At 36.9% G+C, this 72,089-nt stretch overlaps 1 protein-coding gene and 1 pseudogene across 2 annotated transcripts; both read left to right on the top strand.

Annotated features, from left to right (window-relative positions):
* The first annotated feature begins 14,935 nt into the window (after positions 1–14,935).
* On the top strand, positions 14,936–16,468 carry LOC145958030 (uncharacterized). Its single transcript, XM_083074482.1, has one exon. The coding sequence runs from the start codon at positions 14,936–14,938 to the stop codon at positions 16,466–16,468; it is 1,533 nt and encodes a 510-aa protein (XP_082930608.1).
* Positions 16,469–24,869: 8,401 nt separating this feature from the next.
* LOC145958324 (putative serine/threonine-protein kinase PIX13) lies at positions 24,870–28,635 on the top strand (annotated as a pseudogene). Its single transcript, XR_014434061.1, has 7 exons — positions 24,870–25,132; positions 25,250–25,492; positions 25,904–25,911; positions 26,253–26,387; positions 26,479–26,621; positions 27,336–27,459; positions 27,954–28,635. The product of XR_014434061.1 is annotated as a putative serine/threonine-protein kinase PIX13 (transcript).
* Positions 28,636–72,089: the final 43,454 nt, after the last annotated feature.

Here is a 72,089-nt window from a genome sequence, read left to right on the forward strand (position 1 = left end):
GAAATTCAAACTTTGGCCAACTCACACACTCACACGGATGCTACCCTCATCTAAGTGTCATTTAGGAGTGATTTGGAGTGAATTTGAGGCTCACATGGCCGGATCCTTCCCATGCCATCCATGTGACTCAAATTCAATTCAAATTACTTCTAAATGATGCTTAAATGAAACCTATTTCTCCTATTAATGTAATCCTCCTAAAAACCTAATCTAATGACCAAAATACAATGGTCTAGTGAATACAATCAATAGGAAAAATTACAAGAATGAAAATGAGCCCAATATTGGGTATCAAAAGCCCAAAGGCCCATGAAGCCCAAAACTAGGCCCAACTAGCCTAAACCTAAACTATGGTCAAAATACAAGACCAACAACAAAGTAAATTCCTATACTCATAAAAGACAATAAAAACATGGTGTTCAATCAATCAAAGCCCAAGTGAGAAGCACCCTAGGCCCACCAAGCCCATCGGGCCCACTAAGCTTTGAAGCAGTCAAATCTTCAAGTAACCTCCTGGCCATAGCTCTAGTGGTTGGGCCTTTAGCCCATGCTCTTCCATCATTCCCTCCCTCTTGAGAAGGATTCGTCCTCGAATCTGAAGACTCTTCCTCATCATCGCTAGCACCTACAAAAGGTTTAAGATCACTGACATTAAAAGTGGTGCTGACTCCATATTCAGAGGGTAAATCAAGTCTATAGGCGTTATCATTGATACGCTGTAAGACCTGAAAGGGACCATCTCCTCTAGGACTGAGTTTAGACTTCCTTTGATTTGGAAAACGTTCTTTTCTTAAATGAAGCCAAACCCAATCACCTTCCTCGAAGATCATAGACTTCTTGCCTTTACTTCCTTGTTTTGCATATTTCTCATTTTGATTTTGAATATGAATTTTAATCCTTTCATGAAGTTTCTTAACAAAATCAGCCCTTGAAGTCCCTTCCTTATGAATGAAATGTTCAACATTAGGAAGAGGTATCAAGTCCAAAGGAGTTAAAGGATTAAACCCATAAACAGCCTCAAAAGGAGAAATATTGGTAGTTTTATGAACTACCCTATTGTAGGCAAATTCAATATGAGGTAAAAACTCATCCCAAGATTTGTGATTACCCTTTAGGACTGCCCTAAGCATAGTAGACAGAGATCTATTCACTACCTCAGTTTGGCCATCTGTTTGAGGATGACAAGTAGTTGAAAAGAGGAGTTTAGTTCCTAGTCTTGACCATAAGACACGCCAAAAATGGCTTAGAAACTTTGTATCTCTATCTGAAACTATAGTTTTAGGAAGCCCATGAAGTTTAACCACATCTCTAAAGAAGAGTTTTGCAATGTTGCTTGCATCATCTACTTTGTGGCATGGAATAAAATGAGCCATTTTACTAAAACGGTCCACTACCACAAAAATAGAATCCATTCCCCTTTGGGTTCTAGGTAAACCTAGCACAAAATCCATGCTAATATCTACCCAAGGAGAAGAAGCAACAGGCAAAGGTGTGTATGTTCCATGAGGCATTACTTTAGACTTAGCTTGTAAACAAGCTAAACATCTAAAACAATGCCTTTGGACATCTTTTCGCATATGGGGCCAATAAAATTTTTCTTTTAGCAAACTAAGGGTTTTATCAACACCAAAGTGCCCCATAAGCCCACCTTCATGACTCTCTTTAATTAATAGTTTCCTAATGGATCCTTGGGGTATACACAATCTTCCTTCTTTGTATAAATACCCCTCAGCCATATAAAAACCATCAAAAGCTTTTTGTTGACATTTTTTATAATTAACACCAAATTCAAGATCTTCTTCATACAATTCCCTAATATTATCAAATCCAAGAATTTGAGTTCCTAGAGACACAAGCAAGGTATGTCTCCTAGATAAAGCATCAGCTACAACATTGGATTTTCCTTTCTTGAATTTAATAATATATGGAAATTGTTCAAGAAACTCTAACCATTTGGCATGTCTCTTATTTAATTTACCTTGACCTCTTAAATATTTAAGTGACTCATGGTCACTATGGATGACAAACTCTTTGGACACAAGATAGTGCTCCCAAGTTTGTAAAGCTCTAACCAAGGCATACAACTCTTTATCATAGGTAGGGTAATTGAGGGAGGCACCTTTTAGTTTTTCACTAAAATATGCAATGGGGTGTCCTCCTTGCAATAACACAGCTCCTATGCCAACTCCTGATGCATCACATTCTAGCTCAAAGGTCTTTTCAAAATTTGGTAGAGCTAAAATAGGTGCATTAGTAAGTTGATCTTTAAGTAATTGAAATGCTTGGTCATGCTTTGAAGTCCAATTAAATAAAGTATCTTTTTTAACTAGCTCATTCAATGGTGAAGCAATGCTAGAGAAGTTAGGCACAAATCTTCTATAAAAACTTGTTAATCCATGAAAACTCCTAACTTCACTAACATTTTTAGGCTTGGGCCACTCTTGAATGGCTTTGATTTTCTCGGGATCCACTTGAACCCCATTTTTGCTTACAATGAACCCTAGGAAAACCACATGATCCACACAAAAAGTACATTTTTCAAAATTTGCAAATAATTGGTTTTCCCTAAGGATCATCATAACTTCTCTAAGATGTCCAAAATGATCATCTTGAGATCTACTATAGATTAAAATGTCATCAAAATAAACAACCACAAATTTTCCTATACACTCTCTCAAGACATGATTCATAAGCCTCATGAATGTACTTGGTGCATTAGTTAAACCAAAAGGCATAACTAGCCACTCATATAATCCAAATTTGGTCTTAAAAGCAGTTTTCCACTCATCACCCTCTTTGATTCTTATTTGGTGATAACCACTTTTAAGATCAATTTTAGAAAATATAGATGCACCATGTAATTCATCAAGCATATCATCAAGTCTAGGGATTGGGTGCCTGTACTTGATTGTGATATTGTTAATGGCCCTACAATCACTACACATTCTCCATTTTCCATCTTTCTTGGGCACTAACAATACAGGCACAGCACAGGGACTCAAACTCTTTTGTATCCACCCTTTATTCAATAATTCTTGAACTTGGTTCTCTATCTCCTTAGTTTCTTGAGGATTGGTCCTATAAGCTGGTCTATTGGGTAGGCTAGCTCCAGGCACCAAATCAATTTGATGTTCTATACCCCTAAAAGGAGGAAGGCCCTTTGGACCATCTTTAGGGAATATATCATCAAATTCTTTTAGTAAATGAGAAACTTGAGGAGGTAATGAACTAAGTTCAATGTTTAAATTATGACACTTAAGCACACTTCTACAAAGAAGAAGATAAGAAGGTTTTTCAACAATTAAAGTTTGTTTAAAAGTTTCTTGTTGAACCCCTTCTATAGATTTCTCTTCCTTCTTCTTTGGAGCTTTATGCTTTTTCTCTTTTTTTTTATTCAAGTTTTTTTTTTCTTCTTCTCTTTTCTTTTTCATTTGTACTTGATCCTCTATCACTTGTGAAGGGGACAAAGGATGAAGTACAAATTTCTTTTCTTTATGAGTGAAAGTAATTTCATTGGTAAGGCCATTGTGCATGGTTTTCTTGTCAAATTGCCATGGCCTTCCCAACAAAATATGACAAGCTTCCATTGGAACTATGTCACAAACCACTTGGTCTTCATAGTTACCAATAGAGAACTTGACTTTCACTTGTTGATTAACATTAATATCCCCATCTTCATTAATCCAATGAAGTTGATATGGTTTCGGATGAGGAATAATAGTAAGACCAAGCTTCTCCACCAACCTTGTGCTACAACAGTTGCAACAAGACCCACTATCTACAATGAGAGAACAAGCATTGTCTAAAACTTTACACCTTGTGTGAAAAATGTTCTCCCTTTGTGAAAGATGAAACTCATTAGGTTGGCTTCCTAGAAGCCTTCTAATCATGAGAAGTTGACCATCACAAGGATATGCACTTTCAATGGAATGGTCTTCCTCACTTGATTCACTATCACTTGAAGTAGTGGAACTAGACTCATCAACACTACTATAAATGTCTTGCCCCTTCAAAATCATCACCTTTTTAGTTGGGCATTGAGAGGCTATGTGTCCTCTCCCAAGACACTTAAAGCATTTGATATCACTAGTTTTGCTACTAGAAGTGACAATATTTTTATTTTTATCATTTTCTTTTTCTTTTTCTTTTTCTTTGCCAAATTTCTTAGAGGAATCAAAGTGACCCTCCCTCTTGTAGTCTTTCTTAACATAAGAGCTAGATTGAGTTTTTCCTTTAAAAGAGGATTTTCTCAAATTTTGTTGTTCCACCCTTATACAAAGTTGACCAAATCATCAAGGTCCCTATAAGGGAGTAACTCAACTCTATCTCTTATGTCAAAATTAAGACCACTTAGAAATCTAGCTATGGTCAATCTTTCTTCTTCCCTTATCCCAGCCCTCATGAGATATAACTCCATCTTTTGCCTATACTCCTCAACACTCATACCCTTTTGTTGGAGTCTTTGGAGCTTATCCATAAGCTCCCTACTATAATAAGAAGGAATGTGCCTTCTTCTCATAGCACTCCTCAATTCATTCCAATAAGTGATGGGAGGATCATTGTGAAGTCTTCTCTCTCTTTCCAAGGATGTCCACCAATACATTGCTTGTCCTTGAAAAGCTAGGGTGGCCAAAGGAACTTTTCTTTCCTCACCTACTTGATGACAAGTGAAGATTTGCTCCACTTTCATCTCCCAATCCAAGTAGGTGTCCACATTATCTTTTCCATGAAAGTAAGGGAGATCAACCCTTGATTCCCTCACTTTGTGTTCTTTAATGACTCTCCTAGGTGTTGGTTGATAGTAAGCATCCATATGCATACTACCATCATTAGCTTGGCTTTGAGAATCATTGGAGCTCTTGGTTGAGCTCCTAGAAGAACCTTTTGGACTTTTATTTTTATTTAAACTTTTTAAAAGTTTTTCCTCTCTTTGCTTAATCTTTTGGATTTCTTGTTCCAAAGCCATGATTTGTACTTCTTTTTCAAGTTTCTCTTTTTGTTTTTGAAGCATCTCATCATTTTTCCAAAGTTTTAGTGCTTCAACCTCCTTGACAATTCTTTCAAAACTTTTAGGAGTATCAAAGTCACTACTACCTTGAGAATGATGACTCATGGTTAAGCAAAGAATTTGTATGCTATGCAAAGAGTTATAAAATGTTTTTGGTCTTTTCTAGGAATGAAAATAGCACTTGGAAGTCTAAGTGTACAAGTTGCACTATCAAGGGAGGTGAGCTACAAAGAGCCACTTAATAACCAAGCCTTTTCAAGTGGAAATCACTAAACTCCTTTGTGGTATTTCCAATTCCTCAAAACTTTTCACAAAAATTTTTTTTGTATGCTTTTTCACAATTTGTTTGTTTTTGACACTTAACTAAACGTGAGCAAATAAAACTACACAAGTCTAGACGTTTATAGGCAACAAAGCAAAGCAATTAAGTACAAGAAAACTTAAAAGAAGCAAGTTAAGCAACTAGTCGGATATCCTAAGTGGAAGCTTGAAACATATGAAATTTCCAAGCCACTTCCACTAGTACTACACGTGAGAGTCTATCAAGGGTGTAGATATACCTGACCAGCTTCTTAATACTCCCTCCAAGCTTTACAAATTGGTTTAAAAATACAAGAGAATTGACAAAAATTAAACTAGCCTAAAAAGCAATAAAGTGGCGGCTTTGAAAACCAATTAGTGGCGGTTTTGTGTTCAACTTTTCTAACACTTAACCAAGTGTTTAATCCACCACTAATCCTTCAATATGCTGCTCCTGGACCTGCAAAAGAAACACAACAAAGAGGTTAAGGTGGATGCCTCACAAGGTGAAGGAAATTGGTCACTCAAGTGAAGGAGATTTAGGATGATTTTGGTCACTAAATTAGGTCAAATTTGGTGATTATAGTGTCCAAAATTTTTTCCTACTCTTTGTTGAGCAATGCTTGATCCTTGAGCAAGGATTTAAGGCCACTTCCAGCACAGGAAATTATTGAAAGAAAACTAGACAAGCAACAAAGCACAATTTGAAAAGCTTATACCAAAATTAAGAGTAATAGATGTATATGACAAGACTCAAAGAGGTTCATCAAGTAAAACTGAAAATTAAGACTCCAAATAAAAGCTAGCACTCAGAGAGAAGAGTTCCTAGATAGGTACTAGAATAGATGAACAAAACAAAAAAAATTTGAAAGCAATTGGACAAGTATAGAAGAAGTTATAAACAAAACAATAACAAGGAATCAAATAGGTTTTTCAACTTGTATACCTCTCGGCTTTTTCCTTTTAAAATGTCTTCTCTAGTTTTTTTTTAATTCTTTCTTTTTCCAGCATCAAATTAAGAGTCCAGAGAGTATAATTGCCTTTTGTTTCAAATTTTTCTATGATTCCAAGCTATAGAAACCGAACCAACAAAACAGCCAAAAATTAGGTCAAATTTCAAGTGAAAATGTGAAACTAGTGCACTAGTTTTTGGTTTTGGTTTGGATTCTTTTTGAACTCTTTTCTTTTGAACTTTTATAACACTTTAGGCTCTGTTTTTCTCTGTTTTTAGCCTCTAAACTTTTTTTAAATTTGAATCCACAAAAAGAGTGCACTAGAAGTACTTGAAATTTTGATTCACAAAAAAAATTTGTATAAGATTTTCAATGGAATGTGATTTGAAAACTTAAGTACACAAAGGAAACCTAACTCTAAGGAAACTTACTAGAACTAATAGCAAGTTATGAACACAATAAGGCAAAAGAAAAAGCACATATAGGAGGCAAGAATAATAGGTAATCCGAAAGCAAAATATGGACACAAAACTCAAAATAAAACTAGGTTAAACATGCTATTCAAGGAATTTGCAACAAGTAAAGACTAAACACAAACTTCTAAGATAAAACATGGATTAAAAAACAAAATCTAAATGCAATGCATGTAGTCCAATCATGGACACATATTAGGAATGGAGAGACTCAAAATTAAAATCAAAATAGCACAAGCAAATAATTCCTAACAAGTTGATTGTGGAAGAAAATCAAGAACAATCAACAATGGATCTATGAACACAAGAACATTAAAATATAGATCCGAAAATTGAAACTCAATTAAGACAAACATAAGAACACAAAGAACACAAAATATCACAAGACTATTCGGACCAAAACTCAAGAACACTTATCTCCTTGAAGACCTTGCTCTTGATACCAAAAATGATGGAGGTGAGTAGTAGAAGTGAAACACAATCTCCTCCTAAACTCCTCCTAGGCTCGGATCTTCTTCAATGGAGGTAGAAGTACTCTTGAAGAACTCATGAAGATGATGAACTCTTGCTGAACTTAGAAGACGGAAGCACCCAAGCTCAAGTACTCAAGGGATTGCACACTTCAAAGAAAAGGAAACTAGGTTTTCCTAAGGTTTTTGAAGGCATTCTCTTGGTTTTCTCTCTTGGATGAATTCGGTGACTCTTGAGGGAATTTGGATGAAGAAATATTCAGAAAATTCTCATATATCAAAAGTGTGTTACAAGGTGAGAAAGGTTACATTTATAGGAGGGAAAATTAGGTTAACTTGGATGGCACCTTGGTGAACCAAGTTGGCGCCAAGTTTGAATTTCAAATTTGAATTTGAAATTCAAACTTTGGCCAACTCACACACTCACACGGATGCTACCCTCATCTAAGTGTCATTTAGGAGTGATTTGGAGTGAATTTGAGGCTCACATGGCCGGATCCTTCCCATGCCATCCATGTGACTCAAATTCAATTCAAATTACTTCTAAATGATGCTTAAATGAAACCTATTTCTCCTATTAATGTAATCCTCCTAAAAACCTAATCTAATGACCAAAATACAATGGTCTAGTGAATACAATCAATAGGAAAAATTACAAGAATGAAAATGAGCCCAATATTGGGTATCAAAAGCCCAAAGGCCCATGAAGCCCAAAACTAGGCCCAACTAGCCTAAACCTAAACTATGGTCAAAATACAAGACCAACAACAAAGTAAATTCCTATACTCATAAAAGACAATAAAAACATGGTGTTCAATCAATCAAAGCCCAAGTGAGAAGCACCCTAGGCCCACCAAGCCCATCGGGCCCACTAAGCTCTGAAGCAGTCAAATCTTCAAGTAACCTCCTGGCCATAGCTCTAGTGGTTGGGCCTTTAGCCCATGCTCTTCCATCACATAAGGTGGTTGAGTTCTCATTTATTTTACGCTTCGTACCACGAGAATCAATGTGAAAATTTTCTTTATTGGAACTAACTACATCTAGTAAGTATAAATTATCAATTAAAGAACTAGAACCAACAACATTTGAATTTTGATAGAGGCTAAATTTATTATTTCCAAATGAACAAGAAAAACCAAATTTGTCCAAACTACAAATAAAAATTAAATTCCGCCTAAAAGACGGTACAACAAAAGTCAAATAAATCCAAATGAAATCCAGTTTTTTTAACTGTAATCTAAATGTTCCAATAGTCTCCCTTATGACCTTGTTGCCATCACCCACATATATAAATCTTTCATTATCACTTGGCAATCGGCTCCAAAGGAAACCCTGCATGGATACACTAATGTGAGTAGTAGCACCAGAATCTAGCCACCAAGTATCATGTGGTACAAAAGCTAAATTAACTTCAGAACAAACAAAAGAGAGAAAATTACCTTTCTTTACATGCCAAGAGGCGTACTTGGGACACTCTTTCTTCATGTGCCCAGGCTTCTTGCAGAAGAAGCAAGTAGGTGTGTTCTCATCCTTTTTGACTTTCTTTTGCTGAGAAGTCCTTTCTACAACATCCTTATTATTCTTTCTCTTCCTATTCTGAGAGCTTGACACTAAATGAGCATTTTCAGTCTTTTCTCTTTGCTGCCTTTCCTCCTCTTGTACACAGTGAGAAATCAATTCATTCAAGCTCGATTTATCTTTCTGAGTATTATAACTCACCTTGAATTGTCCAAAGTGTGTAGGAAAGGAAATCAAAACTAGATGCACGAGCAAGTCATCAGACAGCTCTAACTTTAGTGCTTTTAGTTTTGACGCGAGATTAGACATTTCCATAATGTACTCCCTTATGTTTCCTTTACCATTTTATCTCATAGAGATAAGTTTAGCAAGCAAACTGCTTGCATCAACTTTCTCATTACTGGTGAAATACTGCTTAACAACATTAAGGAAACCTTTAGCATTTTGGCTCTCAGAAATAGAGCCCCAAAAAACTTATAGAACAGATCGCTTCATGATCATCAAACACATTTTGTTTGAGCGTTCCCACTTTTCAACCTTATCCTCATCCGGGTTTTCCGGATTTGGAGTGGGTTTCTCATCTCGAAGTGCAAGATCAAGATCCATGCAGCCAAGAATTATCTCAACTGCTTCCTTCCAGGCCTTAAAATTTGTCCCATTAAGCATGGGTATACAATTAATTTGAGCATATAAGTTAACAGCACTAGCAACAACAACTGTAATAGAACATTAGAAAAAAAAATTAATTTAATTACATGCTCACAAAGTAAAATAAAATAAATAAAACATGCAGATTATTTACATAATAGACCCATTACAAGATACCAAACACAACATTAATTCTTTGTCTTTGGACATACAAATCAACTTGTTACTAGCACTCTCAATGCAATGATCAAATATTCACAATTAATTCTATCAAATAATAGCCTTTCTTTGGACCGACTATTATTCACATGATTGTACCTTTATAATTGTCATATATTTATCATCATAGGCATAAATAATTGTACCTTTATAATTGCATGTTATTATTTGGCCCAATTGTGTCTTCCTTTGGGATGAGCACAAATTGCATAAATAATCTCATACTAACATCTATTGTAATTTTAATCAAATTAATTTCTATAATAGGGATTGTTTTGGCAATACATTACATCAATTTATTTAATTAAAAAAATTACCAGAAAAATTAATTAATAAAGAGGGTCTATAATCTGCCAACATTCGCACTCAAATTTGATATAAAAAAAATATCAATTTAAATTTGAACATAATATCAATCAAATTTCAAGAAAATAATTCTTACGCGAATGCCATTAAAATTTCGATAATGTGGAATTAAATATATTGATCATATAATTTTCCCAAATATCATTTAATATTACAACAATGATTTTGACAAAAAATAAAAATAAAATCCCACTTCTGGTGGTACTCAAAGGATCAAACATAATATTATGTATTTATCTTTCCTTTCATTTTTTTTATATTATTTTCCCACTTCCGGTGAGGAAAATATTCTTTTATTTCATTGTTGTACAATTAACTCACTTCTAGTGAGAAAATATTCTTTTATTGCATTGTTGCACAATTAATTCACTTCTGGTGAGAAAATATTCCTTTATTGCATTGTTGCACAATTAACTCACTTTTGGTGAGAAAATATTCCTTTATTGCATTGTTGCACAAATTATCTCCCTTCCGGTGAGAAAATTAAAAAGCTAAAAAATTTCTTCATTTGACAATGTCTTCTGGATCATTGCAAAATTGTTACATATATAAATATATAACATTCACAGAAAATTATACAATTTCACAAAAAATCTCTTTAATAAAAATTCAATTTTTAATCGATCTCTTTATCCGTACAATCAATTAAACCAAATTGAAGCAAAAAAAAATGGTCAACACATTCAAATACACGTATTGTCAATGAAGAGAGAAAAAAAATTGTAACAATACGCTTTAGAACCCCATAACCTAATAACAACGGCAGCACTGATACCACTTGTTGGGATAAATTTTTTAAGCCAAATAGAAATTATCCATTAATCAATATTAAGAACCGTTGTCTCAGATTACAGAGTTAATGTTAATAACACGTACTTGTATCCATTGACGTTGACCAAAAAAGGTTGCAACGGAATAGTCTTTTGATGCAATGATCTTCCTCAGCCAAATCACTAGATTCCTTAATGAGACTTGATGTTACTCTTCTGATGGGGAGACAGAGAGACGTATATTTCTGATTTAGCATATTAGGGACCATGACCATCTTTATAATTTTAACGGGCCAAATCTGGTTTCCACTTATTTGGGTCCATATCAGTTTTTCCTGTTGGTAGTCTAAAGGCTCACTAAAATTAGATCACTTTTATTGAGCCCAACTAAATATAAATAACTAATATAAATACTACAAATAATATATGTAGTATATAATAATTATTAAAAATAAAATTTCTTAACACCGTAGTGGAAAGAGAGGGGATTGACGGAAAAAGAAAATAAGGACAGAGGAAAAAGAGAAAGCCACGTTGCGGTATTGGATTGTTTTTCGACTTTCATTCTATACTGCATGACAGCCGACCGGGCCGAATACCGAACCTTCGGCTGAATGGTCCGACCACCCGAGCCCTGAGCACGCCGACCACTAGAACAGGCTGACCACTTGCGGCTTGAACATAACATATCGGTGTGCTCGGCCAAACGCCTTAATTACACTAGGATGATGACGGAGAGGTTAATTTACGTAACGCAACGGATTAACCCCCTAATTTTCCGAGGCCCAACCCCTAATCAAGGCCCAATAAGAACCACTATAAATAGGACCCCAACGAGGTATGTAACTAACTTTCAACTACCGCATTTATTACGTCGAACACTTACTTGAGCGTTGGAGTGTCTTTGCAGGCACACCCCCCCTCGCTTTGGACTACCCGGATAGGAACGAGAAGACCGAGACCCAAGATTAGACCCGCTATAACAAGGATAATTGAAGTGTGTATCATAACACAGCAACATTTGGCGCCTAGCGTGGGGCCGAAGAGACATTTTCAGCCCCATTGAACTCTACGACTGGGACCAAGACATGGTAGTAACGCGCAAAGGACAATCGTCAACGACTCAACCGATCCCTAACCCCGAGAACAATCCCGCCATGAACAACCAAGAACGTTATCCGTACGGAATGCCTCAGACGCAACCGGAACCTGTGATACAAGAGGTCCAGTCGAATACTGACCGAGCCCAGCCCGACTTCCAAGATGACTTGCGTGCATTGCGCGAGGAAATGGAGACCATCCGGAGACAGAGAGAAGCCGATGCTCGAGAGCTAGCAGAGCTACGTCGGCAAAATGCTGAGCTCCGGAGCCTGAACCAAACCTACGTGCCGTCAACTCTCCAAGAGGAGTCGGCATATCACGCCCCAGTTGACCACGCGACCCGTACACCAGTTACCTCTTTGATAGATAACAAGGCCGACACCAGCGTTCACTCCCTAAGACACCCTTTCACACGAAGGATAATGGAAGCAACCTTGTCGGATCATTGGAAGAGCCTTCCAATCGAGAAGTACGACGGATCCACCGACCCTGACAAACACCTGAATGTCTTCCTGACACAGGCGACCCTCTCCACTCAAGACGACTCAGATTTGTGCCGAATATTCCCCACGTCGCTGAAAGGAAGGGCCCTGAGTTGGTTCACGAGGCTGCCGAGCTCTTCCATTAACTCGTTCAATGAGTTGTCATCCCAATTCACTCTCCAATTCGTGACGAGCAAGTCGTAAAAGACGACCTCGTTAGCCTTAGCGGGGTCTGTCAAGAGAAGAAGGAAAGTTTGAGACGTTTCATGGACCGATTCAACAAGATTGCCATGGAAATAGGCGATCTTAACCCGACCGTGGCGTTGGACCGGCTGAGCACCGCCCTGAGGCCCGGGCCATTCGTAAACAGCTTGTGTAAGAAACCCCCAGTCGATATGAACGACCTCCAGCGCCGAGTCGAGAAGTACATGCAAATGGAGGAACTTGTGGAGACCCGTAACCAGGCCAGGGCCGAAGAGACTTATAGCCGAAAAGAGCCTGGCCGAGAGCCAACGAGAAAGACGAATGTTGAACCCTCAAATGCTCGCCCCCCGAGAGGACCGCGCTACACAGCGTATACCCCCTCAATGCAAGCAGGGCCAAAGTAATGGAGCAGGCCCTCGCATCAGAGATACTTACAATGCCGAAAAGAGCGAACACACCCCCCAGGGCAGACAAAGCCAAAACGTGTCGGTTCCATTGAAACAGGGGGCACTCTACTGAAGAATGTTCGGCGTTGAAAGACAAGCTCGAGGACCTTATCAAACAGGGTCACCTCGGGAACTTCATCACCTCCCGAGACCACCAATCAAGGAGAGATCACTCTCGGGAGGCACAACAGCCGAGAGACCAACGTCGCCGATCCCGATCACCTGAAAGGAGGGAACATTCACGACACTCACAGGAAGATACCGACCGACCAAGGAAGGTGATAAACACCATCGTTGGAGGCTTCGCTGGAGGCTTCACTGGAGGCAGATCCACCTCTTCAGCGCGAAAGAGACATCTCCGAGCCGTACGATCCGTGAACAGTGTGAACCAGCCAAGGATGTCGAGAATGCCCCCCATAACCTTCTCCGACCGAGACTTCCATGGCGTCGACCCCGTGCAAGATGACCCCATGGTAATTTCGATTGAAATGCACAACTTCATTGTGAAGAAAACATTGGTCGACCAGGGAAGCTCTGCCGACATCTTGTATTGGAACACCTTTGTGCAGCTAGGGATCCCGGAAAGCCTAGAATTGTATCACGAACCACTAGTGGGGTTCTCCGGCGAGAGGGTGATGACAAGAGGATGCATTGACTTGTACACCCGCTTCAGTTTCGACCAAAAGTCATCCCGAGAAATCAAAATCCGTTACATTGTGGTGCATGCGAATACATCTTATAATGTCCTGCTAGGCCGACCCTCCATCAACGCACTGGGGGCCATCGTGTCAACTCCCCACCTATATATGATGTTTCCGTCGAGAGACGGTCAGGTAATAACCGTTCATGCCGATCAGAAGACACCTAGAGAGTGTTACCTCTCTAGCCTGAAAGTGCGGCCAATCGCCGACCCCCGATGGTAGCGAAAGGTGTGAATGTGGTTAGATAGGGAATGAAGGAAGACATTGACCTCGATCCTCGCTTAGGTGAAGAGGAGCGAATCGAACCGGCCGAGGACCTCGTTCCTTTTCAACTTGGCCAAACGCCTGAATAGGTTACACGTATGGGATCCCAACTGAGTGAAGCCTATTCGAACCAGGTGAAATGAACGGTTCGAGACAACAAAGATCTATTTGCACGGGCGGCATCGGACATGCCAGGAATAGACCCAAGCTTCCTTTGTCATCGGCTTGCAGTATGTCGAGACGCCTGACCCGTCACTCAGAAGAAGAGAAAAATGGGGGACGAGAAAAGGAAGGCTGCAAATGCCGAGGTCAAAAAACTACTACAAGCCAAATTCATAAGGGAAGTCACGTACACAACCTGGCTAGCCAATGTGGTCTTAGTCAAAAAGTCGAGTGGGAAGTGGAGAATGTGCACCAACTATACCGACCTCAACAAGGCCTGCCCCAAAGACGCTTATCCACTCCCTTGCATTGACCGACTGGTGGACGGCGCGTCTGGGCACTCCATCTTTAGTTTCCTCGATGCCTACTCCGGCTACAACCAGATAAAGATGCACCCGGCCGACGAGGAAAAGACGGTGTTCATCACCGAGAACGCCAACTTCTGTTACAAAGTAATGCCATTCAAACTGAAAAATGTCGGAGCGACCTACCAAAGGCTAATGGATAAGGTGTTTGACGGGCAGATAGGGCGCAACATTGAAATCTATGTAGACGACATGGTGGTGAAATCCAACTCGGTGGCCGACCACCTAACAGACCTGGCCGAAATCTTCGGAGAGTTACGCAAGCATAACATGAGGCTCAACCCCGAAAAGTGCACTTTCAGAGTCAAAGGAGGAAAATTTTTGGGATTTATGCTATCGACTAGAGGAATAGAGGCAAATCGAGATAAATGTCGAGCAGTCTTAGACATGCGGAGTCCGAGCAATCTCAAGGAAATGCAACGGTTGTCCGGAAGGTTAGTGCATTGTCCCGGTTCCTCCCTCGCCTAGCCGACAAGATCAGCCCGATGACGAACCTCCTGCGGAAGGCCTCGGCCTTCTCGTGGAACGAAACGTGTGAAGGAGCTTTTACAGAACTGAAGACAACCTTGGCGTCACCGCCGATCCTCACGCGACCCGACCCCTCACGCCCACTTGAAGTGTACTTGGCCGTCTCTGAAGAAGCGATCAGCTCGGTTCTGGTACAGGAAAGGGAGGGCAGCCAAGTCCCCATATACTTTGTTAGCCGACTACTTCAGGACCCCAAAACCCGGTACCAACTAATAGAAAAGGTGGCCCTAGGCTTGGTACACACTTTCCGACGCCTACGGCATTACTTCCAGAGCCACCGAGTCATTGTACACACTGATTGCCCAATCTCGAAGGTCATAGGTAAACCCGAGTTAGCCGGGAGGATGATGGCTTGGTCCCTTGAATTGTCACAATTCGATATTACTTTCAAGCCGAGGGGACCGATCAAATCCCAGTTCCTAGCCGACTTCGTGAACGAACTACACCCACATGGTCACTTCGAAGAACATTGGTGGATCCTCCGTGTGGACGGCTCCTCAAACTGCCAGGGGAGTGGGGCAGGAGTAATTCTAGAGGAACCCAAGGGGATAACTTTAGAACAATCCTTGAGGTTCCGGTTCAAGGCCTCAAACAACCAAGCCGAGGATGAAACCCTGTTGGCCGGATTAAGGCTGGCCGAAGACATGGGCGCATCGAAAATCAAGTGCCTAATAGACTCCAAGGTTGTGGCTGAGCAAGTGGGCGGTAACTTCCAAGTAAAGGACCACAACATGATGAAGTACTACCATGCCTATCAAAAGTTGAAGGCAAACTTCCAAGAGGTGTTGGTCGAGCACATCCCGCTCGAAGACAACACCCAAGCCGACCAGTTGGCTAGGCTGGCCGCGACCAAGAAGCCAGGCCAACTAAGAACCATCATTCAACAAGAAATTGACCAACCTAGCGTCGAAGCGGAAGTGATTGCAAGTGTTGATCTCGATAACCCCGGCCTGAGCGACCCCACGAACTGGCGATCTGAAATCAGGGCATTCCTCACGAATGGCGTCGCACCAGCCGACCCTGCAAATGCAAAACGATTGAGAACACAGGCCAGCAGATATGTTGTCATCGCCGGTCTACTATACAAGCGTGGCTTCTCTCCTCCGTTACTCAAATGCCTAGATCCCACCGAGGCTGATCACGTGGTGCGAGAAGTCCACGAGGGTATTTGTGGAATGTACTCTGGAGCGAGAACGACCGTCTCCAAACTTTTACGAGCCGGGTACTATTGGCCGACCATGAACACCGACTATGCAACGTTTGTGAAGAAGTGTCAGTCGTGCCAGAAGCACAACAACTTAATCCACCAACCGGTCGAGCAGCTACATTGCATTCCTCTTGCATGGTCGTTCGCCAAATGGGGGGTCGACATACTTGGACCCTTCCTGGTTGCCAAGGGGCAATGCAAGTTCCTCATCGTCGTCGTCGATCTTTTTACTAAATGGATTGAAGCTGAGCCCTTGGCATGCATCTCGGCTCATCAAGTCTAGAAATTCTTGTGGAAGAATATCATTACCCGATTCGGCGTTCCATATACCCTGGTGACCGACAACGGCCTTCAATTCATCGACCGAAAAGTCAACGAATTCCTAGCCGGCCTGGGAATACAACACAAAGTCACATCGATCGAACACCCACAAACGAATGGTCAGGCGGAGTCCGCCAATAAGGTCATTTTAACAGAGTTGAAGAAGCGGCTAGGAGAAGTAAAAGGAGCACGGGCCGAGCAATTGCCTGAGGTGTTGTGGGCCTACAGGTGCACACCCTAGTCGACCACACAAGAAACCCCCTTTCGCTTAGTCTATGGGTCCGACGCAATGATCCTGGTAGAAATTGGGGAGCCTTCATTTCGCCGAGCCCACTTCGACGAGCCAAATAACGAAGCCGAGCTCTGAGTAAACCTGGACGTTGTGGAAGACGTTTGAGACCGAGCACAAGTCGTGGCTGAGGCCACCAAGCAATGCTACAAGAGAAGATTCGACAGTAAGGTGAAGCCTAGAGAGCTCCGAGAGGGAGACCTTGTATGGAGAGCCATAGGCGAGGCACGAAAAGATCCGAGACAATGAAAGTTTGCCCCGAATTGGGACGGACCTTTCCGAATCCGACACAACCTAAACAATGAAGCGTTCAAGCTAGAATACCTGTCAGGAGAGCCTATCCCTAGGACTTGGAACTCAACGCACATAAAGATGTATTACAGCTTATGTAATAGTGCACTCTTTTCCTTGGCCACTCTTTTTTCCCTAAGGAGGGTTTTGGGTCGGCAAGGATTTTAACGAGGCACTTCATTAATACAACACATTTTGAATATTGTTATTTCATTTCCTATTTAACTATGCATACACGTTTAGGTCACGCTCATGTAGGGCCGACCATTCGAACTAGTGCACTCGCGCCTCGTAGGTTTCCCTCCCGAGTACCCTCCTCTCCCGAGTACCCTCCTCGGCTAAGGATGTACCTAGGCCGAGCACTACGACACGCGCTGAAGCCGAGCCGTAATCGGCTAAACCACAAAAGTGCGTTTGAGCCACAGGTTTCCCTCCCGAGTACCCTCTTCGGCTAAGGATGTACCTAGGCCGAGTACTACGACACGCACTAAAGCCGAGCCGCAATCGGCTAAACCACTCAAAAGTGCACTTGAGCCACAGGTTTCCCTCCCGAGTACCCTCCTCAGCTAAGGATGTACCTAGGCCGAGCACTACGACACGCGTTGAAGCCAAGCCGCAATCGGCTAAACCATTCAAAAGTGCACTCGAGCCACAGGTTTCCCTCCCAAGTACCTTCCTCGGCTAAGGATGTACCTGGGCCGAGCACTATCACGATCTGGTAAGCATGTCATCGCATCTCAACTCCAAGGTCGAGACCCATTAACCGAGTACTCCTAACGCGAGCGCTCTTGTGCGGTCCAACCAAATATCAAATCATGAGTCGACCCCGAGGCCTAAACCGCTCGGGCCGAGCATGTAAAGCCCGATCACTCGTGCGTGCCACCGCGTATCAAATTGCGATTTCCCCCGAGGCCGAGCACTCTCACATCAAAAACGTTAAATTTATTTCCTCGGCGGGATGTACAGTTCGGCTACAGGTTGATACAGGCGTTATTGCGCGTAAATAAACATGTAAAAATTGCAGTTTCATTAAAGGTATGGCCGATCAAATCGGCTAATTACAAAAAATCATCTTCCTACCGGCGCCAATGGCCAAAATAACAAAAGGCACTAACGGCCCGGTTATAAAAAAACAAGCAAAAATCCTTAACCTAACCTACTTCAACCAAAGTTGACCTCCTACACTGCGGCCGAGTGCTCAGGATTTCCATCACCGACCACGTCAATGATCAGGTCCTCCTCTCTTGCTGGCGGCGTCGGCGCCCGAGTCGAAATACCTCGTCAAGGAGCCTCTTCGTCTGGCTCGGCCCCCTGAGGGAAATCGACGTAACTAATAAACTTGCCACCATAGAAGTCCTGACTAACGTCGAACTCGAAGTCAGCCGGAACCTCACAATAGTAGAAGGCCTGACGAACCGCATGCCGAAACCCGACATCATGCTGCTCCAGGATCTTCTTGGTGGCCGCGGCCTCAAACTTGGAAGCAGTCTCATTCAACCGGGCAATTTCACTCACAGAGGCGGCGACCTCCACCTTTAATTTCTGAACGGCCAACTTCAGGTCGTCGACCTCCCTTCTGTAATCATCGGCCGCTCTTTTCAGCTCTTCAGCCGACTCGGTCACCTTGGCATTAGTAGCCAACGCCTCCTTTACAGTGACCTCGACATCCTTGAGTCGGCCCTGCATCCTCTCCTCCGACACGGCATGCCTCACCATGATATGCTTGGCGACGAGGGAGGTCCGAGCATTAAGCTCACAGAAGAGCTTATACTCGGACTCTGTAGACATACCCTCCAAATATTGCAGACCTCCCCCGGTAGTCAGGTCTAGGCTGACCAGGTTTTCGGTCTGCACGTTCGGCGCAAGAAAGTTGGAGCCAGCAATAACAACTGGAATGGCGAAGGCGCCATAACCGGACTGCTCCAAGGACAGTTGTTTCGGCCGCTTGCTAGAAGAGCTCGGACGCTCCAGCTCTATATTTTGCTCGGCAGCCCTCACCCGAGAAGTGCTGCCTTCTTCTTAGCGTCAGCCAAAGAGATAATCATGTTGGGAGGCTTATCCCGATGCAACTTCAGTGCCGACCTCGCCGGCTGTACCTTCCCACTTGCCTTCGCCTCTTTCGCCCTCTTGGCGAGCATAGCGGTCACATCTAGCTTACCTCCAGCCATTAAACCTACAACAAAATAAGTCTTAACATCAATTCAAAACACTGCTACACTACCGAAACCTAAAACACATACCTAGCAAGGCCATCTCAAAATGGGACGTTTCAAAAATGTTCAACAAGCCTCAGACAGGAAAATCCTTCGGTAGTTTGTCCAGCAGCTCCACAATTTCCTTGTCCTCGGCAGGGAGCTTTTACGCAGTGATTGCCTCGAAACGCGTCGGGCACCTCGTCCAATAGAAGGGGAAAAGAGGAGAGCCTTCTCAGTCATAAAAACAATTCCTCATCTCCGACCCCCAGCGAACCTTGAAGAATCCATTCTTAAACTCTTTGTAAGAGGAAATGAAGGCTCGGAGGAATCCACGCTTCAGCACCCGAGCCAGCGACACCCACTTCACCGGCTTGCTCGGACGACATATATAATAGTAAAGAAAAGCCAGCAGTCGGGGTGTCAGGCCCAAGCACCAACAAAGGTTTTGAAATGATTGCATGGCGGCCCAAGCATTCGGATGTAGTTAGGTCGGGGCAACGTTCAGTGCCGGGAGCACCCCCATCTGGAAGTCGTCAAATGGAAGTTTTATGCCAAGGTCCTCGAACCAGCACATGTAAGCGTAAAAGTACTCGTCCTCCCCGGCTTTCGGCTCCAAAAACACAAAATCGGTCTCCGACCCGTCGTCCTCACACGCCTCGGCAAGTAGCGGAAACTCGTCTTCCCCACTCCCAAAACACTTCTCCAAAGACAGGAACGTGTCCAATAAACCTTGGTCGGATAACTTCAAAAAATATATACCGACCTCCCCGTCCACCCATTCGTATCCCGGCATATCCACGGTGCCGTAGTCAATCTTCACTTTTGTCCGAGTGCTCGGGCCACCCACGCACTTCCCTCGTGCGTTGCCGAGCTCTTCCAAATCATCCTCGCCCGCTTTGGCGAGAATGGTCTCGGCATGTTGACTCTGTTGGCCGACCCGGTCTAGGCCTCTGCAATCCACCTCGGTGGTTCGTGCCAAAGCCACAGCCAAAGATACCGGGGGCGATACCTCAATCACTTCGTCCCCACTGTCATCCTGCATGGCATGATCGGAGGGGAATACCACTTCACACTGCAACGCAGGCAACCTTGAAATTTCACTTGAAGACGACCCCTCTTTATCCGACGCGGCACCCAACGGCTCTGACGACGTCCAGCTCCTGGCCGAGGAATAACCCCTATCCATTTATTATTAAAAATAAAGAATACAAAATTTAGCTTGATCGGTGGTTTCAGACGAATTTGATTTTGATTTCGAGAGAGCTCGGGAAATTTACAGCAAGTAAATTTCCACGCGCCCCAACCCCTATTTATAGGCAAGGTAAATGGGGGAGGTGAAAAGACATCCCCAAACCGCGACCGTCCGATCTGCATCATCCAACGATCCATATCTAATAACCGTTGGACCTGTAACCGCTAGGGCCAATGTGGCAAGCCACACCCACCGAGGCCTCGAGGTAGGCTCCACCTGCTCAAGGCCAAGGCCTCGGCGTAGTCGTCAACGACTCAAGGCCTCTGATTGGCCTCACCCACCCAAGGCCTCGGCGTAGGCTCCAACTGCTCAAGGCCAAGGCCTCGGCGTAGGCTCCAACTGCTCAAGGCCAAGGCCTCGGCATAGGCGTCAACAACTTAAGGCCACGGCCTCGGCATAGTCTTTAACGTCTCAAGGTCTCGGTATAGGCCTCATCCACCCAAGGCCTCGGTGTAGGAGTCAATGACTCCTCTGTGATCGGCCTCATCCACCCAAGGCCTCGGCGCAGGCCCCAACTGCTCAAGGCCTCGGTGTAGACCTCACCCACCCAAGGTTTCAGTCCAGGCTTCGTCTAAATGAGATCTCGGTCTCTTTCTCATCCGTTTGAGGTCTAGCTAGGCACGCGCTTCGTCCTGTCAAGGTATCGGCATAGCCTTTAACGTTTGAACCCGACCACTGGCGAAATCATTCAAAAGCAGCCATATCGAGCTTGACCATTGGTAACGCACATTGCCACTAGCGGTAGGAACCAACCCCTACTCCCCCACACCGGAAACCACAGCCTCACCTCTATACCGTCTTCGTCTTCTGCATCCTCGATGCTGCGGGGGTTGTATACCGTATGACAGCCGACCGGGCCGAATACCGAACCTTCGGCTGAATGGTCCGACCACCCGAGCCTTGAGCACGCCGACCACTAGAACAGGCCGACCACTTGCGGCTTGAACATAACATATCGGTGTGCTCAGCCAAACGCCTTAATTACGCTAGGATGATTACGGAGAGGTTAATTTACATAATGCACCGGATTAACCCCCTAATTTTTCGGGGCCCAACCCCTAATCACGGCCCAATAAGAACCACTATAAATAGGACCCCAACGAGGCATGTAACTAACTTTCAACTACCGCATTTATTACGTCGAGCACTTACTTGAGCGTTGGAGTGTCTTTGCAGGCACACCCCCCCTCGCATCGGACTACCCGAATAGGAACGAGAAGACCGAGACCCAGGATCAGACCCGCTATAACAAGGATAATTGAAGTGTGTATCCTAACACAGGAACACATTCTTTTTTGTTTCATTATGTTTCTGGTTTTTCATCTTTTATATATGTTGAATCGCTGGCTTATATATGTAATTGTGTGTTGAAATTTCCCTTTTCACTTGGATTGGTGTTAAGGGGTTTAACATTTGAGTTTTCCAAAAAAAATATGTAAAATTTTGTCAAAATGATTGAATCTTTTTCTTATTTTATTATGTTAATTAGAATAACAATCGGGTAGTTTGAATCATAGTTTTAAAAACCGGACCGGTCATCGAATCGGTTAAGGTATTGGGTCAGTGGGTCAAAGGTTGAACCGGTGGGTCACTGGTTGAACCGCATGACTCGATTTTTATTTATTTTTATTAAAAAATATTCATATTAAATATATTTATACTTATAAATTTTAATAAATTCATATCTTATTTTAAATTTAAATTTTTCTATCTTATTTAAAATTATTTTTATTTTTATTTTGTAAAAAAAAATACATAAAAAAGTTACATGTTAAATAGTATATTAATACAAATTAAAAATATAAATAATATGTACATATATAATATGCTTGCAATTAATATCACAAAATAATATATGTAATATTTACATAGATATTGAATTATTAAATATATAATTTAAAATTAATAATATACTATAAAAGTTATTTAAGTTGTATATATTGCAAACAAATATATTAGAACAAGTAGTTATTGTTATATTTAATAAGACTCCTTGCTTTTTCATTAAGAGATTCAATTTTTATTATTATTTTTGTGATTTATGGTCCCTTAAAAAATTAAAAAAAAAAAAAAAAGTGGTTGAATCGGTTTGACCCACCGGTTCACCGGTTGAACCGGAAAATTGACTGGTTCAATCCGGTTTGAAACGGGTCGACTGCATAACCGATCCAACTTCAGATTCGGACCGGCTGGACCACCGGTTCCCGGTCCAACCGGTCCGACCGGCCGGGTCGATCCAGGTTTTAAAACACTGGTTTGAATTCAATCGTGTTCAATTATTTCATTTTGTTTCACTTAGTTCTATATTAGAAAATATGTTAAAAAAACAGTAGCATGGATTTACGTTGGAGTACAGAGACGGAGCCAGGATTTCAATATTGGGGGGCCGAGAATAAATAATATATAATTTATAATAAAGTTGGGTTATTCATTTAATTATACATATGAGTTTATATTAAAAATAGGGGGTGCCATATAGTAATATATATGTATATAAAAAAAAATTAAAATTGTTGGGGGGACCGTGGCACCCGTAGGTCCCCCCTTGGCTCCGTCCTTGTTGGAGTACATTTTATTTTCTTACTTAATTAATAGGACCATTTAGGTTTTTAGAATTTTAAATAAAAAATAAAATTTTATAATCTATATAGTAATTTATAATATTTATTGAGTGATATTTTTACTTTTAATATTTACTTAAATGATAGAAGTTTGTAGCATAGTCGATCATTTGCTATTATGAACTTTGCTCATAAATTAAAATAATTTCCATCAAAAACTCTTTCAAAATATAAGAATTAATAATGTTAATTGAATAACATTTTTATCTTTGACATTATTTGGTTATGAGAGTTTAATGACTAGCCATTTGTTATCTTAGATTCCTAAGCAAATATATATATTTATAGATAAAACACATAAAAATGAAAGCTTTTTTTAATAAATAAAAATCATAAAGTAGTTAATAACATTAACTGAATAGTTATTTTATCTTTTTCATGGGTTTAATGATTAGTCATTTTGCTAGCTTAAACTCTCCTATACAATTTTTTTTAAATAATTTTTTTAAAAAGCTGTCATCTTTGGACAAAATGTTAAAGAATAAATATATGTTGCAACCAATAACGTTAACTGAGTAGCACTTTTATCTTTAACGTTATTGTGGAGATTTATTGATTAATCATTTACTAACTTGAATCTTTACGCAAAATCTATTTTTTGATAAAAATAAAAAATAGTTATCCTCCACGTATAATTTATTTTTAATAGTTAATGATATTAATTGAGTAGCTCTTCTACCTTTAATATCATGTAATTTATAAAAGTTTATAGAATAGTCATTTATTATCATAAGTTTTTATGCATAAGATAAAATAAAAATATTTATTAATAACATTAATTGAATAGCAATTCTATCTGTAATATTATTTAAATGGTAGGGTTTAATGTTAGTCATTTATTAACTTAAATTCTTGTACTAAAATATTTATAAAAAAAGATAAAAAAAATATATATATATATAAAATCATTATCTTTTGGTAAAATAAAATATTTCAAAAATTTAATAACGTTAATTCTATCTTTAACGTTATTTTGATAGTTTAGCGATTATTTATTTATTAGCTTAAATTATTATGTAAGTTTTTTTTAATTAAAATACAAAAAAAGTTTTTCTCCTTTCATCTATAAAGGTTATATATAAAAAAGAATAACAAAATATATTTTTAGGGGTAAATTAAATATTTATAAAGTTATGTAATTTTGTATGATTAATTATAAGTATTATTTTTACGAGTGTCGTAGAGTGCTAATATCTTTCCTACACGTAATTGATTTCTAAACCCAATTTTAATTTTAAAGATTATTTTTTAAAAAAAAATTTCGAATACTTTTATCTTAAAATAAAATATTAGTGACAGCTTCATAAATATTTAAATAAAAATTATAAATTATTATTTATTTAAATATCATCTATTAAATACATGTTTTTTTAATCTTTAATATAAAGAATACTCGTCTTTATCTTCACATTTCTTTTCCTATCTTTCCACGTTTCTTTTTTTACCGCATATTTCCATGTTAAACTCTTGTAAATTTTTTCTATACTACTTTTTAAGATATATTAAACGTCCATTTAATGCTTATTCCTTTCTACACATGTAAAAGAAGTCATATGCCACGAGAAAGTCTCAGTAATTTTTGTGATGATTTTGAACTAAACAATTATACTTTTACATAGGTAATTTTTGTGATAGCTCTTAACTAAACAATCACACTTTCACAATATATTTTAAAATAACATTATTTTAATACTTGATTCATAGTCTATTTTTTTTTTTTTTACAAATTTAATTAATCGCCCTTCCTCGATACTAAAATCAATTTAAAATATTAAAATGTGAACAATCTATATTCATCTGTGAATTGACGAACACATTTCCCACCAATTCCACCGGCCATCTTGTGTGGGTCAATTTGGTTAGTCAAGTCATCTGAGAAGCAAAAGAGAGCTTCGTCACAGTAACAGTTGCATGGGTCTCAGCTTCTCCTCTGCCTCGGCACCTCACTCCTCTTCCCCCAACCTCTGTCAATGTTCAGGCAAGTCTTCAACTTTTCTCCACCCTTTCTAAAGTCACCCCAAAACCCGACATGGGTCGTTCCCCGTTTCCTCGAATTCGATTTCTTCCATGATGGTTTCGATTCCTCTGTTTTCAGGTTCACCAAGCACTGAAGACCGAATTCTGAAATGGCCGAACATGAAGGTGTTCAGTTACGAGGAGCTCAAATCTGCAACAAACAATTTTAGCCCTGACACAGTGGTCGGTGAGGGTTGTTTTGGCCAAGTTTTCAAGGGATGGTTAAATGAGAAGACCCTCTCCCCTGCCAGACCCAACTCTGGTTTTGGAATGGCCGTTGCCATCAAAAGGTTGAACCCCGAAAGCATGCATGGTGTAACGAGCATAAGACTAAGGAGGGGAACCATCCCTCAAAAGCCGGCCCAGGAGGTTGGAGAACCTCCCGCCTTATAAGGCCTCCCTGGTAAGGAGACCTCCCCGATGTGGGACTTGTTACATTACCACCCCCTTCGAAAGCCAGCGTCCTCGATGGCTGCACTCCACGGTACTTCACTCATCGGCACTTCACTCGGCCCTTGCCGGTCAGAACCCTCCGATGGTCAGAACCCTCCGTGGGTAGCCCTTCTCGATTTGGCTGGCTCTCAATGAAAGCACCATTGTAACGAGCATAAGACTAAGGAGGGGAACCATCCCTCAAAAGCCGGCCCAGGAGGTTGGAGAACCTCCCGCCTTATAAGGCCTCCCTGGTAAGGAGACCTCCCCGATGTGGGACTTGTTACACATGGCTTTCGAGAGTGGCAGGTCATGTATAACAGACAGACCTTAGCTTAACATTGTTACCGAAAACGTGCGTATATTTTCACAATTAAATAATAATGTTAATGATTTTAACAAGAGAAAGACTAAGTTGAACAAATTTTAAAAAATAGAAAAACTAAAAGAGTAATGCCAAAGCATAACTAGGCATTCTTTGGCTAAATTTTTTATCATTCTGTCTTGTGGTTTTACTTGTCAATTGCATATTGTAGTGTAACCTTCAACACAATTAGAGTACCTTTCATGTGATAAATTCTACTGTTTGCACAAATTCAGCCTGGCTATCTGATTGTTTAAAATGATTTTCTGTTGATTGGAAGATGCAGTCAGAAGTGAACTTTTTAGGAAGGCTTTCTCACCCGAACCTGGTCAAGCTATTGGGTTATTGTTGGGACGATGATCAGCTTCTTCTTGTGTACAGTTCATGTCAAAGGGAAGCTTGGATTATCATCTATTCAGAAGTATGACTTGAACACTTTTAAAATGGGTAAAAGAAAACTCTTCCTCATGAATTTGATTTTAATTCATTTTCTTTGTAATGTTTCCAAGCAGGAAATCCCAACATAGAACCACTTTCTTGGAGCACACGGTTTAAAATAGCCATTGGTGCAGCTCGGGGATTAGCTTTCTTGCACGCCTCCGAAAAACAAGTCATATACAGAGATTTTAAGCCATCAAATATACTACTTGATGGGGTCAGTTATTTTCTGTTGGTTGATTTCTTATGTTGTATTGTTGTCTACCTTTTCCCTTGTATCAAGAGATGGAAGCTATGCTAAGTAAATGTAGCATCAACAACTTGGGATGAATAGACAGTTTAAGAATTTGTACCCTTATTGTTTATTTTACTAACCAAACTTGTATTTAAAAGGTATGAAAACTTAAAAGCGTGTGTGGGTTCACGTTTGATCATCTAAAATCATGTTGAAATACTAACTAACATGAATTTAGGTAAATACTAACATGTTTGGTTCCATGTTGAGGAATTGATTCTAGGTGTAGAATTGATTCTAGGTGTAGAATTTTGAGTTAAAACAACTGCACATAGCTTTTGTGCTGGTTCACAAATTTTATATCGAGTTTTCCTATTAGATGGCTTTTAGAAATTAGAATATAAACACCAAATATAAATCACAGTACTTCAAAACCAATCTCACAATCAATTTCATTTAAAAATCAAATTTTCAAATGCCCACCCAAACACGTCGTTAGTCTCTGTTAATAGAATATCAACTAAAAAGTGCAATGTCTTTGTTCCTATTGTCTCTTTTCTAAGTGTTGTCAATACCAGACCCGTTGACTAGTTGGAGAATATCCATGATGTCTCTTTTCTAAGAAACAAAATTGATATTTATTTTATGCGAAGTTGCTTGGATGATTTTGATGACAGATTGTTTTGTATCTTCCAGAATTACAATGCAAAAATCTCAGATTTTGGCTCGGCTAAATTGGGACCTTCTGAAGGACAGTCACATGTAACTACCAGGTTCGTGGGCACATATGGTTATGCTGCTCCAGAATATATTGCAACAGGTAAATAATATATCTGCACATAATTGACAATTAAATCAGCTTTAAATGTATGTTTTGACTTTATTGATTACTCACAAGGCATAATACATATAGCTAAGTTTAGATGCTATGCCAAGTAACAAGGAAATGAAAGTAAAATGTAGGGAAAAATGAATTGTCTGGTTTGGCAAAATGTTTTTTGTTTTCATTACTATTTTCACATATAATTAATAAAATGTCATTTGACTTGACTTCTTGATTTCAAAGAAGTGTACAGATAAGTTTTGACTGTTTCTGAAAGTAAGAAATAAATTAAGTGAAAACAAGGGGCATTGACATTATTTTGTAGTTAATTAAGATTGAACCAAACAAACCTTACTGTAATACTAAAGCAATCAATGCTTTGTGGAAGAATGAAGTTGGAGAAGGTAGATTAAAGATAAGCAATAGTGTAGTCTAATGGTTTGACCCACCAAAAACTAACATTGCTTTGAATTGTATGAATATTTCAACAGGGCACTTGTATGTGAAGAGTGATGTGTATGGGTTTGGTGTAGTGCTTCTTGAAATACTGACAGGCGTGAGAGCATTTGATAGAAATCGCCCAACAGGGCAGCAAAAGCTAGTTGAATGGACCAAGCCTTTTCTTTCTTCCAAGAAAAAGTTGAAAACAATTATGGATGCTAAAATAGATGGTCAATATTCACCCAAGGCAGCATGGCAAGCAGTACAACTTACTCTAAAATGCTTAGAAAAGGACCCTAAACAACGTCCTTCTATGAAAGATGTTGTTGAGGAATTGGAAGCCATTGAAGCTATCCATGAAAAATCTAAAGGATCCAGAATCTGCATTCTCACTGCACTTCTCATCAACCTCCTCGGCAGAGAGGTGCAAGAGTATAAATAAATTTACACAAAAAAAAAAAAAACTAGAAATTGAGAAAGTAATATGGTTCACCGAGTAGGTTGTTGGATTGGTCACTTAATAGATGTGATTTTTTTTTCCTTGTGCTGGTTGGAGGGGGGAGAATTTCATTAGCCTTTTGAAGTATATGATTTTTTTTGTGTTGATTATTCATATTTTTATAAAGTGGGAAAATATTTTGTATGTGCAAGGGAACATAGTTTTGATGCTAATATGTCTTTTTTTTTTTCAAGAGTTGTTTTTCTTTCAACAATGGGAAGTTGATTGGCTCATGGATATCTTGTAGAGGACACTATCATATTATTGTTATTAACGGCCATCTTTATAATCGATACCAAATCACAATGGATTTATCTTGAAATCTCGAGTTTGTATAACTATGAGTAAAAGTAATTAACATGAAATCTGTGATAGTAATGGAGCATGAGATATGTGATAGTATTGTAACATAAAATGACGAAATATGTGATCATATTGTAACATAAAATTATTTGTGTGATGCGTAAGTTTTCTGGAATTTAACATGTATTTTTTTTTTGACAATACTTAAGGAGGTTTTCTAGGATATAACGTTTTTTTTTCCTGATAATAGTTAAGACATTAGAGCTAGCAAGATTTCCTATCAGTTAAATATCAAGAACTCACAAAGAAAATTAGATAATAAGGAAAAACACATAAAAGACTTGGGATGTGTTTGAGAAAGGTATGAAAATTATTTTATTTCAATAATTAATTATATGTATAATCGATTATAATTAGAATATTTTTTTTTGGTAAATTGTTGAATGTAAAATATTTAATTTTGTTTGGATATAAAAAAAGTCATCTTTATTGTAATAGGTTAGCTTGAGAAGAAAAAATCCTAATGAAAAATAATCAAAAGTTTCAAATTTTCAGATTTAAGAAAACAACTTGTATTTTTTTTTTAAAAGAAATGGCTATTTTCAAATTTAAATTGTTGTCTTGAATAACTAGCTTATTTAACAAACCATTTTTTTCTTTCATTAAAACAAATGAAATGAATGAGAATAATCTTTTTCAAATACACTATTAGTTCACTCCAAAGATAGAAAATCAGAAAGAAAAGAAATGGAGAGATATCTATACCAAAAAACTATTTGAAATGATATATTGATAAGATTTAAATATATTTTTAATTTTTTAAATTTGGAGAAAATTATTTTTGATTTTTCAAATTCAAAATTGATCTTTTTGATCATTGTAATTTCAAGAAAAAAAATGTTCTAGTATTCCAGGATCACTAATGACATCATTAACAATGACAGATTGAGTTAGTTGTATAGCATTAGTTGGGTTCAACATGAAATTTTCAGTAACAGAAGTACTAATACGTGGATTTTGTGTGTCAAATTAAGTAACAAGTGAGTTTTGTCTGATAGATTCATCAAGCAACAAAATAAATTCTTCTTCTGAGGTTATAATCTCGAAATATGTAAATTCATATACATGATCAACTACACAAAACATAAATTGAATCGGTCATATAACTATACAAGCCATGAGATCATCCATCTCTAGTTCCAACCCTCCACTAATTGATGGAACTACTTGGAGAAGATTGATGAATCTTCAAGTTCTCCATTCCAAGACCTTTAAACTCTTGAGGTTGACCACGAATTTGGATGAGGAACTCCTTTGAAGAAGCTTCAATGGAGAAGAATCACCAAGGAGGTTCGGTTACTCCATGAAAGAGTGATGAAGCTTGTTGAACAAGCTAAAAGGTTGGAAACCTTTGAGAGAAACTTAGAGAGAGTTTCTCCACGAAATTTAGGACTTTAAGAGGAGAGAATTTGAGTCAAATTCTGATTTCATATCTCAAAAAGTCAAGTATAATGAGCAATTTAGAAATATATAGGGAGAGGTAGCTTGTAGAGGAAGCAAACCTTAACCATGGTTCACTAGGAACCATGGTAAGGTGTAGCTAACCATCCATGGTTTCTAAAACTTGTAGGAGAAGCTAACCTTGACCGTGGTTCACTTAAGAACCATGGTAAGGTCAGCCAAACCTACTAAGGTTTAGAAGCTTGGAAGGCAAGCTTCAAAGCTTGTAAGAGAAGCTAGAAATTTTGGCCAAGAACAAAAGGAATGAGCTAGGCGACCAAGGCTCAAAAATGCTCCATGATTTATTTCAAAAATATTTGATTTGGTTTAGTTAGGTTCATCATATGATGATGAGACTTAGCTAAATCAAATCTGTGAAAAATTAGGAGCAAAATGAGTCTAATATACAAAATTTTGCCTAGGTCCAGTTGTGGCCCAATTACTAGTCACACCCTCAAGCATTGCTAAATGCCACCCCTTTTTCCCTACTGAAAAATATAAAATGAATGTATCAACAAAGGAGGTTAAATGGAGTTAAACTCTCCAAGTAACCCACCCTAAAATCAATATACAATCACTAGTTAAAAGCAAGTAAAGTGCCTCACAAATACAAAGGCAAAAATAAGCCTATACAAAGAGACTACTATATGTACAAACATATGAAAGGTCTTTAATATCATCTCATTCCTCTTGGTTCTTTTAAGATATCACCTCTTGGATTCATTGGCCTTGGCCATAGTCTATCATCCCCTCCCTCTTGAAAAGGATTTGACCTCAAATCTCGAGGGTCTTCGTGATTATTGGCCACACCTACAAATATATAATACAATTCATTAGAGGTGATATTTTCAACAAATAAATGTGAAAGGTATATCCTAGAAGGAATCCTTTCATGGAACCTAAAGAAATCAATGATACTAGACCTTCTAATATAATGAATAGGATCATCTCCTAAACATAGACTAGATATATTACTAAATCCTAAAAATGTGCTAAAACTAAAACTATAGCACACTAGAGACTCAATCCTAAAAACTAGAACATCTTGCCTAAAGTACCCTATGTGGTAACCTAGGCATTTCCTAGAAAATAAGGAAAATACTACTAAGAAATTTCCTAAACAATTTTGGATTATATTATTTGTTGGATAGTTATGAAAAGAATTTGTCACAAGGAACCTTGAAGGTTCATATGTTATATCCAACAAATAATATATTCCATAAATTGGGTGCATTATTAACACAACTAAGGTAGGAAAAGTCCTACACAAAAGAAGGCTATCTACCTTGGGCACCACCAAGGAAGTAGCATGAGAAGTAGAACTAGGTGAAGTCCACTTCTCCTTCACCAAATCTTGAAGTTGAGACTCTTTTTCTTTAAAAATAATGGATTTATGAATCTCCTCCTCAAGACTAGTGGCAAAATGAGAGCAAGAGTTAAGATCTTTATGAATAAAGAATTTTTTTCATAGGATTTTTAGTACTAAAACAATTCTCTTTAGTCACAAATCCTTTAGAGGATATTTCTTCCTCTTTGCACAAAGTTCTTTCTTTTTTTCTATTTCTTCTTTTCTTTTGATTTTCATTTGTCTTCTTCTTTTGTGTTTTCTCATATCTTCTTTCAATTTTTCTTCTTCTTGTTTAAGAATTCCCAACTTCTCATCTAGGATAGCAAGTTTGGCCTCTCTTTCAATTTTCTCCTTCTCTTTTTGAAAGGCCTCTTGCTTCTTCCATAGTTTAAGTGATTTGAGCTCTTTTGTTAATTAAGAAATGCTTTTAGGAGAGCTATCACTTCCACTATAGTTGGATTGTTGAGAAATTTTAAACAACAAGATTTTTCTCTTCACACAAAAATAGATTTTAAGAAAATAATATTTTTGAAGTGCTTAGACTTGGCACTTAGAGGTCTAAGAGTACAAATTGAACTATGGAGGGAGGTGAGCTACTAAAGAGCCACTTAATAACCAAGCCTCTTCAAGTAAAAATCTCTAAACCCCCTTGTACGTTTGCCTTGCACAAAACAATTTTCACAAAGATATTTTTCAAAGAAAAATAACAAGCAAGTGCCTAAAGTGTACAATTAATCAATACTTGAAAACATAAATGGCAAGAAAACATAGATTGCTTGAAAACTTAAATTGCTGAAAACATAAATTGCTTAAAACATAAATTGCATGAAATCTTAAAGACAAGAAAACATAAACTAGGCGTTGAAAGCAATTAAACCTATGTGAGGGCTTAAAAGGCACCAAAGACCTTCAAGGACCCTCTCACAAGTACTACACGGTTTTACTATTAGAACACTTAAGGAAAGATGGAGATACACCAAAGGCACTCCAAGACACTCCTTAATAAAGGCCTTGTACAAAAAAATGAGAAGTTGAAAAATTTACTAGAGATGAAATGTAAATTTACACCAAATGAAATGCAAATTTACACTAAATGAAATGTAAATTCACATTCAAATGAAATGAAAATTCACTTGAAATGAAATTAATGGCTGCAACAAAAGTTTTTAGAAACAAAATTCAGCCACTAATTAGTGACAAATTTAGTGATGGATTTAGAAATAGAAATTTTTGAAATCAAAATTTTCGTCACTAAATTTGTTACTAATTTATTGTTTTCACAAAAAATTTTACTAAAATTTGGTTGTTCCTTTTCTTCCAATTCCAGCCACCAAGATTGCTGCTCTCACAAGTGTATCACTCCACTTTTAGAAGTAGCCTTGATGATGGATACTTCTAGGTGTTTAGAACTCAAAGCCAAAAATCCAATGGAGAAGAAATTCTTCTAGGTTGCCACCAAAAAGCCTCCAATATTAGCTTCCTTTGAGCTTGGTCTTCAACACCTTCAAGGAGCACTCAACACACCTTAAGTGATGGAATAACAAGTCTAAAAACTGAAAATGCAAAATTAGGAATAGTTACACCAAGTGGTGGAAAGCAATGTGACAAGACTAGAAGGAATTCCAAGAAAAGACAAGCAATAAATAAAGCACTATTTGAAAGCTAGTACACAAAGGAATTCCTAACAAAGGAACTAGAATGGATTACAAAAACAAAGCTAAGATTAGAAACAAAATTAAGACACAAAATATGTGGCTGGACTGAAAATTAATAGGCAAAAATTTCACCAAAACCGAGAGCTAATTCACACAAATTTTCACTCCTTGGCTTTTCTTGTGTTCTTTCTTTTTGTTTTCTTTTGTAAATTCTTTTGTTCTTTCTTTTTCTTTGTTGACACAAGAGTTTAATGCCTTTTAAACATGTGTAAGTCTCGGATTTAATAGGATAGAACTGCTGCAAAAATTTTCACACAAAACAAGAGGTGTTCACATGCATGATTCAACTAGTGCTTCACAATTTTGTAGTATTTTTAGGTCACAAATTTAGGCACTATTTTCTTTTGTTTTTCTCATGCATTAAGAACACATACACCTCTATTTTGTCTCTGTTTCAATGCTTTAAAAAGTGTTAAAAGTTTCAGCCACAAAACAAGACTCAAAGAAACCTAATAGGAATTAGTGTTTAACAATTTTTTTTGACAAAACTTTTAACAAGACATAAAGGAAACCTAACTCTAAGAAATTTGATAGAACTAATAGCAAATCATGAACTCAAATATGTAAAAACAAAAGCACATGTGAGTAGGTTCAGATTTAATAAAAAAAAATGCACCAAACAATGAGTGAAGAACAACACAAAATTATGTCAAACAAGCTAGTCTAGGAATATTCAACATACAAAGGACTACACATGACTTCTAAGACAAAACAAGTGATTCAAAAATAAAACTAATGCAATATGAATGTTGTCCAATCACAGACATATGTTAAGGAATGGGGAGACTCAAACAAACATCAAAAAAAGGCACAAGAACAAGAGTCCTAAAAGCACAAACCAAATTGATTCACAAGAATTGGAAACAAGCAAAATATGAATCAATTACTTCTCATGAGACATATAGGATCCATCAAAATATGAAATAAAACTAGATCCATACAGAAACACAAATTTAGACAAAGATAAGTAAAGAACAACACAGATTCAATGAAGAAAAAATTAGAAACACATAACCTCAAGAGCACTAGGCTCTGATACCAAAACTGATGGAACTACTTGGAGAAGATTGATGAATCTTCAAGTGCTCCATTCCAAGACCTTTAAACTCTTGAAGTTGACCACGAATTTGGATGAGGAACTCCTTTGAAGAAGCTTCAATGGAGAAGAATCACCAAGGAGGTTCGGTTACTCCATGAAAGAGTGATGAAGCTTGTTGAACAAGCTAAAAGGTTGGAAACCTTTGAGAGAAACTTAGAGAGAAAGTTTCTCCACGAAATTTAGGACTTTAAGAGGAGAGAATTTGAGTCAAATTCTGATTTCATATCTCAAAAAGTCAAGTATAATGAGAAATTTAGAAATATATAGGGAGAGGTAGCTTGTAGAGGAAGCAAACCTTAACCATGGTTCACTAGGAACCATGGTAAGGTGTAGCTAACCATCCATGGTTTCTAAAACTTGTAGGAGAAGCTAACCTTGACCATGGTTCACTTAAGAACCATGGTAAGGTCAACCAAACCTACTAAGGTTTAGAAGCTTGGAAGGCAAGCTTCAAAGCTTGTAAGAGAAGCTATAAATTTTGGCCAAGAACAAAAGGAATGAGCTAGGCGACCAAGGCTCAAAAATGCTCCATGATTTATTTCAAAAATATTTGATTTGGTTTAGTTAGGTTCATCATATGATGATGAGACCTAGCTAAATCAAATCTATGAAAAATTAGGAGCAAAATGAGTCTAATATGCAAAATTTGCCTAGGCCCAGTTGTGGCCCAATTACTAGTCACACCCTCAAGCATTGCTAAATGCCACCCCTTTTTCCCTATTGAAAAATATAAAATGAATGTATCAACAAAGGAGGTTAAATGGAGTTAAACTCTCCAAGTAACCCACCCTAAAATCAATATACAATCACTAGTTAAAAGCAAGTAAAATGCCTCACAAATACAAAGGCAAAAATAAGCCTGTACAAACAGACTACTATATGTACAAACATATGAAAGGTCTTTAATATCATCTCATTCCTCTTGGTTCTTTTAAGATATCACCTCTTGGATTCCTTGGCCTTGGCCATAGTCTATCACTAATGGCCCACAATAGCTCCAAGCCACTCTCTTCAAGCTATACATGGTCTGCTCCCATGCCAAGGACATGACCACTAGTGCAAAAAATATTTTTAAAATTGCAGTTTTAAAATCGATTAAGAGAGAACTGATTTTAAAACTAACGCGGTGACATTTTAGTAAATAATTCTACTACTTTTAATATTGGTTAAATTTTAACTATTTTTAAAATATTTTTTAAAATCGGTTAAAATTTAACCGATTTTAAAATCTGTTTAAATTTTTATGGATTTTAAAAATAGCAGCATTAAGAACTACAAAATTGGTTTTTCTTGGAGCTAATTTTATAGGCTATATACAAAATCGAATTTTACGTAACCGATTTTAAAAATCTTCCAAAAAGACCCGTAACTCTTCTCCATTTTCTCTCTTCCATACTTTTTATTGTTTATGGTTTTTGTTCTCTTTGTTCTTCTCTATTCATCTTTGTCATTTGCAACATGATCGACTTCTATTTGCCACCATCCTGTGTGGTGTTTCTATGCAAATCCAAATGGAGCACAAGTGCGGTACAACTCAAAACCCGAAGAAACACAAACACGAACATATACGTGACTCATCACTCCCCACAACTTGCGAAAACACGAACCCTAACATTGTCATCGTTGAACTACAAAACTACGGTGATGTCCCAAACACGAAATCAAGAAGCTATGTATACAACTACATCATAGACAAAAAGTGGTCAAACAGATCTTCCATCTCCAACCACGCCTCTCTCAAGCCTAACATCTACCACTTCTCTAAGATCTTTGCTACCACCACCAAATTCAGCGTGACATGACTCTCCCTCTTCATGGTGTTGCTTCATTTGTGCTTGTGACGTCGTCGTCTTCTGTTACACCTTCTGTCGCTCGATTGGCTTCCCAGAGCTCTGCCACCACCTGCCCTTATCTACAAAAGCCACCACAACAACTTCGTCAAACTCCTCTCCCTATGTTCTAATTCAATGTTTATTTGATTTTGGTACTATTGCTTTGTGTTTTGATTCAAAGTACTATTGCTTGGTGTTCTGATTCAATGATTATTTGATTTTAGTTGCCATTAATTTTTTCATTTTCTTGCATGCGAGAATAGATTTATCATAAACTAAGCATAGTGTGAATGTTCACTACAAAAAAAATAACCTATGCCTACAGACACTTTTACCTATAGACCTGAATTAGTGTAGGTAAAATTAAAAAAAAAATTTACCTACAAATGTTTAATGTAGGTATAACTCAAAAATCTATACCTACTTTTATTTGGTGTAGGTAAAACTTAATATAACTTAAAGTTCTTCTACCAATAGATTGTTAATGTAGGTAAAAGACCTCAAAGACTTATTATTACAAAGATCGGCGGAAGCTCTACGATCGCTCAAGCCCTGGCGCGAACCTCGTCATGGCCAAGTCAAGATCCTCAAGAGAGGCGAGAAGTTAAGCCCTGACGACGCCCGCACCGCTTCCCATTGCAGGAGTGTTTCTAGGGTCTGGTCTTCGCTCCTGCCTTGGGCTGCGCAGTGTTTGAACGTCGAATTGAAGGAGTTTAAAGGAAGAGAGAGGTTCGCACCGTAGAATCGATTCGAAGTTCATTCAGATAGCGTCACTCTCCGATCTCCAAATCCCCAACAACTATGGTGAGAGGATTGCTCAACAAGCTCATCTCTCGTCCCTCTCCGTGCCGGAAAGTGGCAGCACAACAAGCTCCGCCGCCTCAACATCCATGAGTACCAGGTCTCTCTGCGTTCCCCGCTCTTGTTCTTATCATTGCAATTTACGAATCGATTCCAATTTCTACGGAATCTGTTGATTCATTTCGCTCTTCCGTTGGTGTATTTCTTTTCAATAATAATAATAATAAATCATTTTTGTTGATGACGAATCTGAAGTTCCTTGAATGTATATTTTGTGGAACCGTGGATGTTTATTTGTCGAAAATCTTTTGATTCGGTTGATTGACGAGCGTTGATTATGGAAACCAGGGCACCGAATTGATGAACAAACACGGAATCAACGTTCCGAGAGGCGTAGCTGTTTCCTCTATTTAAGAGGTCAGAAAGGCCATCAAGGACGTTTTCCCTAACGAGAAAGTGGTTTGTATCTGAATCATCAAAAGCAAGTATCTGTGGTGCAATATAGAGCTACTGTCTATCGGAACATTCTTGTTCAAATAGCATATTGTACAGCAAATGCAAAAATAATTGATGATAAGTCTTATATGGTCAGTTTCCTTATTTTGGTTTTTCTATCAGCTAATTCGTTTGTATTGATTGAAATGAATATCTGTTTACAACGTTATATATCTTCTACTTCAGCTCTAGCATAAGATATTTGATGAGTTTGCCAGACTTTGGTTGAATACTAAAATTTTTGCAAAGTCAAAGAGTGATTTTGATGCCCAACAGTACAAGTTTAAACCTCGAGCCTTCCAAATTGAGAGTGTTATTGAAGTTGAAATACCAACTCTTGCAAATTCATGCGCACAGGAAGCATTTTTGGAATGGAAAGAATTTTCTTGTGACGAAAAAGCTGCTGACAATGTAATCCTTATGCAATCTTTGAATCTTGGATATCTGTTTATTATTGATTCCATCCTGTTCATATTGACTATCTGAAATGAAATGTTTGTTCAACCAGTTGGTAGGCTATGAGGAATGTTTCACATTGGATGAAGAATGGAAGCAGCTGGAAGAGTCTATCCTCAGCCATGTGGTTCTCATTCACAATCAGTTATTTGGATCTAGTGATCTAGTCCAGGCTGTGAGTCTAAGTATCTTTGTTTTCATAAATTCAAGTTAGAATATGGTTTGCAATTTGAAGTTAAAAATTTTTTTTATGCCATGTTTCCTAGTTGATATAATCTTGGTTATTGCATGGTTAAGTGGTTGGGCTAACTAGTTACTCTTACGGTGTGTTTTTGGTTCAATGAATTAATTCACCTGGATTGGTCTTGTTCTTAGTCCACTTGTCTGTATTCAAAGAAAATTTATTGACATCTGAAGTGAGTTGTGTGGGAGGAATTTGACACAGACCTATTGTCTTGCACTTTTCAATGATTTGGTTGACTCTTTAAGTCCTCTTTTGATGAATGTAATTGTACCATATCTATTTATTTAATGGATCCAATGCACAACCAATTGTTCTTGCATTTATTTGTGAATGAATTGCTGTGTACATCTGTTATTGTCTGTGTGTATGTATTGGGGTTACTAAAAACACTTTTACAGTATGACTCTATTAAAGTATCTTTTAAATGTCATGAATCAATTATCACAAAAGCTTAAGCTACTGAGTGAAAGCACATAAATAGTTCTATATCCAATGTGCCCTCTCATGCAAGAACCCTTTGGGCTTGAAGCATGTGGGCAACCAAGATCAAACATTAGACAGAAGATTTATAGATGCTCTAATACTATGTCATTAATCTATTATTCCATAAAGCTGGAGCTGTTTAGTAAAAGCACATGAATGATTTTATATTTTATAGATATTACACTTGGAAAATTCACGGTTATCCTTGATTTTCTATTGCTAACCAAGCTTGGATTTATTTTTGAAATTATTCACTGTATATTTCTAGGTCCATTCAGTCGTCATCATGTTTCAGGGGAATTAAACATTAATTTTAGCATGGTTAATAGCCATTACTAGTGCTGATTTGTTATGAACTTGCAATTTTTTATACATCCCTTGTAGTTATGATTCTTCATTTTTCCTTCAGCCTGGAACTTTCGAAGTTTCTGATGAAGATCGATTGCATTCCTTTAGTGACTCGTATACCTTGGGTGTCGATTTAATTAGAGGTAATAATCAGTTCATTTTTAAAGAAAGGAATTTGAATTGGTCATTGCTTCATATTACATTTTCCATTCTTAATTTTGTTGCCTCAGGTGTCCACTCTACAACTTTGCCCAGTGTAGATGCTAAGCTCATGCCAGAGCACTTATTTTACCTCTGTATAGACTATAGAAAGAAATATCTTTTGTCTCACAAATCTGCTACCAGATATAATTTTTACAAGGTGTTGCTCAACTCTGTTTTGATATTTTGGAGCCTGTGTTTTTTTGCCTTTATTTAATGAAATTTAGCAAGAAAAAAATATTAAATTAAATATATCAGTTAATGAAATTTGACTTTTTTTTATACTTTAATATCATTTTTTGTATACAAGATAATAATCAAATTTGAACTACACTTCATATAGAGTACACATATTCTCTATAAGAGATATTATATATATATATATATATATATATATATATATATATTTATTATATATAAATAAAATAAAAAATACTTTTACCTATAGTCAGAGCATGTAAGAATAAGTTAATGACTTTTACCTACAGTCATACATGTAAGTACAATTTAATGGTGTTTACCTATAGTAGGGAGTGTAAATATAAGTCAATGACTTTTACCCACGCATATTGTAAATTGTAGGTAGCTCTTATAGTGACAGTTAAATGTAGTTGTAGGTAAAATTATGTCTGTAGGTAAAACTTATAGTGATAGGCTATTAGTTGTAGCTATATGCCCCCTCAAAGTTGACAATTTCAATGTCTGTAGGTCAAAGTCCATGATACCTTTACCTATGGAATTTAGATTTTTAGTGACATTTTTTGTGTGTAGGCATAAGTCATTTTCCTTGTAGTGGTTTAACTTTCTAGCTACTTAATCTAATGTGATATTCTAATATTTAATGATCAAAAGTTTGCGCAAAGATCAAAGAGTAAAATGCATGGATCTGCATGTGACACAGCCATGGTAATGCCTCCCCCTCTTTTGTTATTATCTTTTTTCTCAAATTAATTTATGTGAAGATAACTTTATAATTGGGCATATGTGTAGTTTTTGGGAAATTGATTGCTAATAATGATGTTTATTATACAAGATTAAGGTTGGAATCATTTAATTACTATGCAACCTTGTTGGTTGGATTATGGCTAGTTTATACTCTGGAATTGTCTGAATATGGAACTATCAATCTTACGTTTGCAATTCTTTATAACATATATGATTTATATTTTAATTGTAATAATGGTTTTTTTTTCTAATTGAGAAAAGTAATGGTGGATGCATATATATTGGCACTTAAGGTAGACACTGATGTTTGTTGATTAATCTATAAAAAAACTGCCTTTTGTAATGTTGTCTACTAATTCACAAATAGAGGAACCTATTTTATCCATGGTTTCCTTCAAATCATATTATATGATGTAATGATTTATTGAATATCTACATGATGTGATGATTTATTACTTGGAGAAAATATTGAACGAAATTAACAAATCTTTTTTCAGTAATATTAATGTTGAAGCATGGCTAGAAATTATTTTAGTATTTTCTATTTCAAAGTCGATAGGAATTGGTAGTTGTCAATTGTGTGAGATTTACATTTTGATAAGTAATTTGATGAGTAAATTGTGTGTTTCATTAATAATATAAGTTAATTACCTATGTACTGTCAGTGTAAAGTTTTTTTATACTAGCAAATAATCATATCTTTTAATAGTGTCATGTCATTTATTTTTAATAGTGACATGACACTATTAAAAGATATGATTGGTTGTCAATATAAACAAAACTTTATACTAGCAGTGTATAAGTGATTAACTCTAATAATATTCCTTTCCATTAAAACCTGTTTGCAAAAGTTCATGCACGCATTGAGTGAACCTTAGTTTCTTATTTAAGATTCAATACAAATATTAAACTGATTTTAGTATATATTTTATGAATTATTACTAATTGTTGTTATATTTTTTCTTAAAAGATATTTATAAATCGACCATTATTATCACTAGAAGACATAAATACTGTTAGAGAATAATGTGCTACATTTTCCTTTACCATTACATTGACTAGTTAGGACTTATATTTTAAAGTTTCACGTATGTTTCTTAGTTTAGGATATATGATATTATTTTGACATATTTATTAACTTATTATGTTCACAAGTATGTATTGCATGTATTTAAAACACTTTTGATTATATGTATGGTTGACATATACCCTTAATGCTTTATTAGTATGTAATTTGATCCATTGAGAAGTAACATAGGGAATGTAGATATTTTAGTTCATTGACAACTTATAAATTGACAAAATTTGTATATGAACTACTTTGTATTGTTTGATTTGTAGGTTGTTTTGGGATACTCCAAAAATAGATCAGTTATTAAAAAAAAATAGTCTTAAAATCGGTTATAAAATAATCGATCTTAAAATCAGTTATAAAATCAGTTTTAAGATTGACACTTTTAAAATTGGTCAAACAATCGATTTTAAAAGTAAAAAATAATTGGTTTTAAAAGTCTTTTTTTCCACTAATAGACTATTATAGTCAACACAAATAACAAAAGAGTAAGCTTGACAACAATATAATGTGAAACGAATCATTTCATATCATTTTCACAATATCCTTTAAAGGAGAATACATTATTTTTCAAGAAAATACATCCCTATTTGGGACTACGAAGCACTAGGCCCTTGAAGATCAAATCAACTGATATTATATTGTTGAACAACCCAACAAAACAACACAACTCAACATTCTCCTTTAAATCACCACAATGTTTTTTTCAAAAAATTTATCAATGAAAGGGGTTAGGATTTTCCAACATCCACTCACAACATCTTGAATTAGGGGCTCGTGCCTTCCTTAAATTCACTCTTAATAGCATGCAATAAGCACAAATACTGCTTTTGATATTAAGAGGCCTTTGATAATGACTATTATCATGATGTTCACTATATATTCTTCACTATCGGATCTCTCATGACTTTTGAGCCTCTCTACACCTTTTCCTTTCTTGGACTTACTAGACTCACCTTCCTTGTTGGCAATGCTTATCATAGGCTTTGCCAACATGTCCTTAATGGCCTCATTATTCTTTTATTTTCTTCTTCTCTCCTTATATTTTTCTCTTCATTTTTCCTAATATATTCTTTGAATTTTCTAAGTTATTCTTTAGTAGAGCTTCTATTACTATGAGAGTTATAACCATGCACACTACCATGCCTAGATTGATCACTCATCTTTACTTGAAAAGATTTTCACAAGGTTTGCAAATAGAAACAAAGATTGAAGTGAAAAATATTTTCACAAAAAACACTTTTAGTGTGTGTGTGCACGAACCCCTAATAGGCAAGGGAGCCTTCTAAATGAACTTGGAAATGTTCCTAAACGTATTAGAAATTAAACTAATGAATAAAGTAATAAAACAAAGCAACTAAAGACATATATTAGTTAAAGTCCTAGGTTGAAAGTCTAAGTGATACTTAGAGCCCCTTAAAATACTTCCACAAGTACTAAATGTTTCTAAAAAGCAAGTAAACTAGGAGTTTTCCTAGTGGAAGCCTAAGTGACACTTGGAGCCCCTTAGGCCACTTCCACAAGTACTAATGAATAAAGTTTTACTGATAATACCTAGGGGAGGTGAGAGAACTCTAAAGGATTCCCAAAACACTCCTAAAGGTCAAGTACAAGCTTAAGGAAATAAAGAAATGAAAATAAATTAATCCACAATGAAACTAAATGAAATACAATTCGAAGAATTAGAAACAAATTTAGTGATAGATTTGGATACAGATGTTGTGACGGATTTGCTTGTAATGGAACTATTTTCGCTGGTAGTTCCCTTTCTTCAAAATTTTCCCACAAGATGAACACTGATGGAATCATGCTTAGGAAGGCAAGAGGTGACATCCTAGAAGATCTAAGAGGAGTGGACTAGACATGGAGGTTTGGGCCAGTCAAAGCCCAATGGGCCTGATGGGCTTGGAAGGCCCAAGTTGAGCTTCACATGGGCCTATCTTGTTATGGCCATTTTTCTTATGTTTTGTTAGTATAGTTTCCATATATTTTGGTCTTGTATTTTGGACCACATAGAGTAGCATTTTTGGGCTTTAGGCTTATTGGACCTAGTCTTGGGCTTCATGGGCCTTTGTGCTTTTGGTACCCAATATTGGGCTCATTTTCATTCTTGTAATTTTTCCTTTCCATTGTATTTGTTTGGCCATTGTATTTATGCCATTAGAATAGGAAAATACAAGGATTACTTAAGTGGATGAAATAGATTAAATTAGATTTAATTTGGAAGTCCTTTAAGTTGCATTTAAGTCATGTAGACACCCAATTTCGTCCGGGGGACATGCAAACAACAGGACAGGACTTTAGAGGGCCCAAAAACCCAAACAAGCAGATTTTAGAAGACTGGGACGAGCTATTCCAAAACCGGAACGGGCCGTTCCAAGTTTCTAAAATGGCCAAAAACCCTAAATTGGAACGGGCCGTTCTAAGATTGGAATGGGCCGTTCCAAGATTGGAACGGGCCGTTCCAAGCTTATAAAAAGGGTGTTAAAACCTTTACTGGAACGGGCTGTTCCCAAACCGGAACGGGCCATTCCAAGTTAAGGAAAAAGCCTAAAAAACTTTCTTTGGAATGGCCGTTCCAGCATAGCCAAGTGTGTGCAAATTGTGTCTCTGGAACGGTGTTCCAATTTCAGAACGGGCCATTCCGATTTCGGAACGGGCCGTTCTGGACCCTTTTTAAAATCTATAAATAGACAGCTGGGGCTCATTTCTCAGGATCTAAAAAATTTCGTCCAGACTCCTTAGAGTACGAAATTTCTCTCTTTTTCTCTCTCTCCTTCTCTTTTGTATTTCTTGAGATTTTGTGAGGCATTGTAGTGTGAAAGGTTGCCACAAAGCACCTAAAACCTCCATAGTTGAAGATCTAATAAAGCTTGTTACGAGGTATTATTCATCAATCTCTTGTTCTATCTTTCTCTTCTTTTATTTTATTTATTATTATAATAAACGCAATTATGTAGATATCTTAGGGGTTCACCGTGTAATTTAATTTTCATGTAAATAATCATTAATAAAGGGGATTAAATATTTAAACTATTAATTCTTATTATGTTATCTTCATCATAGGGTACCAATTTAGGGCGTTGTAGGGGTGCTTAATACCTTCCCTACACGTAACCGACCCCCGAACCCAATTCTGGTTATCAAGACCATTATTGGACTTTTAAAAATCTTTTCTTTTTCCAATGTTTTGAGTAAAACATTGGTGGCGACTCCATGAACTTATTTTCAAAATCATTGATTAATGATTAGTCTGGCGTCTGGGCATTTCTTAATCGATGATATTTTCAAAAGGATGTCTAAACCATTAGTTGCGAGATCAGAAATTTTCGGGTTGCGACAAGTCACATGTTTTCCACCACTAGTGGCTGAACATGTTCTTGCTTAAATCAACCCTAAATGCTATCTAAATTAAACCTAAATGCATGAGAACACCTAAACTCACGGCCAAGCACATGTCCACCTAAATTTGAATTCAAATTTCAAATTTGAATTCAAACTTTAGGCGCCAGTTTGTGTAGCCTTGTCTAGGCGCCAATGCTACTCAAATTCATGCCTACTTAAGTGATCCTTCTCCTCATTGTAATCACTTTTTGAGATATAGAATTTCTGAACAATTTCTTCAGCCAAATTCTTCAAAGAGTCACCGAGAGAGAGAGTGCCTTCAACCCTAGGAACCTAGTCTAGTTTCCTACCATTGAAGTGAGCAATCTCTTGTTTCTTAAGCTTGGATACTTCCCTCCATAGTTTAGGCTTCTTTTGATCCGAGAACTTCCTTCCATTCAAGCTTCTACATTTGGTTTCTGTAGACACCCAATTTCGTCCGGGGGCAAACAAACAATAAGATAGGACATCAGAGGGCCCAAAAGCCTAAATTAACTGTTTTAGTAGCCCGGAACGGGCCGTTCCAAAATTGGAATGGGTCGTTCCCAAGTCCGGAACGGGCCGTTCTAGAATCAGAACGGGCCGTTCCGAGGCTTCTAAAGGGCCTAGAAAATGTAGGTTGGGACGGGCCGTTCTAGACCAGAACGAGCCGTTCCAAACCAATCAAAGGGGCTATATTTGGTACTCCGGAACGGGCGATTCTCATTTCAGAACGGGCCGTTCTGGTTCCCCGGAACGGGCCGTTCTAGGGTACAAAAATGCCGCATAAAGTTTGGATTCGGAATGGGCCGTTCTGAATCCAGAACGGGCCGTTCTGGCCCACGTCTGATGCCTATAAATAAGAAACCTCGGGCACAGTTCAGGGGACCCCGAAAATTTCATCCAGCACTCTCTAGAGCTCGAAATTTCTCTATTTTTTTTCTCTCTCTCCTATTGTATTTCTTGAGTATTGTGAGGCATTTGTGTAGTGTGAAAGGTTACCACAAAGCACCTACAATTTCCATATTGGAAGATCTAACAAAGCTTGCTACGAGGTATTTTAATCAATCTTCTTCTCTCTCTTTTATTTCTTATTTTTGATAAATATTATTATAATAAAAACAATAATGTAAATATTTTAAAGTTAATTGTTTAATTTAAATTTCAAGCATGTAAATATTATCAATAAAAGGGAATTCAATATTTATATTATTATTGTTTATAATGTTAACTTCGTCATAGGGTACTGATTAAGGGCGTTGTAGGGGTGCTTAATACCTTCCTTACACGTAACCGACCCCCGAACCCAATTCTGGTTATCAAGACCATTATTGGACCTTTAAAAACCTTTTCTTTTTCCAATGTTTTGAGTAAAACATTGGTGGCGACTCCATGAACCTATTTTCAAAATCATTAATTAAGGATTAGTCTAGTGTCCAGACATTTCTTAATTGATGAGACTTTAAAAGGATGTTTAAACCATATGTTGCAAGATCGGAAATTTTTGGGTTGCGACAGATGACGACTCCACTGGGGACGTTTAAAGAGGGTCAGGCCCATTTAATTGATGAAGTTAATAAAATAAAAATAATAATTTAAATATTTTTCCCCTTTACTTTATTTGCTTTATTTGTTTGGCTTTAATATCTATTTTCTTGTTTAAATTCTGCACTTTTTGAGATAAAAATTGTACACAATCCTTTGCACACAACAGTTCCCCCTACACCCGGGGGCATGAGGGTAATAAACATAGGGAGTGGTTGACGTACGACCGACCCAAGTTTGGCCTTGGAGCCTGCGAGCCTTGTCAGAAATCACACTCAAGGTGATAACCGGTTACTCTAGCCCGAAATACTGCGACAGACCTTAGAGTTTGCCAGGTGAAGGCGACAGAGATATTGGGTCCCTATAATGGGGGCACCTTGGGGGCCTTAAGACTAGTGAGATTAGAATTGTCCTATACAATGCACTTTTCTTGCAGGGACCACAGACCAAGGATTTAAACTTGACTGTTCGCGGGTGTACATTTGTTTGAGCATATGTGTGTTGCATTTGTTGTGTTCTTTTTTTGTTCATTTCAAATAGAGAGAAATTATAAACAAATAGGTATTAATAAAAAAAATATATGATAAAAAATTTAACTCCCTTCTATATACCCAAACCTCAAAGCATCATATAGGATAGTTTATTTCAAAAAAAAAAAAATATGTAGCAAAAATCATGCATCATAACCTTTAGTAAAATAAAAAAAATGACAAAATTTAGGTAGAAAATAAATATCATGCATCTCCTAGGATAGTACATTAGCATGCATCCATTAGAGACGGAAGGCACATATAATAGTATACAAAGATGTTTTTTAAACAAAAATCAATGAGAATTATATTTGTTGAAATTCTCAAGTGTCTTTGCATCCTATTTTACATTTCATATAGATAACATGCCTTCCTTGTAAATAATAAATAAGAATAAAAAGGGAAACCTAACATGTGCGTGTTAATCAAATAATGAGATCACTGGTAATCAAGTGCAAAATTGATACATCAAATTGGAAGCACTTAAAAACCAGTAATTGTGCAAGAAGACTGGGGGGCATAATATTCCCAAATTGACGATTTAAACGCTGAGAGTTCCCCATGCGAAAATGATAACTGTTGGGATAGGAGGAATGATCAAGAATGAATGAATCCTTACTTCTAGGGAATTACAACAAAACCCAATTGAAGAATAAAGGCATTGCATGACAAAAACCCGCTAGAATGAAAACCCGTAAAGGGCGTCCTAGGCAAAAATTAGGGTAAAGGAATCAAAATCCCGATAGGATACATCCTATGCAAAAGTCGGGGATATATATATATATATATATATATATATAAAAAGCAATGTATTCTCAAGTTGAAAACCGAAAGGCGACTTGAGTATTCCCTATACAAAGCAAGAATCCATAAAGGTTTGAGTTGAAACACCCACATTCAAGCAAGTGAGAATGCGTTCTTAACGTAGTTCAACCAATCGTCAACCATGCCTCTCTAGGGGGCAACCTCGGTCAATCTCTCTGTGTACGAATCACGAACTCGGGGCATGCCCGGGCCTTCGAGCTTTGCTAAAGGGGCACGTGTAAATTGGAAGTACTGTTTTAAATGCCATAACATTCTTTCATTTCTCTTCTCCCTTTAAATATTCACTCTAGGCCTCATCCATTAACCCTTAATAAACAAGTTGTATTTGCGACAAAGATGTTACTCGATAATAGCATGGAAAGGATAACAAAGTAATCACATGAATCCAAACATGACTAGGGTTTGATAAAATAAAGACATCCCATACCTCACGAGTGCTGAAAATAAAATGAAGGCCCGGCAGGAAACTCACTAAGGGGGCTGCGCAAAAGTTGGGGTAAGATCTGCTAGGAAACCCACAAGTAAAAATAGGTAACCTGGGCAAAAGAAAAGATAAAAAAAAATGTCCGCTAGGGAACACATCTCAAGTAACCTAGGCAAAAGTCAGGACGTCAAAGCAGCGACCTGAGTTGAAAATCGAAAGGCGGCTCAGGGGATCATCTAAACAAGGCACAACCCCAAGTCATCAACTTTCCAAAATGGCTAAAACACAATGATAACTTCCTTGTAGCAAATACATTTTGTTTGATAACCCTAAACACCAAAGCCTACCTTGGCTAGCCATTCTTCTAAAAACCCCTTTTGAGAAAACCCCTTCTAACAACCCTTTTGAAAAAATAAATAAATATAAACATCCCTTCTTTCTTTTCTCTTAACCCTTATGGCATTAAAATGGTACCAAAAAGATACACGAAAAATGCACAGTGAATACTCACAGAGGCAAGGCCGAGATGTCTTCAAATAGAGGTTAGAGACGCTTGACCACACATCGACTAGATAGTCATGGAGCCACTGAAGCTTAGGCTCAAAAGAACATATCCCGACAGTAATCAAGATTGGCATGGATAGAAAGAAATCGTCAACATTAAACTTAATGCGTACAGGTTAATTTCACGACAAAAAAAAAATTGCATCTTTAGGAACAAACACATGAGCATAAACTGCATCGCATGCATATGAGTTAGGGGCATATGGAAGGGCGTTACACAAAAAATAAAAGAATCATTCCTGTCTTGCATTTTCATTGCATCCATGCATCCATGCATTATACTTGCCATGGTCAAAGGGAGTCGTCAGGACAAAGCATTCGTAAAAGCTCAATAATCAAACAAGCAAGCCTATAAGCATGAAGAGGCCATCGCGCCTTGCTCTTCACCAAATGAAGGATAATTCAAAAAATGTCATGACCAGGAATGACTTCCTAACCAAAGCCAGAAGTGGCTTCCAAAACAATACTCATCAATAAAGATTCAGTAAATAGCATCATCATGAGAATAGATCCCTCTAACAATGATAACAATAAAAAAGAAAAAAAACATGAGAAAAATGAAAGCTTCGTAAATGTTGAGAAAGCCGAAGCATTTAGAAAAATAGCAAAAAAAGCTTTGAAGCTAAACAAAAAATGAAATTCAAAAAAATCTACCACAAGCAGGCAGCCTGGAGAGGCCGGCACAATAATACTCACCATCAGCAGGCGGCCTGGAGAGGCCGGCATAATAATACTCACCATCAGCAAGCGGCCTGGAGAGGCCGGCACAATAATACTCACCATCAGCAGGCGGCCTGGAGAGGCCGGCACAATAATACTCACCATTAGTAGGCGGCCTGGAGAGGCCGACACAATAATACTCACCATCAGTAGGCGGCCTAGAGAGGCTGGCATAATAATACTCACCATCAGCAGGCGGCCTCGAGAGGCCAACACAATAATACTCACCATCAGCAGGCGGCCTGGAGAGGCCGGCATAATAATACTCACAATATCAGCAAGCAGCCTAGAGAGGCCGGCATAATAATACTCACAATATCAGCAGGCATCCTGGAGAGGCCGGCACAATAATACTCACAACATCAGCAGGTTGAAGAACGGGATCTCCACCTCACTATCATAAGAGAAACAATGGATCTTCTACTCGAAGACTGAAGATCAGGTGTACAGTTTGTCAACCTTGTTATCCAATAGAGTACGCAATCAATTCTCAACTGCTCTAAAGGGTGAGGATATAAGCAAATACACTTGTCCAAGGAAAGCAACGTAGAAGCATCAACACAGAGACAAGAAGAAGACCCGGACGAAATGTCTACGTCTTTACTTGCCTTTGGAAAAGAAACACAACTATTCCAAAGGACGAGTAAAGAGGGGCAGCTGTAGACACTCAATTTCATCTGGGGGCAAACAAACAATAAGATAGGACATCAGAGGGCCCAAAAGCCTAAATTAACTTTTTTAGTGGCCCGGAACGGGCCGTTCCCAAGTCCGGAACGGGCCGTTCCGAGGCTTCTAAAGGGCCTAGAAAATGTAGGTTGGGACGGGCCGTTCTAGACCAGAACGAGCCGTTGCAAACCAATCAAAGGGGCTATATTTGGTACTCTAGAACGGGCGGTTCTCATTTCAGAATAGGCCGTTCTGGTTCCTCGGAACGGGCCTTTCTGATTTCAGAACGGGCCGTTCTAGGGTACAAAAATGCCGCATAATGTTCGGATTCAGAACGGGCCGTTTCGAATCCAGAACGGGTCGTTCCGGCCCACGTCTGATGCCTATAAATAAGAAATCTCGGGCACAGTTCAGGGGACCCCGAAAATTTCGTCCAGCACTCTCTACAGCTCGAAATTTCTCTATTTTTCTCTCTCTCTCTCTCCTATTGTATTTCTTGAGTATTGTGAGGCATTTGTGTAGTGTGAAAGGTTGCCACAAAGCACCTACAATTTCCATATTGGAAGATCTAACAAAGCTTGCTACGAGGTATTTTAATCAATCTTCTTCTCTCTCTTTTATTTCTTATTTTTGATAAACATTATTATAATAAAAGCAATCATGTAAATATTTTAAAGTTAATTGTTTAATTTAAATTTCAAGCATGTAAATATTATCAATAAAAGGGGATTCAATATTTATATTATTATTGTTTATAATGTTAACTTCGTCATAGGGTACCGATTAAGGGCGTTGTAAGGGTGCTTAATACCTTCCCTACACGTAACCGACCCCTGAACCCAATTCTGGTTATCAAGACCATTATTGGACCTTTAAAAACCTTTTCTTTTTCCAATGTTTTGAGTAAAACATTGGTGGCGACTCCATGAACCTATTTTCAAAACCATTAATTAAGGATTAGTCTGGTGTCCGGGCATTCCTTAATTGATGAGACTTTAAAAGGATGTCTAAACCATAGGTTGCAAGATCGGAAATTTTTGGGTTGCGACAGTTTCCCCTCTCCAAGAAGAGATCCTACGCAAGGTGAAGTCAAGGAGAAGTTTCATCAATCACTCATCTTTTCTCCACCATCAATTTTGGTATCAGAGCATGGTTCTTCTTTGGAGATAAGTACCTTTCAATTTGACCGATTGTTCTTGTGTTTTGTGTTCTTGTTTGTCACACTTTGAGTTTCTATTCGGATCTATAAATTTTTGAAATCATTTTATCCATAGATCCAATTGTTGATTGTATCTTGAGTTTCAATCCACAATCAACACAAATAGGATTCAACTTGTGCTTGGTTTTATTTTGTTTGAGTCACTTCTTATTCTCCTTATTTTTATTCGGCTATCTCTTTGTGTATGCATGTGTTGATCTTAATTTTTGAATCTTAGTTTGTCATGTCATGTTAATCCTTTAAAATGTCAAAATATTCAAGATATGCTTGTATTCATGTGCTAAACACTTTTGAGTTTTTGTAGTTTTGGCCGAGACTTGTTTGTTTCAATTTGTGCCTTGCTTGTTGCTTTTACATTTGCATATTTGAGTTCATGTTCATCACTAGATCATTGGTGAACTCTTAGTGTTAGGTTTCCATTGTGTACTTGAGTTTTCAAATTTACTTTCCATATTACTCTTGAATCAATCTTTTGTATTTTGAAATTTTAAGTGAATCATCTTACTTCTAGTGCCCTAATTGTTTTGGATTCAAATTTTAAAAGTTTGCTGGCTGGGAAACAGAGAAAAATACAGAGCATAAAAATTCAAAATTGTTTTAAAAAAAATATAGAACAAAAGAATCCAACCAAAAAAATTTAAAATCTAGTGCACTAGTTCCTCAATTTTCACTTGAACTTCTTCATTCTAGTAGATCTAGTTTCTATACTTTGGAATTGTGAAAAATTTGAAATCAAAAGGCGAGTATCTTCTCTGGAAAATACATTTGAATTCAGAAAAAGAAAAGAATTAAAAATATATATATATATATATATATATATATATATATATATAGGAAAAGCCGAGAAGAACAATTAAAAGAAAATACACTTGATTCCACAAAGTAATTGGACTACTAGTTTGTTTCTACTTGTTCAATTTCTTCCAAATTTTTTTTAGTTTTGTTAATCTACTCTAGTGCCTATCTAGGAACATTCCTAATTGTGTGCTAGCTTTCTTTGGAGTCTTAATTTTCAGCTTTCATTTTTGGCTATCTTTGAGTCTTGTCTTAAACACTTTAATCTTTCATTTTTGGTATAAGCTTTTTAAATTGTGCTTTTGTTGCTTGTCTAGTTTTCTTTGAATAAAAATTCTGTGCTGGAAGTGGCCTCAAATCCTTGATTAAGGACCAAACATTGACTCAACAATAGTAGGAAAGGAGTGGACACAAAAGAACTTGAAAATTTGACCTAAATTTTAGTGACTGAAAAACTCCTAAATCTACATCACAAGAGTGATCTTTCCACCTACCTTGTGAGCAGCCTACATTCCTTATTTTGTTGTGTTATTTGTGCAGGGACCAGGAGCAACAACAAACAAGGATTAGTGGCGGATTGGAACACTTAAACAAGTGTTGGAAAACTTGAACAACAAATCCGTCACTAATTGGTCACTAAAGCCGCCACAAAAATTGTTTTAGGATAGTTTAAATTTTTGCAATTTCTTTGTAATTTCAATCAAATTTGTAAAGCTTGGAGGGAGTATTAAGAAGCTGGTCAGGTATATCTAACCCTTGGTAGCTCACTCACGTGTAGTACTAGTGGAAGTGGCTTGGAAATTTCATATGTTTCAAGCTTTCACTTAGGGAAAAATGACTAGCTACTTAATCTTGCTTCTTTTGAATTGTTTGATCTTTAATTTGTGTATTTTGCTGCCTTATTGTTAAGTCTCAATTTTACCTCTTTTTGAATGAGACTTATTGAACAAATTCCACTCATCCTTTGAACCATTGCAATATAATTGTTCTCTTTTTGGTTCATTTTATGTGCAGATATAACTAACCCAAATTCATCTAACAATACCTTAATCCACCTCATTTTTTGTGCAGGTATTGAGGAAGAGTGGAAAGTTGAAGACTCTTAGGATTGGAAACCTAAGAAGCTAAGGAGCAGAGAAGAGGTTCTGCGCCGGGCCCAATATAACCCGCGCTGGGCATGACAAAAATAGAGTATTTCATCTCTGCCAGTTATATTGCGCCGGGCGCAAAAGGAATTAAGCCGGGCGCAAAAGGAATTAAGCCGGGCGCAAAAGGAATTGCGCCGGGCTTGTGTTGAGACAGAGAGTGCTTGACTTCTCTGAAAGAACTTGCGCCGGGCGCGAAGAATTGTGCGCCGGGCGCGGAACCCTAATCTGATCTCCCAGGCTCGTATTTGAAGCCATTTTCGGGGATCTTTCTCTCCATTCTCACATTGGGCGCCTCCAAGAGCTGCGGAAGGGATTCCCAGGGCTTGGGATCGTCCGTGTGCGGGTCTTTCCTTCGGTTCTTCATTCCTCTCTTCCATCTCTATTTTTGTATTTACCCTCTTTGTTGAGTGGTTTCACCCATTTTTGTGGGGTTAGATGTAACCAACATACTCTAATGTAATCCTTACGTTTTCAATGATATATATATGTTGTTCATTCATTGTTGTGTTTGTTTCTTTGCTTAATGCTTGCTTTGGATTGATCACCCTTTGCATGATTTAAGGTTTTCATTGAGTATTGGGAAATACGATTAAAACTAGTTCTGAAACATATGCCTAGTGGTGATTGTATCTAGGGATAGAGCTTGACCCATTAGTAGTCTTAAACCCTAGCCCGTAATGCGGGTGTAGATATTGGGTACTCAAGGGATTGATATTCAATATCCGCACCTAGGCTCTTTCTCTAAGGGATTAGGTTTGAGTAAACTTATGGGTTGACTAAGCAATGAATTCAACAAGAGATTAAGGATACATTAGTGTTACGTTTGGTGAAATCTGACCCCCACAACCTCACAATACCACAATACCATTCCTTACCTTTTCCACTCACAAAACAATATTTATTTACAGCTTTCATTCCAATAGTCACAACTTTGCATTCACTGCACAAACTATGAAATTGGAATTATTCTTTAGTCACGAATAGTCAATAAATGCTTATATTACCTTCTAATCCCTGTGGATACGATATTTTTACTACTTGAACGGCCGGTATACTTGCCGTGTTTGAGACCGTTGATAGAATTAAACTAAATTTCAATTATAACAAAAGTACTTCAACGGAAATCTCAACACTTATTTTGAGTAGCATTGTGTAGAAGTTAATTGTTTACATTTAGTTGTCATTCAAAAACAATTGTGAAAAGCATTCAACATTAAAATCTTTGTGAAAATTTTTGTGGAATTGAAAATACACAAGGAAGTTTAGTGATTTCCACTTGAAAAGGCTTGATTATTAAGTGGCTCTTAGTAGCTCACCTCCCTTGATAGTGGAATTTGTACACTTAGACTTTCAAGTGTTATTTTTTTTCCTAGAAAAGACCAAAAATATTTTTTGTTTCTTTTGCATAGCATATAAACTTCTTATTGCTTAATCATGAGTCACATTTCTCAAAGTGATAGTGATATTGAATCTCCTAAAAGTTTTTCTCAAATTGTTAAGGAGGTTGAGTCACTAAAACTATGGAGACAACAAGAGGTACTTCAAAAAGAAAAGGAAAAGATTGAAATAGAAGTACAACTTGTTGCTCTTGAGGAAGAGATAAACAAAATTAAGCAACAAAAAGCAAAACTTTTGGAAAAACTTAAAAAGAAAAATAGTCGAAAAAGTTCCACTAAAGGGTCCAATGGCTCCACAAGTCAAGAGGATGTGGTTAGTTTGAATATAGATGAATAATACCAACCCATACCTAGAAGAGTCATCAAGGAACCAAAGGTTAGGGAATCAAGAGTTGATCTCCCTTCCTTTCATGGAAAAGAAGATGTAGATGCCTACTTGGACTGGGAAATAAAAGTGGAGCAAATCTTCACTTGTCATCAAGTAGGTGAGGAAAGAAAAGTTCCCTTAGCCACCTTAGCTTTCCAAGGACAAGATATGTATTGGTGGACAGCCCTGGTAAGAGAAAGGCGACTTCATAATGATCCTCTTATAGTCTATTCGAATGATTTGAGGAGTGCTATGAGAAGAAGGCACATACCTTCCTATTATAGTAGGGAGCTTATGGATAAGCTCCAAAGACTCCAACAAAAGAACATGAGTGTGGAGGAGTATAGGCAAAAAATGGAGTTGTATTTAATGAGGGTTGTAATAAGGGAGGAAGAGAGATTGACCATTGCTAGGTTTTTAAGTGGTCTCAATTTTGATATAAGAGATAGAGTTGAGTTACTCCCTTATAGGGACCTTGATGATTTGGTCCAACTTTGTATAAGGGTTGAGCAACAAATTCTTAGAAAATCCTTTAAAAATACCAACTCTAAATCTTATAACAAGGAAGAGCACAAGAGGGAGGGAAGTTCATTTAAAAGTTATGCTAAAGAAAACCCCTTTAAAACTCAAGAAATGGACAAAAATGTAGAAAAAAAAAGGTCACATCACACACTAGTTCAAAAACGAATGATATCAAATGTTTTAAGTGTCTAGGAAGAGGCCACATTGCCTCCTAATGCCCCACCAAAAAGACCATGATCTTGAAGGGTACAGACATTTATAGTGAAGATTCCTCATCATCTTCCTCTTCTAGTGAGAGTGAAGAAACTAGTGACCTTGAACCCAAAAAGCTTTATCCTGTTGATGGTGATCTTCTTATGGTCAAAAGGCTTCTTGGAAGCCAACCTTGTTCCACTTCATTATCACAAAGAGAGAACATCTTTCACACAAAATGTTTAGTTTCTAAAATACCTTATTCTCTCATTGTTGATAGTGGATCATGTTCTAATTATTTTAGTACAAGGTTGGTTAAAAATTTAGCTCTTACCACCATTCCCCACCCTCAACCTTATAAACTTCATTGGCTCAATGAAGGTGAGGAATTGGAGGTAAATCAACAAGTGAAGGTCAAGTTTTCTATAGGAGATTATAAAGATAAAGTTTTATGTGATGTGATCCCTATGGAAGCTTGTCATATTTTGCTAGGTAGGCCATGACAATTTGACAAACACACTATACATGATGGCCTCACTAGCAAAATATCCTTCACTCATAAAAATAAGGAAATTGTTTTTAATCCTTTAACACCATCCCAAGTGTTTGAGGATCAAAAACAAATGAAAAGAAAGAGAAAGAAAGAAAAAAAAGAAAATAAACTATTAGGGAAGAGTATGGAAGAAGGGGTCTCCACTAAAGAATTTGTGACCAAGGAGAGTTATTTTATAACCAAACAAGCATTGAAAAGAACTCTCTTTATTCATAAAAGTCTTAACTCTTATCCTAATACTGCCACTAATCTTAAAGTTGAGAATGAGGAAGAAAATAAACTTCAAACCAATAATTTTCAACTTCGAGATAAAGTGAAAAGGGAGTGGACTATTACTAGTTTTACTCCTTATACTACTTCCTTGGAGGTGCACAAGGAAGAAAGTATTTCTGTGATCTTAATAAAGCACCCAATTTTTGGTTTACCTTGATTGGTGGATACAACTTGTAATAATCTATATTCTATGTTTGCTCCTATGGGAAGTTCTTACTCTTTTGAACTTAATGTGATTCCTTCCCTACTAGACAAATGTAGTTTATATGATTATGAATATCTATTAAACAATCAAATACAAAATTGTTTAGGGCGTTTTCTAGTAGTCTTTTCTTTATATTTTAGGAAAAACCTAGGATACCATTTAGGGTATTTTAGGCAAGATGTTGTAGTGTTTAAGAATCATTCTTTTCATTGTTTTAGTCATAGTGTTACTACATTTTTAGGATTTCCTTCTAGGTTATGCTTAGAAGAGGAGCCTATTTCTACTTTTACAATTTCTACTTTTACGGAGTCTAATGTTGATATTTTATTTTTATTTGTTAGGCTAGATAGAAGGACTCCTCTTAGTATCCATAATCCATTTTCTTACCATGAAATTTTCACCTCTTATACATTGCATGTTGTACATGTAGGTGTTGATTCTTTTTCCATGCATCCTCGAGATTTGAGGACAAATCCTTTTCAAGAGGGAGGGAATGATGGAATCATGCTTAGGAAGGCAAGAGGTGACCTCCTAGAAGATCCAAGAGGAGTGGGCTAGACATGGAGGTTTGGGCCAGTCAAAGCCCAATAGGCCTGATGGGCTTGGAAGGCCCAAGTTGAGCTTCACATGGGCCTATCTTGATATGACCATTTTTCTTATGTTTTGTTAGTATAGTTTTCATATATTTTGGTCTTGTATTTTGGACCACATAGAGTAGCATTTTTGGGCTTTAGGCTTATTGGACCTAGTCTTGGGCTTCATGGGCCTTTGTGCTTTTGGTACCCAATATTGGGCTCATTTTCATTCTTGTAATTTTTCCTTTTCATTGTATTTGTTTGGACATTGTATTTAGGCCATTAGAATAGGAAAATACAGGGATTACTTAAGTGGATGAAATAGGTTAAATTAGATTTAATTTGGAAGTCATTTAAGTTGCATTTAAGTCACATGTTTTCCACCACTAGTGGCTGAACATGTGCTTGCTTAAATCAACCCTAAATGCTATCTAAATTAAACCTAAATGCAAGGGAACACCTAAACTCACGGCCAAGCACATGTGCACCTAAATTTAATTCAAATTTCAAATTTGAATTCAAACTTTAGGCGTCAATTTGTGTAGCCTTGTCTAGGCGCCAATGCTACTCAAATTCGTGCCTACTTAAGTGATCCTTCTCCTTATTGTAATCACTTTTTGAGATATAGAATTTCTGAACATTTTCTTCAGCCAAATTCCTCAAAGAGTCACCGAGAGAGGTAGTGCCTTCAACCCTAGGAACCTAGTCTAGTTTCCTACCATTGAAGTGAGCAATCTCTTGTTGCTTAAGCTTGGATACTTCCCTCCATAGTTTAGGATTCTTTTGATCCGAGAACTTCCTTCCATTCAAGCTTCTACATTCGGTTTCCCCTCTCCAAGAAAAGATCCTACACAAGGTGAAGTCAAGGAGAAGTTTCATCAATCACTCCTCTTTTCTCCACCATCAAACACACAAGTTAGCCTCACCAAAGTGTTTCGCTCAAGATTTTAGGTACCTCAATCTCCCAAAATTTGCAGCCACCTTTGAAGTGGTTCCAATATGTCTCCATTATCAAATTCTTTCCAAGTGTGATAACTTGAAAGTGAATTTATCACCACCAAGAGTTAACAACCAACAAGAGAGAGAGGAAGCCAATAAAATCAAGACTAAAAGATACAATTAAAAAAGGCTAAAATCAAATGAGAATATATGTGACAAACTTAAAGAATGCAAGACGACACAAAATAAGAAAATAAAGGATAGTTTCAATACTAGCTTTCAAAGGAAAAGTCCTATAAATGACTATAGAGTTAATTACAAAATGAAACAAAAATTTGCGCAATTAATTTGAATAATTATAATGTATGTCTGTAGACACCCAATTTCGTCTGGGCTCACAAAAGCAATGAAATAAACGTCTATTATCAAGGAAAGGACCTCCCGAAGCATGGAAATAACAAGACATGACATCAGAAGACCTAAAGCCTAAATAAGCTGGTGCTGATAACCCAGAATGGGTTGTTCCAAGACCAGAACGGGCTGTTCCCAAAACGGAATGGCCCGTTCCAAAACAGGTTGTTATAAGCAAGATTTGAACCCAGAACGGGCCGTTCCAGATTCTTATTTTACCTATAACAAACTTTCCCAGAACAGGACGTTCTAAAACTGGAACGAGCCGTTCCAAATCATCAAATGGGCCTAAAACCCTAGTTTGGAACGGACCATTCCAGAACAACTTGTTGTATGTAAAATTCAAACCCAGAACGGGCCGTTCCAGTTTCTTATTTTACCCATAACGGATTAGCCCAGAACGGGTCATTCCAAATCTGGAATGGGGCATTCTGTCCCCCTTCTGATGCCTATAAATAGAAGACTCGGGCACAGTTCTCATGGTATTGTATTTCTTGAGATTTGTGTTGCATCTCTATCTTCTCTCTCCCTCCTATTGTATTTCTTGAGATCTGTGAGGCATACTGTAGTGTGAAAGGTCGCCACAAAGCACATTCTCCATATTTGAAGATTTAATAAAGCTTGTTCAAGAGGTATTTCAGTCAATCTTCTTCTCTCCCTTTTATTTCTCATCTTTGTCTTTTTTTTGTTATAATAAACATCATAATATAGATATTTTAGGGTTAATCGCTAATTTATATTTTAAGCATGTAAATAAACATTAATAAAGGGGATTCAATATTTAATTTATTAAGTCTTATCCTGTTAATTTCATCATAGTGTACCGATTTAGGGCGTTTTAGGGGGTGCTTAATACCTTCTGTACACGTAATCGACCCATGAATCCAATTTTGGTTATCAAGGCCATTATTGGACTTAAAAAAACCTTTTGTTTTTCCAATGTTTTGAGTAAAACATTGGTGGCGACTCCATGAACCTATTTTCAAAACCATTGATTAAGAATTAGTCTGGTGTCCAGGCATTCTTTAATTGATGAGATTTTCAAAAGATGTACCTAAACCATAGTTTGCAAGATCGGAAATTTTTAGATTGGGACAGATGGCGACTCCACTGTGGACGTTTTAAGAGGGTCAGACCCAAATAAATGATAAGTTAATAAAATAAGAATAAATAATTTAAATATTTTTCCCCTTTACCTTGTTTGTTTTCTTTGTTTGACTTTGATATCTATTTGCTTGTTTAAATTCCATATATGTTTGAAATAACAATTGCACACAAACCTTTACACACAACAGTTCCCCCTACACCCGGGGGCATGAGGGTAGTAAACATAGGGAGTGGTTAATGTACGACCGGCCCAAGTTTGGCCTTGGAGCTTGCGAGCCTTGTCGAAAATCACACTTAAGGTGATAACTGGTTACTCTAGCCCGAAATACTGCGACAGACCTTAGAGTTTGCCAGGTGACGGTGACAGAGGTACTGGGTCCCTATCATGGGGGCACCTTGGGGGCCTTAAGACCAGTGAGATTAGAACTATCCTATACAATGCACTTTTCTTACAGGGACCAAAGACCAAGGATTTAAACTTGAATGTTTGCGGGTGTATGTTGATTAAGCATGTGTGTGTGCATTTGTTTGCATTATTTGTTCTAATAAGAATGGATTAAATTTTTAAAACAAGCAAACTAATAATAAAAATATAAAAAAAATAGAGAAATTTATACCCCTTTTATACATTCTTAGGTCATCATATCATAGCATTATATAAGTAGTTTCCTTTCCAAAAAAATATATGTATAATAGCTTTAAAAAGAATATATATATATATATATATATATATATATATATATATATATATATATATATATTCGTATCATGCATCATATCTCATAGTTAATCAAAACATGGTAAAGTTTAGGCAAAAAAAAAATGACATGCATTCTAGGTTAAGATTAGGTAGTAGCAACATATAGAGAAAGTTAAGAAAAGTGAATGCTCTAATATACCACAAAGTCCAAATCGATTTTATAAAAAAAATACTATGGTTGGGCCCTTGCTTTGATATGTTAATACTGTCAAAATCTATTTGAGCATTCACAAATAAACAAATCAATGAGACTGATATTTATTATTCTCAACTTTCTCTTCATTTTGCATTGCATTCATGTAGAACATATCCTTCTTGAAAAAAGAATAAATGAGAATAAAAAGAGAAATCAATCTGTGTGCGTTAGTCGGAAGTAATGGAAAGTGAACTATGCATAAAGAGTTTAGGACAAAAAACTCCATGATCATCAAGATGCTAACTTTTGCCCTAAAAGGATAAAGCCGTGTCGTACAACCGTGAAATCCAAGCGGAATAGAACTTGAGGAGGATGAATCCCTCAAACACTGAGTCAAAATGAATAGAGCTTTCTTGAAATATGATTTTAACAAAGAGAGAAGCATTGCTTGTTAAGAAGCTGCTAGAATGAAAACTCGTAAAGGACGTTCTAGGAAAAAAAAATAATGTTTGTTCGAGCTAAAAATCAAGAGAAAGCTTGAATGTTCCTTTTGAGAAACAAGACACCATAGAAAACTCTATCATCGCTCTACCCATTCCTATCTCTTGGGAAAGACTCAGGATATGGGTTGACAACACCTTTATGAGAGAAGAAGCCAAAGGAACTCTCCCTAGACGAGATTTTCTGAAGCGCTACATCCAAGCAAGTGGAAGACTAGCTCTACAGTCAGATGACCTAGGCCTCTCTAAGGGGCAACCTCTTTCTACTTCTCTGTGTATGAATCACGAACTCGGGGCATGCCCGGGCCCTCGAGCTACATTAAATGGGCACGTGTAAATTGAAAATTCTATTTTAATGCCATACACTTTTCTACTTCATTTATCTTCTCCCTTTTATCTACTCTAAGCCTTGTTAGCAAACCTTAAATGAACAAGTACATTTGAAATAAGGACGTCATTAGAAACAATGGCTTAATACGCAATAAAAATACACATAAAGATCAATTAAATTCGGCATGACTTGTGATTAAAAGTCCAAATGAAATTAGTGCAAGGGGCACCCCTCTTTAATGGAGGAATGAAAGATGATCACAAATGCTGCAAAGACAAAAGCCCCGCAGGAAACCCATTGAGAGGGCAACGCAAAGATTAGAGCAAGGTCCGCTAGGAGACCCACAAACAAAAAGGGTAGCCTAGGCAAAAGCAAGGATAAAAAAAATGTCCACTAGGGAACACACCTCAAGTAACCTAGGCAAAAGTTAGGATAAAGCAGCATCCTGAGATGAAAATCGAAAGGCGGCTCGGGAAGATCATTTAATCAATATGCAATCCCAAGTCATCGCTTAACTTTGAAGGAAATAATAATCCAACGCAAAAAATGATTTCCTCACTTTGAATGTGCTTGTTCATCAGCCTAAACCACTAGCCTACCTCGACCAACCATTCTTCTAAAAACTATTTTTGAAAAAAAATCCTTTCTAACAAAACTTCTGCAAAAAAAATATATATGTATATATCCCCTTCCTCTCTTTCCTCTTGACCTATATGGCATTAAGATAAATTTGAAAGATACACGGAGTATGCACAGTGAACACTCACAAGGATAAGATGGAGATGTCCTAGAAAAGAGTCTAGGTACACCTAATCTAAGGGCTAAAATATCATATTTGATACAAGCGAGAGGGCCGAACTACACAAACCTCAGGTTCAAGAAGCAACACTAAATTCGACATGGCTAAAGGCTAACAATCCATGTCATTGATCAATGCGCATAGATTAATTTCTTGAAAGTAAAATAAATTTTCATTTTAAGCATTAGCATAGGGACACCATTGCATAGCATGCATATGGCACAAGGATGCACAAAAAGGATATATATAAAAATAAAAAATAAAAAATAAAAAAATTCAATCCATTCCTGCCTTGCATTTTCATGTGCATCCATGCATCCATACTCACCATGGGGCATCCACAACCATCCATCAACAATCAAACAATCAATCATCAATGAATCAAAAGGATTCTGTAATAAGCGCCTGGAGAGGCATCACAATACTCACGTGGCAGGGGCAACACTGGAATCCCTACCAGCCATCCACTTCTTTGCCCACCAACACAGGGGCACATCAAACATCTCCTGCCCATCCACCTAGGGGCAGTCTTTCATCCCACAACACCAACAAGAAAATCCAAAAAGGAAATTAGAGGCATCATGACACACCTCCTACCCAACATCCTTGGGGCAATATCTACCATAAGTCAAGCAAACCAATGAGGGCACCAACAGTTTCCTCAAAATATAATAAAGGTTTGGAGAGACTGTACTCACATCCCAATCCGGTATACGACAAAGCCGTGAGGGAAAGGTCTGGAGAGACTATACTCACATCCCAATCTGGTATATGACAAAGTCGTGAGGGAAAGGTCTGGAGAGACTGTACTCGCATCCCAATCCAGTATACGACAAAGCCGTGAGGGAAAGGTATGGAGAGACTTTACTCGCATCCCAATCCGGTATATGACAAAGCCGTGAGGGAAAGGTTTGGAGAGACTATACTCGCATCCCAATCTGATATAAGACAAAGCCGTGAGGGAAAGGTTTGGAGAGACTGTACTCGCATCCCAATCTGGTATACGACAAATCTGGGAGGGAAAGGTCTGGAGAGACTGTACTCACCTCCCAATCTGGTATACGACAAAGCCGTGAGGGAAAGGTTTGGAGAGACTGTACTCATATCCCAATCTGGTATACGACAAAGCCGTGAGGGAAAGGTCTGGAGAGACTGTACTCACCTCCTAATCCGGTATACGACAAAGCCATGAGGGAAAGGTATGGAGAGACTGTAGTCATCTATATGACAAAGCCGTAAGGGAAAGGTCTGGAGAGACAGTAGTCACCTCCCAATTTGGTATACGACAAAGTCGTGAGGGAAGCTGAGCTACGAAAATACTCCATCTTCAACAAGCTATAAGTAAAAGAACGTACTATCACAAGAGAAACAATGGAGCATCTACTTGAAGACCAAATGTCAGGTATACAGTTCGTCAGCCTTGTTACCTAATAGAGTACGCAACCAACACTCAACTGCTCTAAAGGGCGAGGATACGAGCAAATACACTTATCTAAGAAAAGCAGCGTAGTAGCACCAACACAAAGAGACGGAGAGAAGACCTGGACGAAATGTCTACGTCTTTACTTGCCTTTGGCAAAGCAACACATAGCTATTCCAAAGGACGAGTGAAGAGGGGCAGCTGTAGACACCCAATTTCGTCCGGGCTCACAAAAGAAATGAAATAGTCATCTATTATCAAGGAAAGGAGCTCCCGAAGCATGGAAACAACAAGACATGACATCAGAAGACCTAAAGCCTAAATAAGCTAGTTCTGATAGCCTAGAACGGGCTGTTCCCAAAATAGAATGGCCCGTTCCAAAACAGGTTGTTATAAGCAAGATTTGAACCCAGAATAGGTCGTTCCACTTTAGGAACAAGCTATTCCAATTTCTTATTTTACCTATAAAAAACTTGCCTAGAATGGGCCGTTCTAAAACTGGAAGGAGCCGTTCCAAATCATCAAATGGGCCTAAAACTCTAGTTTGGAACGGGCCGTTCCAGAACATCTTGTTGTAAGTAAAATTCAAACCCAAAACGGGCCATTCCAGTTTCTTATTTTACCCATAACGGATTAGCCCAGAATGGGCTGTTCTGAATCCGGAACGAGCCGTTCTGTCTCCCTTCTGATGCCTATAAATAGAAGACTCGGGCACAGTTCTCATGGCGCGGCCAGAGAAATTTCGAATAAGACTCTTTTGAGCACGAAAATTCTCTATCTCTCTCCCTTCTATTGTATTTCTTGAGATTTGTGTCGCATCTCTATCTTCTCTCTCCCTCCTATTGTATTTCTTGAGATCTGTGAGGCATAATGTAGTGTGAAAGGTCGCCATAAAGCACATTCTCCATATTTGAAGATTTAATAAAGCTTGTTCAAGAGGTATTTCAGTCAATCTTCTACTCTCCCTTTTATTTCTCATCTTTGTCTTTTTTTTGTTATAATAAACGTCATAATATAGATATTTTAGGGTTAATCGCTTAATTTATATTTTAAGCATGTAAATAAACATTAATAAAGGGGATTCAATATTTAATTTATTAATTCTTATCCTGTTAATTTCATCATAGGGTACCGATTTAGGGCGTTGTAGGGGTGCTTAATACCTTTTCTACACGTAATCGACCCCCAAATCCAATTCTGGTTATCAAGGCCATTATTGGACCTAAAAAAAACCTTTTCTTTTTCCAATGTTTTGAATAAAACATTGGTGGCGACTCCATGAACCTATTTTCAAAACCATTGATTAAGGATTAGTCTGGTGTCCGAGCATTCTTTAATTGATGAGATTTTCAAAAGATGTCTAAACCATAGTTTGCAAGATCGGAAATTTTCGGGTTGAGACAATGTCCAGCCACTAAAAACATATAGTAAATCCAAGAAATAAATTCAAAAAATATAATGCCAAGTGCTCTAAAATCTGTTTTGTTTTTTTTTTCCCTCACTTTTTCACAAACTTTTGTATACCTTTGTTCTTTTTCTTTGGCTTCCTTCTTGGATCTTTCTTCCTTTTTTCTTATTTAAAAAAATTGAATGTGAAAACTAAAAACAAAGGATAAAACTGGGAACAAATGGCTTAGTAGTGGTGGAGAAAATGCTATAGAAAGTGTGAGTGTACTAGAAAAGTTTTAAAGACATTTAAGACTAGTTTTTGGTTCTAATTTTCTCTACGTTTTGTACAGTTCTATTTATTATTTCTTTCACACTTTCTATTTAGGTTTTAATGTTCAATTAAAGTAGAAAAGACTCAAGGAATTGCTAATCTTAAATTACTAAGTAAGAATTATCAAATAAAGTTCATAAAAATATGACACTAGAACATGCGATATCTAATAACATGCATATAATTCATATAATGAACACTTCTAAGATTTGTATTAGGTGAAAAACACAATGTTTATGACACAAAACAGAGAGTAATGTTCAACTATTAAAAAAAAGGCACATAATGGAGGTAATGACATATAAGGACTAAACAAGACACCTACACAAAACTACGTGGAATAAAAATTGAATAAACACTTAATCATACACTTTTGTTTTAGGATTTTTGTTTTGATTGAATTTTAATGGATTCAATCAAGATATAAGCAGTACTTAAAAGAAAATACCAGTTTATAGAATACCTAAAGCACACAATGAAGATTCATATGAATAGATGCATGAATCAAAAACTACAAGATAAAGTGAATTGTTTTATAGATTTATATATGTGACATAAGCACAATTCTAATCCATACAAACACAATACAATCAAGAGCAAACTCATGGATTGAATCAAAAAGACTCAAAGAAGCTATGGAAATAGTTTACCAAGAAAACCTTGCTCTTGATACCAAATGATGGAAACCTTGAGAGGAACTAGATTGTTCTAACTTCTCCTTCAAGTTTCCTCCTAGATCTTTTCTTTCTTGACACTCCTCAAGCTTCTTCAAGGTTTCTAATGGAGGAAGAGATCTTTGAGATCACCTTCAGTGGTGAAGGACTCTCTTCAAGTGGTGCCACTTCAAGGAAGAAGATAAACCACTTCAAATCTCACCACACTCTTAGGAAGATGATAAAATAATTAGAAGTAAATCAAAGAGAGATTTAAGCTTTTGAGATAAAGAATTCTAATGGAGAATTTCATCGAATCGTAATAAATGCTCAAAATTTATGTACAAATGGTTCCAAATACCTATATATAGAGTAGAGGTAGCTTGGAAAAGAAGCTAGACATCTAGGAGACAAGGATACACTTAGATCTAGATCCACCAAACACAAACAAGCTCTACTAGACAAGTAAGAAACATTAAGATCTAGAAGAGCCAATGAGTAAGTGCCAAGTGTCCTCTTATCTCTAGGTGGTTGGAGAAGTAGTTCCAAGGTGAGAAGTAGCCAAAATGGGCAACCAAGGTGGCCTTTGGCTTGTCTTGGCCGAACCAAAAACAATGAATTGGTTTACTTTGGTTAACCAAATGAAGGTTAAACCAATACAAATTAATTCTTTGGGTCAACATAAGAAAAACAAGTCTAATATCACCTTTGGCTATTTCCACACCTTTACTACTTCTACACCGTCTATAATGGCTATTGCTACACCATTATAATGACTATTTCCACTCCAACTTTTAAAACTCAAGAAAAATAAAAATGGTGACCATGAATACAAGGTCAAAAGGAATACATTTCAATAAGGAACATGTGTCTAACTCCTAAAGGCAAGATCTACAAAAAAGAAAACATGCACGCCTAAATACAAGGGTAAAAACAACCTATATATTTAACTACTACATACAAAGGAATGGAAAACAAACTATACAAAGTATATACAATAGAAGGCTATGCAACTAGGAAGAAAACACATACTTTATGCTCATGATAAGCACAGGTTTAAGCAACATATCCTTTTTAGTAACTTCTTCTAGCCTATTAACCATAGACCTTGTCAAAGGTTCTATGGTCTTCAAGGATGGTCGTCCAAGCAAAAGCCTCTTGTACCTAGCCCTCAAGGCTATCTATAACTCATCACTCATCCCAAACTAGAACAAGAACAACATAGTCCACACTTGGACCTCACAACACTCCCATTTTCTAGCCTCCAAGGTCATAAGACGCACAAAACACAACACCAAAATCACCATCTAGCAAATAAAGGCTTCACTAAACGAGAAACTGTTGAGCTTAGGAGAGCTTGAAGCTTAAAGAAGTTTTGATGATCACAACATGTGTGTACAACAACAACTTGGAAGAACAACTTGGATGCACAAAAACAAAGTCAAGAAAATGCTATGTAATAGAGTTTAGAAAATAAAGTGTTTTGAATGAGTTTTTATGTTGTGTGTGCTTAGTATGCTTTGTGCATAAGCAAAATCTATATCTGAGCTAAGTAGAGAGTATATGATGATGAATGAAAAGGTTGGAAAGTTATTTTGAGACTTAAAACGAAGTTTTGAAAACTAACTCAAAATAATCGATTATCGTTAAATATAATCGATTATTCCAGCAACAGGAAAAATGGGATGCCTTGCTGCAATAATCGATTATTTGCCAAAATAATCGATTATCCCAGAAACAACTCTCTGGAATAATCAATTATCTAGCAAAATAATCGATTATATTGTTCTTGGTTGATTTCCAGAAAACCTGAAGAACAAAATAATCGATTATTCTTTAAAATAATCGATTATCTGCGTCTGAGACTTTTATAAATAGTTTAAACTTTGAGAAACTTCAGAAAAGAGTTAGAACTGATAATCAAATTGAGAAAAACGTTTTTGTGGAGTCTTTGTGACATCTTGGAGAGTTTTCTTTGTGAATCCAAGAAGAGAAACGTTTATCAAAAACATTGAAAGGAGATCATCATCATCATATCATTCTTGAAAGGGGAAGATTAAGATTTGTGTCAAAGAATTCCAGGTGAATTCGTTCCTTTATTTTGTGTGAATAATTGTAAAATCTTGAGAAGGGTTTCTCAAGTGATAAGGTTTCTTGTAGTGGGTTTCTACAAGGGGTGCTTTCTTGGGGTCAAGAAAGTGGTTATCTTTTGTGTTGAAGTATATGCATGTGTGTGTGCTTGTAAACCTTCTTCCTTGAGATAGTGGAACAAATCTTGATTAGGTGCTGATTAAGGACTGGATGTAGGTCACATGTGGAGTGGCTGAACCAGTATAAAAGACTTGTGCAATCTTCTTCTACCTTTATCTTTTACTTTGAGTAATTGCTTAATTGAATATTAAAGAAGATAATTCTTGATTAACTTGTGTGTGTGAATATTGATGGTTTAATTTGAATTAGAGCATTACATTTGAACCTCACTATTTTGTAATCAAGAAAGCATATATCATTCATACTTCCATAACAAGTCTTTAAAGGAGCTTCATTTGAAAATTCAGTCTTAGAAAAGTTTTAGTGAAATAAAGATCCTAAATACTCTGATAATTTTTAAAAGGGTCATAGAATCCAATTCACCCCCCCTCTTGGATTGTGCCATTCTTTTCTAACAATTGGTATCTAGAGCAAGGTTCTTGAGAGTTATTCAAGATTTCAAAAATGGCCAATAACAACCTACCCTATGGTGAGGGTGTGTCTATTCATAGACCTCCTATTTTCAATGGTGAAAACTATGTCTACTGGAAAATTAGGATGAGAATTTTCATTGAAGCTATTGATATTGCTGTATGGGATGCTATAGAAAATGGACCCTATATCCCTATGAAAAAAGATGGTGATGAGCTGAAGGAAAAACATTGGAGTGAATGGAGTGATGAGGAAAAGAAAAGAGCCCAACATGATAAGAGAGCCAAAAACATCATAACATCTGCATTGTCTATTGATGAATTTTTTAGAATTTCACAATGCATATCTGCTAAAGAAATGTGGGATACTTTGCAAGTCACTCATGAAGGAACAAGTGATGTAAAGAGATCAAGAAAGCATACTCTCATTAGAGAATATGAGCTGTTTAGAATGCAAAACGGTGAATCTATTTCTGATTTTCAAAAGAGATTTACACACTTGATAAATCACCTTGTTGACCTTAGCAGGAAATTTGAGAAAGAAGAGCTGAATTTAAAAGTGCTGCAATGCTTGGACAGATCATGGCAAGCAAAGGTGACAGCCATTGAAGAATCGGAGGATTTGACCTCCTTGACATTAGCTACTCTCTTTGGGAAGCTGAGAGAGCATGAGCAAAAGCTGCACATATTTGATGAACATGAGCAGCAAGATAAGAAAGGCAAAGGAGTGTCATTGAAATCCTTGAAATCTGCCAAAGGAAAAGAGGTGTGCGAAGAAACAAACTCTGATGATTCCGAAACCGAGAACTTCAATCTGCTGGTGAAGAAGTTCAGAAAATTCATAAGAAGAAAGAAGAATTCCCCCTACAAATTCAATAAAAAGACAAACAAGAAAGAGGAAGCAAGCACATCCCCCTTCAATTGCTTTGAATGTGGAAAACCGGGACACATGAAAGCTGAGTGTCCAAACTTCTTGAAGAAGCAACAAGAGGAGAAGAAAAGCAAGAGAAATGGAAAAGGGAAGAAAGCCTACATTGCTTGGGAAGATAATGACTCAAGCACATCAAGTGATGAATCCGAATGTGAGGAGAATAACTTGTGCTTGATGGCTGGAACTGAACAAGACACAATTGTAAGTGATTCTGACCTTGAATCCAATTCGGACTATGATCAACTCCAATAAGCTTTTATACAAATTCATGAAGAAGTTGTCAAATTAGGAGCCTTAAATTCAAAGTTGAAAAACAAGTTGAAATGGTATGAAAATGCCTTAATTAAAGCTGAACAAGAGCTTGAGGATTTAAAGCGTGAGCATGAAAATCTTCAAACTATGTTTAACTTTAATGAAGCTCATTCTGAAAACTCCACTTCCTCAAAAGATGCTTGTGAACATTGCAAAATTTTTGAAAGAGAAAATGATGATTTGAAATCCACTCTTGCAAAGTTCACAAATGGAAATTCAAACTTAAACATTCTTTTGGGAAAACAAAGAAACACTTTTGATAGGAGTGGACTTGGTTTTAATCAAAGCATGAGCATGCCATTTAAGTCAAAGAAAGAAGCTTTTGTGAGAAACCAAAACTTTAGAAAATATAAAAGCAATTTCTCTAGACAAACAACTTGTTTTTATTGCTGTAAAAGACACTACAAGAAAAAGTTAAATTTCCCACGGAAAAAAATCCGTCAGAAATTTCCCACGGATTTAGATCGTGGGAAATTTTCAACGGAATTTTCGACGGATTTTTAAATGATGGAATTTCCGACGGAATTTCTGACGGATTTAAATCCGTCTAAAATTTCTGACGAAATTTCCCATGGATTTAAATCCGTCTGAAATTTCTGAGAGAATTTACCACGGATTTAAATCCGTCTGAAATTTCTGAACAGAATTTCCCACGGATTTAAATCCGTCTGAAATTCCTGAAATTTCTGAACAGAGTTTCCCACGAATTTAAATCCGTCTGAAATTTCTAAACAGAGTTTCCCACGGATTTAAATCTGTCTGAAATTTTTGAATAGAATTTCTCACGGATTTAAATCCGTCTGAAATTTCTGAACAGAGTTTCCCACGGATTTAAATCCTTCTGAAATTTCTGAACAGAATTTCTCACGGATTTAAATTCGTCTGAAATTATTAAATAAAATTTAAGCCAATTATTTTTCAAATGCAACCAATCCTAATCGCATCAATACACACAACAATGCACTATATAATATTTTCATTATTATATGGGCGTTTTCAAAATATAAATAAGATAAATATAAATCAAAGTGTGTGAGGTATGACTTATATTATATTACCTATATATAATTATATGTTTAGGTTATTATAAATTATAAACTAATTAGCATAAATGTGTTTTTTTTACTTAAAATACCAACACATGACGTCCAAATTTAAGAATACCATATCTTTTATTTAATTATTAAAAATCACTCATCACTTTGAAAATAACGTTATTAATTAAATAAGGGGGAAAAAGTTAAATTATGTTCTGCAAATATCATATATATGTATCTATCATTTATTTATAAATTACATCCAATACTATGCATGTCATTTTCATGAAAACTTTCATTGATCTTCAATTTTGAAAATAAGATTTTTTTCAATTCATTTTCAAAATTATTACTTAAATTTAATATATTTTTTAAATCACAGTGTGCATGATATTTAAAATAAATTTCAAAAAAGTTGAAATAATGAAATAAGAGATCAAATCTCATTTAATTAATGATATTTGTATTAATAAATTATTTTCTCTTATTAGTATATAAATAGTATTATCTTTATGTGCCACTTAAATAAATAAATAAGAAAATTAATACTCACTTAAAAATTTGAGAAGATATATACGTATGACGTTATTGAGAAAAACTTCAAGTAGGGGTTAATAAAATTTTTTCTAGATTAAATCTTCTTTATTTAAAACTTAAAACATTAAAGTTAAAATAATTACACTAAATAATTATTTTTGTTCCTAATATATGATTAATTTAAAAATCTCTCTTTAAGTTGTAGTAATTTCTTAAATTTACATTTTATTGATTTCTGAATTTTATATTTAAGTAAATCAGTAAAATACAAAGTAACGAGTATAAATATGAGTATTTAAAACTTCAATGGATCTATATATAGAAAGTAGAGATAAAGAAAGAGAAAATGAATGGAAGAAAAATAGTTAAATATATAGTTGTTAGATTATCTATAGTAATAGATAAATGGAAATATACGTCATCTTGTAACTGATTTTGTCTAAAAAATAATAGATAATCATACCCTTAACTGGTTTTTATTTTATATATTCTAATTTTATTTGTAATAATATGATTATATATTTAAATAGTTTAATGTTAATAATTTTTTAAGTATATTTTTGTCTTTTGACTTAAAATATTTGAATTTCTATATTTTAATTTGAATTATTTTTTAAGTATATTTTTGTCTTTTTGTCTTAAATTTTTGAATTTCTATATTTTAATTTTAATAATTTTTTATTTCTAT

Source organism: Cajanus cajan, chromosome 5 (genome assembly GCF_000230855.2).
Source record: "Cajanus cajan strain Asha chromosome 5, NIPB_CcT2T_4, whole genome shotgun sequence".
Classification (NCBI taxonomy): Eukaryota; Viridiplantae; Streptophyta; class Magnoliopsida; order Fabales; family Fabaceae; genus Cajanus; species Cajanus cajan.

Coding starts and splice junctions, on each gene's coding strand:
- LOC145958030 (XM_083074482.1), top strand. CDS start 14,936: ATGACGAACCTCCTGCGGAAGGCCTCGGCCTTCTCGTGGAACGAAACG.